The sequence below is a fragment of the Miscanthus floridulus genome, chromosome 19 (assembly GCF_019320115.1).
Source record: "Miscanthus floridulus cultivar M001 chromosome 19, ASM1932011v1, whole genome shotgun sequence".
NCBI classification, from domain to species: Eukaryota; Viridiplantae; Streptophyta; class Magnoliopsida; order Poales; family Poaceae; genus Miscanthus; species Miscanthus floridulus.
In genome coordinates this window covers 43,994,762-44,066,850 of record NC_089598.1, presented here as the reverse complement: position 1 = coordinate 44,066,850, position 72,089 = coordinate 43,994,762, and the positions used below count along the sequence as shown (strand labels likewise).

General features: G+C 43.9%; 2 protein-coding genes across 3 annotated transcripts; both read right to left on the bottom strand.

Moving 5' to 3' along the window:
• Positions 1 to 14,744: 14,744 nt before the first annotated feature.
• LOC136525954 (uncharacterized) lies at positions 14,745 to 38,063 on the bottom strand. The gene is made up of 6 exons (XM_066518766.1): positions 37,887 to 38,063; positions 37,363 to 37,566; positions 37,075 to 37,264; positions 20,497 to 20,565; positions 15,116 to 16,009; positions 14,745 to 15,008 (listed from the first exon to the last, which is right to left on the bottom strand). Exons 1-5 carry the CDS (start codon positions 38,061 to 38,063, stop codon positions 15,765 to 15,767), a joined length of 885 nt encoding a protein of 294 aa, XP_066374863.1. The 3' UTR covers positions 14,745 to 15,008; positions 15,116 to 15,764.
• Positions 38,064 to 57,084: 19,021 nt separating this feature from the next.
• On the bottom strand, positions 57,085 to 62,108 carry LOC136528940 (uncharacterized). 2 transcript variants are annotated; one of them, XM_066521949.1, is made up of 16 exons: positions 61,921 to 62,108; positions 61,742 to 61,817; positions 61,109 to 61,240; positions 60,618 to 60,990; positions 60,458 to 60,553; positions 60,287 to 60,366; positions 60,116 to 60,191; positions 59,872 to 60,045; positions 59,505 to 59,609; positions 59,324 to 59,419; positions 59,146 to 59,238; positions 58,847 to 58,888; positions 58,717 to 58,758; positions 58,082 to 58,212; positions 57,869 to 57,995; positions 57,085 to 57,701 (listed from the first exon to the last, which is right to left on the bottom strand). In XM_066521949.1, exons 1-16 carry the CDS (start codon positions 62,009 to 62,011, stop codon positions 57,549 to 57,551), a joined length of 1,887 nt encoding a protein of 628 aa, XP_066378046.1. In that variant the 5' UTR covers positions 62,012 to 62,108; the 3' UTR covers positions 57,085 to 57,548. The 2 variants fall into 2 exon arrangements, with proteins under 2 accessions (XP_066378046.1, XP_066378047.1); XM_066521950.1 differs by having other exon boundaries at positions 60,624 to 60,990.
• Between the last annotated feature and the right edge of the window lie 9,981 nt (positions 62,109 to 72,089).

Sequence of the window (72,089 nt, the reverse complement as noted above, 5' to 3'; positions counted from 1 at the left end):
AGTAATGGGAGATTTCAAAATAGAAACTCCAAATAAGAGTAATACTACCCCTGACAAGTTAGCCACAGAGTATGTAAAAGATACTAAATAAACATAGGGAGCCAGACACTTGCAACCAAAGAGTTAAATCAAAATACAATTAAGTTTTGCACAGGCACCAATACTGAACGTGTCCGGTAGGTATACCGGACGTGTCCAGTATACACGTCTTCAGTGGAACGGCCCCAAACTTGCTCCTTTTTTATTTCAATCTTCAATCCAAGCTACAGGTACCTAATAGAAATGATATGATATACAGAGAACCTGCAAAAGAGCTAGAGCAACACAAATATCAAAAGAAATGTGAATTGAGACACGATATTTATTTTACCAAAGTTTAGACTCAGTTGAGTACTACTCTCTGTTGAGGAGGCTATAGTCGACCCAGTGAAGGTCAGCCCTAGAGGGTACCATGAAGGTCACTCTAGCCAGAGTCTTTTCCAACTCCTTTTCCTCCTTCCACTAGTTGATTCCTTCCTTTGCGGCGATAGAATCGACCGTTATAAACTTTCCAAGGCACGCCACAATCTCTCGGGTGCTCTCCGGCGACGCCTAGCCATCTAAGACCGAGGAGTCCAAGAGTAACAAATGCAAATCATGAGATTGACAATATGCACAAGTGCTCAAGTGGTGGCTTGCTCTCTTTTTTGAATTCTCTGTCAACCCACAAAAGGATTTGGCAATTTGGATGAATCACTCACTAAGAGAGGGTTGGAGAGTGTTTGCAAGGCTCAAAAACATGCTAGAGGATCAGCAGAATCAGCAGCCTCCAAAGGTGGAGGCTTGGGGGTATTTATAGCCTCCTTGGAAAAACTAGTCGTTTTCTAGCCGTTGTCATACCAGATTGCACTGCGCCAACTATCACTGAGTTAAAGTATGTGAGGTGTCGGAACTCCCGATGCTTTTTGGGACTTCCAACTGTCAGAACTCCCGACCAACTCAAGTTGAAACTCTCGACACTCAGCTCATTTGAAAACTAGCCGTTGGGCTCTGGTCAGCCATACCGGACACATCCGGTATGAATACCGGACACGTCCCGTATGACCAGGACAGTGAACTCTCAAGTCAGTAAGGTGTTGGGACTCTCGATGCTTTCTAGGACTTTCGACCCCTGGAACTCCCGACACATGTCAGGACTTCCGACACACAACTCTTCCAAAACTATAGGTAGAAAAGTGCACACCCCAAATACCGTTCGGTACGCACGGGTACTGTGTAGAGAGTTAAAATCTCTTGTCTCTCTCACTCAAACCTCACATAGGTTGGCTTAAGCACTTATGAATAATCATCTATCAACATGATGCATCCCTCTTAATAGTACGGTGTTCCTATAAACTCAAGATTAAAAAGAAAAAAGAGATTATACCGCTTGAGTTAATTTATTTCGAATTGATGCCGTCTCTTTCAATCTTCATCAAGTGAGGGTGCCAAAATGTCGATATTGATCTTTTCACTTGAGCATAGCCATCTTGAGCATGTGACTTGATTCCATTCATCAAATATGAATAACTCCAAATACATCAAGTCACTTCCATCAACTTGTCTAATATAGATTTGATCCACCACATCAATATGACCTTCATAGCGTGATTAGTACCTCAACTAAATGCAAGTACTTCCTTCTTCACCCTAACTAGGTTCTTCGGTCACCAAGCCATCGCTTGCCCTTCACCCTTGCTTAGTACCTCAAAGCCTTTCCTTGCTATCTTAACCATCTCAAGCCATCAAGTCATACCTTGTGTTGAATCATACAATGAATTCCACAAAACACCATCAATCATTGATATCCCACCATAATTAAGTCTTTGCATGAATTATATTTGCATTGTTGTTTTGTGCTTGAACTAGATTGCTTATACAACAACACATCAATTTGGCTTCATTAAGCATCTGTGAGATAACCCATTTCCTATTTCACACTTAGAGAAAATGTTAGATCTTTAATCATGTTGTCATTCAATCATCCAAAATCCACTAAAGGGCTAGATGCACCTTTAGTGAGACTTTACTGATTTACATCGCCGTGACATCCTGGGTTGTTAGCACAGCTATTGTCGTCGAGCGCGATGAGGCTGGGCATGCATACAAGGCCCTACGACCAGTTTATTTTATCAGTGAAGTCCTAAACGAGTCCAAGACTCATTATCCTCAAGTCCAGAAGCTATTGTATGCAGTCCTGATCACATCCCACAAGCTCCACCATTATTTTGAGTATTACAAGATCACCATGGTCACCGAATTTCCCCTCGGTGATATCCTCTGCAATAAAGAAGCCAGCAGCCGTATCATCAAATGGATGGTCGAGCTCGGCACCTATTCCATCAAGTTTAGGTGCCAACAGACTATCAAGCCGCAAGTTCTGGCAGATTTTATTGCCAATTTTTTGGCCTCCAATAACGCTGCCGAATACGAGGCATGTCTCCATGGCCTCCGCATCACCGCTGAGCTCGGCATCAAGTGCCTCATGGTTTTCGGTGACTCCACCTTGGTGATCAACCATGTCAACAAGGATTCAAAAGCTTGAAGGAAAATTTTATGGCATTGAGTATCATCATGTCGTTCGAGATGCCAATCAAGCAGCCGATCACATGTCCAAACTAGGGTCTTCTAGATCTAAAGTCCCAACAGGCGTATTTATTCAAGACCTCATGGCCCCTCCATCAAGGAAGAGCAATCAGTCGTTGAGACACCTCTGGCCGAGCAGTTGGTCATGATGGTGCCTACTCCTATCCTTGACTAGAGAGAATAGTTCATCAAATACCTCACCTTAGCTGAGGTCCTGAACTGTAACACCCTAGTGTAACAATCTTGTTTAGCACTGCGATTTAGGTCTAAGTAAAAATTTCCAAAACGAGTTCCTCGAAGTTTTAAATTTTAGCACACATGAAATGATAAGACGAATCTTACGTGATTCGCTTTTGTGGTTGAAAGGAATCAAATGAATATAGTGAGTTAGTTTACTTAATGTAAAAATATGCTAATAAGATCCTAATAAGGAAAATAGAATAAGTGGTGTTAATTGTTTGGCATGAAAAACAATTTTTGATAAACAAAAATAATATAACTTGTGCATGCTGCTTAAGTTAAGTTTGATGGGGAAGATATGTAGAGGAATATGTCACTTTAATTTTGGAGGATAAATGTTGTTAGTTAGTTTCCTTGGAAGCTCGAAAATGAAATTGGAAATTAAATCCACCCTTTTCGGCTAAGTCGGCAAACATCGAGTTGTTGTTTAAAATTCTCTCTTTGGCAAATTATATTACATAAAATTATTAGGTAGTGCTTAAATGTCTTGTTCCTATGGTTTAGTATAAAGTATGGACCTTTGCATGAAGTGTTGTTGGTTGGAGTTAGTAGAGTTTGGATCTCCTAAAAAGGTTGGCAAAAGTGTAGTGGGGTTAGTTCTAACTACGACCGGTGACTTGTCTACAAGGGTAGTTGACACTGCTATATTTGACATTTAAATTCTAACAAAAATGTTAAATACTCGTGTCATGTTTTTGCACTATTGGTTGTTTCTAAGTGAGCTCGTGAGTGTGGTGTAGATTGAGGTGGTGTGTCAGGTCGCGATGCACACTCCAAAATTGCCCAAAACTCCGTAGAATGCGCTGTGAAACAGGTTTTGGAACCTAGTCCATGTTTTGGCACCCAAGTGACGAACTCAAGTTGGCATTTCCTTATCTCCCTCTCTGGTTGCTCTCTGGTCATGAGGTTTACTTCGCTAGTTAGCTGTTAGTGCCGACTTTAGGTTGATGGCTTTGGTTGAACCTCAATCGAAATACTAAGTAGCTTTTGCTTCGCTTTAAAAAGCATGCATAGCACCGTTTCTAGTTGTTCAGGCTCGGGGTGTGGTCACCGCGCGTGCGCTACTGCCCTGGTTGGCGTTGTGGCCGTAGCCGCTGCCCCACTGGTCGGACCCACGGCTGCCGGCCCCATGCTAGGCTGAGCTGGCCACATCCACTCCCTGTCGTGCTGCCAAGCCGTATGAGCCCACGCGCGTGCACTGTCCACCGTATCACATGGGGTCGAGCCCGACACCGCAGTCGCTGTCGCTTGGCCGACGTAGCGCTTGCCCTCGCCATCCATTCCACCTACCACACATAGTCCTGGGGCATGTGCCAAGTCATCGTGACTGTGTCATTGGTCCCGGCCGCTGTTGCGACGGGACAACTCCCTGCTCTGCCTTACCTATCCACCCTGCCCCGCTAGCCGACAGCGGTGAGCTCTGTTCAGGTTTGGCCATTTCGGTTCAAGTGCGTCGCGCTGAGACTCCACTCGCATGTGTGTGCGTGCCCACATTGCTCCACCAACCATGATCACTCGCTTTAATTTGCCCGGCTCGCTGTGTGCTCTCCCCTTGGCTGCACCGTGCCATGGCCGCTGTCTTCTCCTCCCTCCTACGCGGCAGCGAGTTTCACAACTCTTTTCCTCGCACCAGCGAGTAGCTTAGCAAGCTAGCTTGGCGCCCTACCGCACTGAGCCTCAGCCGAGTACCGCTAGCCACCAATTTGGCGTTTCCCTCGCTGTCCGTTAGTTCGCCGCCGTGCTCTAGGATTTGGGGGGAAGGCCCAACGTAGCAGTAGCAGTTCGATAGAATGCAATTTCTAACTCGACTTAACCTCCTCTATATGGTGCTCATCTCAGCTTGGTTAGGTCCTTCACCGGCGATGAGCTGACACGGCCATGCCACGCTGAGAGCGTCGCCGCCCTTCACTGTGCACGTGGCCATCCTAGCATGGGACATTTTCGCTCTAGATGACACCGTAGCCGTGTCTGGTGTAAGGTCCTAATGCTCTCCCTTCTTTTCGTTTCTATCTCCGAGGTTGTAGGTCACTAGAACACGCGCCGCCATAGCTTTTAGTCCACCAGCATGGTCAGAGCATTAGAAGTCACCGTTCGGCCCCTAATCGGCACCTAGGGTTTTGTCTTGGCTCCACGGTGCTCGTTGACCTGCTCCTTTTGTCGGAGCCTCGCTGTGCTGACCGGCGTAGCGGGGCAGTGTTAGCCGAAGCCACGCTGTCATGTGGGGAGTCACCAGGGGCTGGTGTGCTCAAATTAGGAGAAAGCCTAGGGGGCTGGGTGAAAGCGTCAGAGAAAGAGAGCAATAGTGGAAAGGACTGTGGGTTATTTTTATTGAAATCTAGGGTCGTTTCTGCAAAACGTTGGCGCCCGCGGGCCTCCCGGCCTTGGGCCATCACTAGGCTGATTGTGTGGCGCATAGCTCCACCCTGGCTTGGGCCAGACCAAGCTGCTGGGCCAAAAGGGGTGGCCGTCAGCCCTTTCCATTTCCTAAATGCTTTTCTAATATAGGTTTCTAGTTTAACTTGTAAAATCAATATACATTTGTGTAGTTATCCAAAAATTATGAAACCAATTTTGTTAGGCTTCTAAAATCATGATCTATCTGAAAGTGTATTTTGTTCACATAGTTTGATGATATTCTTGGAAGCTATATAATTAATTTAAGGTACTTAATATTGTAAAAATATAAACTTGTAGGAATTGTCGTGATAAATTGGTAATAATGTTGAATCTAAAATTTTCACAGTAGGCTCCTAGCAATATTGGGTATTCACTGTAATTTTTGTAGCTCCAGAATAATTAGTTTGCTAGATAGATAATGATGTCTTATTTTGAATAAAGATTTAATTGATAGAATGGGATAAAGAAACAACTTGACTTTGTATAACTAAAACATTGGTTGGAAAGTAACGCCTTATTCGACAACATGGATACGTAGACCAGCGTTAGAGCTATCTCGTTAGCTTGTGAGGCGTGATCGGATTTCTAAGTGTTTCGGCTGTCGTTGGTTATTTATATCTATGCATTTGCATCAATGCATATCATATAGGTACGATGACGGATCAATGGATCAATTGAAGGATGATTGGGAATCCGAAGATGGTGTAATGGTATTCTCTCCAGGAGATGATGCAATGGGCTTTCTATTTAGTTGATGGTGGATGATCTAAAGATGCAAATACTAACTTTTGGTTATATTTTACCCAGGCAAGCCCCGGTGCATAGCCCCGACTTTTCTGCACTTTAAATTATATTTGTGCATTAAGTTTGAAGGAGTTGAATGAAACCCACTTGCATATATATATATATATATATATATCTTTATCCTATGAGTCTTACTAGTTTGATAGGATCGTGTAGATTGCTATGCTACAGGACTCCGATAGAAGTCGAGTGATTGCCTGTCACTCGTGAGAGATAGGAAATATATCACTGTATGATTATCACTTGGAAAATATAAATGGTGGAAAGGAAAAATGGTGACCGGGTAGGGATATGGTTTGGGTATTGGTGGGTGTAAGAGGTTGTGTCCTGCGGCCAACGGGATATAGCTTGGTTATACTGTTTTTCCCTGTCCGTGTCGGTTAAGGACCGACCGTTGCATAAGGCTCTAGGCAAGTCACATACTTATTATCCCGAGCACATACTTGGGTATGGGCGCTTGGAAGACTTGTTACTCTCTTGTCATGGGTTCCGGCTCTTTCTGGACCGACTGTATTGGGGGTTTTTGGGTTAGGAGGTCCTTGCACCGCACTGAGTCTGGGACTCAGGGGCGGGGGCTTGGAGTCCCAGTTTGGATGGGGACCTAGACCCCATGACAGGAGGTTAGTGGGTTGGTCCTGCTTGTGCCTTGGGTACAAGCAGGGCATGTGTTTTTGGGGTACCCAGTTGGGGGCATTGATTCACGAATCGCCGAGTGATTCGGTACGGTTTAGCGTCGTAGTAAGAACTGAAAGATGAAAGGAGATGAAAGGGAAAAATGAAATATGATTGCCTACCACATGCTTGAAAGTAGCATAGGTGCTTACATAGAATGGTTGGTTAATGAACCAATGTGGCTATTAATAAAAATCGAATATAAGGACGCAGGCTTAGTAATGCTTCCTGTAGATGCAATACACCCACAAGCCAGATAGCCTTGCATATCCTTGGAGTCTTTTCTTTCCTCCTGTCGAGTAAGTCTTGCTGAGTATAATTGAGTACTCAGGGTTTTATTTCCCCCTGTTGCAGGTGACAGGTGGAGGCTAGAGCTGACCTTTGTGTGTGGATTCCTCCTGGTGGGCTCAGAGAGGATTTCCTTTACGCTGCGATCATAGTTTTTATTTATAACTCTCACTAAATGTTTTCTAAATAAAAGTTTTATAATATTTTGTCCTAGTTATTTATCAATGCTTCATTATGTCTTTAATAGCTATTTATTTCCATTGTAATTCTAATAACATGTTTATATTCCGCTGTTAATTTAAATTGTTCATAACTCTGATAATATGATTACATTCCGTTGTTATAACAAAAAATATTATACTCTGATATTGTATTAAAAGTGATGTAAGAGATGGTTAAGAATGATGTAAGCTTTATTCTCCCATTTGTGATCCTGATGTAAAAATATGGATTTTTGGGTTCTCCCCTGGGGTGTGCCCGACGGGACCATGTAATTTAGTGTCCTCCCTTGGGTACTTAGTGTCTAATGGAAGACGAGTACTCCTGGAAGACATTAGATTAGGCGGTTCTGTCACACGAACCATAGGACTGAGATAGAACGACTCATTCTTCATAGCATGCATTACGTGTTAGTTGATGGCAAGCTCATGCGGAAGAACAACAAAGAAGAATTGTTGTAGAAGAGCGTCTCCCAAGAGGAGGGTGAAAAATGAAAAATTACTGCTCGAGATCCATGGCGACTCATGTGGCAACCATGCAGCCTCTAGAAATCTAATCGGCAAAACTTTTCAGGCTGGTTTTTATTCGCCATCCACCGTGGCAGAAGCCGAAGCGCTCGTTCGATGCTATGAGGGCTGCCAATTCTTCACCAAGCAGATACATGTGCCAGCACAAGCCCTTCAGGCCATCCCTGCATCCTAGCCTTTTGCATGTTGGGGGCTGGACATAAATGGGCTTTTCAAGCCAGCTCTGGGAGGCCTCAAATATGTCTATGTTGCCATCGATAAGTTCTCCAAATGGATCGAATATAAGCCCCTCGTCACCGCAACTGCGAAGAAGGCAGCCTAGCTGTTTGAGGACATCATACATCGCTTCAGCCTACCAAACAACATTATAACCGAGCTCAGTTCTACATTCACCGGCAATGACTTCTGGATTTTTTGTGAAGATCGGTGCATCTCCATCAAATACATCTTGGTCTCCCACACTAGAGCCAATGGCTAGGTTGAACGGGCAAATGGTATGATCTTAGATGCCCTCAAAAAGAGACTGTATAAGAAAGATGAGAAGCACCTGGGCAGATGGCTGAGGGAATTGCCAGCTGTTGTCTGGGGACTCCGGACCCAGACTAGTCAAAACACCGGTGTCTCCCCGTATTACTTGGTGTATGCCTAAGAGGCCGTTTAACTAGCTGATATTGCCTTTCGAGCACCACGGGTTGAGAACTTTGATGAAGAGAAGTCTGATATCGCCCGCCAGGAAGATGTCAATTGTCTGGAAGAAGAGCGCTTAGTTACATGCGTTTGTACGACCAAGTACTTAGATGGACTACGCAGATATTACAACCGTAGTGTCCATGAGCAATCCTTTGCGGTCGGCGACCTGGTTCTCCATCGAAAGCAGAAGACCGATGGCCTGCACAAGCTCTCATCGCATTAGGAAGCACTGGCGTAGCTAGGATTTGTAGCAATGGTGGTCCATTGTCTAAATTTTTTTAACCGCTATAAATTAAACATGTCAGTACACAGATATATGAATTACAAAACACAATTAAGGAAAAAAGGACATACAAAGTTCATAAAATAGACAAGTATAACTTTCTTAACATAGAATTGAAATATTACATACCCATAATAGTTGAAGAACAAAATGTCACTACTTCTTGTCAGGGCTGCGCCTTCTAATAGCCATGAAAGTATTGTGATATCTTCTTCACTCAATTGTAAGAAGATATCCCTCTCAATAAAAGTCACTGACAATCATCCATAAGGCTATCATCTATCTTATTTCTCAACTTATTCTTTGATGCATATTTTGGAAAAAGAGAGGCAATATCACTGCTCCTATTCATATTTCAATAAGTTTGCAAGAGAATAAAATATTGTTTCAATTTACCATTCCAATAATCAATTGACACAGTAAAAATCCTATCCTACAATTAAAATTAAATAGTCCAATGTGACTAATCTAATGACGTTAAATAAAATAATGTTTTGTGTACCTTGTGGCTTGTGGCCTCTGGACGTCTGATGCCTGATCTTGGATGGATCGCTGTCTCTGATCACCGGCTGGTGGCTCGTGGCCACCAGCAATAGATGATGCGTTCTGCTCTGAGTTAGGGCTTATTTGCTTAATCTCTATAGGAGGAGATTGAAAGAGGGAAAAAAGGAAACATGACTAAGGCCTTGTTTGGATGCATGCGTATCCAACTCAATCCACGTGTGTTGGAGTGGAATGGAATGTAATTTAGTTTAATTCCACTTCAATTCACTTCAACACATATAGATTGAGATAAATACATACGCATCCGGCCTAAACGAGCAGGGTAATTGGATGAAGATTTGGAGACATACCTGTAGAGGACTCACATGTGCTGCTGCTCGTTGTCCGGTGCCTCCCACCGGCCAGCCGCCACCACTATCGTTTTGCATATCGTCGTATTCGTCAATGGATATGAATTGAAGGGGCACAGACCGGCCGCACAGATAAAATACGGTGGCCGCATGGACTATTGACGAAGGCACGGATTGGACGCTTGGACGTATTGCATCTGAATTTTCCTATATCTAGTGCCTTGCATGGGCCGAGCGCATGGTGGTCCCTAGACCACCCTATAGGTGTGCCCTGTGAAGGGTCGTTTATCATCAAGAAAGTCACCCGACCAGGGTCTTATAGGCTATGCGACTCCGAGGGGGTGGACGTCCCCAACTCCTAGCACATCGATCTCCTTAGACGTTTCTATCCTTGAAGCGTTCTACTAAAGATATGTATTTCTCCATATTTGATGATTCAATAAAGTTTGCGATGATTTCTCCAATTATGTTCTCCGTTTGTGTTCACCAGTATTTCGCTGAATGCTTTGTCTCCATGTTTTATTCATGTTTTTTATGTTTCTCCAAAATTTAACTTTCCGACCACTCGCCATACCTAAAACGTCTCCACAACGCGTTATTCGCCAACTCTCCATGCGTAACATCTCCAGCATACTCTCCGCTCTACACGCCGACCATCCATGTTCTTTTCCATGCCATCTAGAAGCAGCCCTAGCCTTGACTTCCTCCTACGTGTGCATGAGCCACGCTCTGCGCTATGGTCTCCAATCGGGGGTGGCACTAGGTTCCCATCAATAAAGTTAAGAACTGGCATTATCCCGACGATGGAGTTCATCTTAGCACGCACAGCCCGTAGCTCTAGTTCGAAATGCCGGTACTGCGTCTATGGGTTCTCGCGGACCACTGCAAAACACCAAAATATTATTACAAGGCTCACAAAAACAAAGGAAGGATTTTCTCCAAAGCTCGCTTACGCTTGAGCTCGTCGATGGTTTTTGTGTGCGCCTATAGTGTGTCATCTCTCTACTTCATACGCTGGATGGCCTCCTCAGCCAGGAGCAACCGCGTCATGAGAGCTACAGCAACAACAGTGAGATCACCATACTGGAGGCATTGAACAACAGATCTGCTATCAGGCCTACGGTCTTACCATTTTTCTCCTCAGCAACATTGGCAAGCTGAGTACCAGTTTCGCCGAGCTGTACCTGAGTGGCGATGAGCTCATCCCAAGTCATAGTGTGCTTGATGGTTAGGTCCTTCATCTCTAGCTGTAGCTGGTACACCTGCGCCTACAACCTACTTCGCTCTTCCTTGAGCTGGGCCACGTCGTCTTCAAGATACTTCACCTCCCCAAGCAGCGTTTTGTTCTCCCTCAACATCGGCTTGATTCGTTCAAGCTAACGGCATCGGTGCTCTGCAGTTTCTATCACCTCCTGCCAAATGACAGTCACAACCCTACTAGGATGACGCGTAAACAATGGCACAAGTTTAACTCACCTACAGTTCGTTGTTTACCACCGAAAGATGATTCTTCAGTGTCTCTTGTTAGATTTCATTTTAGGTATATTCATCAGATCGGGAGGTCTTGGTAGTAGAATAGGTGTTCGGGTTTCACATAGAGAGAGAGAGAGAGGGGTGATAGGTTGCAAACCATCGAATGCCATAGTTGTTGAAGCTCCGGCCGGGGTTTCATTGACGGACGCCATCTGCGCGCCGGCAGCGACGTTCGGTGGAGAGGGAGTCGGCGCTGTGGCGTCCTCGGCAGTGGCGTGTGCGTCTCAGTGGCATTGCCGGCGTCAGTGGTGCTTCCCGTCGCTGGCAGCGCCCCTTCTTTCGATCGGGTCTAGGGTTAGGATGTCGGTGGGGTGACTGGCGGCGCGGTGAACCTCATACTGCGAGCCCCGGCCCCCACCTTTCCTTTATAGCGCTGTGCAACAGGGGCCCACCAACCATATAGGGTTGGGCGCCCCCGATCAGGGCGCAAGGACAAGGCCCAGTTAGGCCGTTGGGCCTAACTGGTGGGAGATCAATCCTAACATTCTCCCCCTTGATCTCTCATCTATTCTTCGTTCTTTAATTTCATACTCAAAACTTTCAATTCATATTTTTCTTACTTCCATCCTGTTTCATCACAGATTAGTGCATAGAACTGTCCCATCGTCACAGCAATTAGTTCCGTTAGACTAACAGCCACAATACACTTCTCCGTTTTGAAATGTAAACTTTCTTTGGGCCCTTCGTATGTTCGGGTATCATAGGCTTTCCCTTAAACCCATGCCGGCTACGTGTTCTCTTAACACGTTGGGTGGTAAGCCCTTTGTGAGTGGATCTGCGAGCATTTTCTCTGTACTTATATGCTCAAGATTTATTATATGATCCCGAACTTTATCTTTCACAACATAGTACTTTATGTCAATGTGTTTGGCAGCACCACTTGACCAATTGTTGTGAGCGTACTGTACCGCTGGATTGTTATCACAATACAATCGCAGTGGTTCATTTATATCATCAATCACTTTCAATCCGGGTATAAATTTCTTCAGCCAATTCACCTGCCCCGTTGCCTCATAGCATGCTACAAACTCGGCATACATTGTCGAGGATGTAGTTACGGTTTGTTTGGAGCTTTTCCACGATATAGCCCCTCCTGCGAGAGTAAATACATATCCTGACGTGGATTTTCTTTCATCTCCCGCATAATCAGAATCTGAATACCCCTCTATCTGTAGGGTATCAGATCTTCTATACGTAAGCATGAGGCCTTTCATACCCTGCAAATAATGCAGGACTTTCTTCACTAATTTCCAATGTTCAATTCCTGGATTCTTTTGATATCTGCCAAGTAACCCGATAACAAAAGCTAAGTCAGGGCGTGTACACACTTGAGCATATTGTAAACTTCCAACAGTTGAAGCATACGGTACTGCTTTCATTCGGTCAATTTCATATTGGTTCTTGGGACACTAATGTTCCCCAAATCTATCGCCCTTGACTATAGGAGCAGGTGAAGGACTGCACGCATGCATACTAAATTTCTTCAGGACCTTTTCTATGTATGCCTTTTGCGATAATCCTAGAACCCCTTTTCTCCTGTCTCAGTGAATCTCTATTCCCAAAATGAACGAGGCCTCACCGAGATCTTTCATATCAAAGTTTGAGGACAAGAATTTCTTCGTTTCCATTAGTAGACTGATATCACTACTAGCAAGCAAGATATCATCCACATACAAAATTAGGAATATGTACTTTCCATTCTTGAACTTTGCATAAACGCAATTGTCCTCAACATTTTCTTCAAACCCAAAACCTTTTATCGTTCTATCAAACTTCAAATACCACTGTCTTGAAGCTTGCTTCAATCCGGAGATTGATTTCTTCAGGCGCCATCCCATATTTTCCTTTCCTTTTACGACAAAACCTTTCGGTTGTGCCATATAAACATTTTCTTCCAAATCCCCATTTAGGAAAGCCGTCTTTACATCCATTTGATGTAACTCCAAATCATAGTGGGCTACAAGTGCCATTATAATTCTAAAGGAATCTTTACATGAGACTGGAGAAAACGTCTCATTGTAATCAATCCCTTCTCTTTGCGTGAAGCCTTTCGCCACAAGTCACGCTTTAAATCTTTCTATATTCCCTTGGGAGTCATATTTCATTTTGTAGACCCATTTACAGCCTACTGTTTTGGCTCCTTTAGGAATATTTTCTAAGTCCCAAACTTTATTGGTACTCATTGATTTCAATTCATCTTCCATGGCCTTAAGCCACTTTGATGAGTGGTCACTTCTCATGGCTTCTTCAAATGAGGTTGGATCATCCCCCATCTGACATTCTTCTGTTTCATAAACTTCATAGTCATCAGTAATAGCTGATCTTCTTATTCTTTGAGACCTTCTAGGTGCCTCCGGCACTAGTTCCACATTTGGTTGTTGTTGTTCTTCCTCATGTACAACATTTGGTTCTATTGGTTCTTCAAGGATAGGTTCCTCAAGGACAGGTTCCTCATGTTCATTCATTGTCGCCACGGGAGAACTTGCAACAGGTGTTGGCACAATAGTGTCCTGCACTGTCGGTGCAACAGCAGCAGGTAGCGTGAAGAATGGTTCTTCAACCATCGGAGTGGGTACATGTACCCGCTTCTCCTGTAGGTTGATTTCTCGTGCTACCATGCTCCCCCTGATCATGTTATCCTCCAAGAACACAGCGTGTCTTGTTTCTACAATCTTCGTATGTCTGTCAGGACAATAGAAGCGATATCCTTTCGATCTTTCTGGATAGCCAATAAAATGACAGCTGGCTGTCTTGGAGTCTAACTTTCCTATGTTTGGGTTAAACACTTTTGCCTCAGCTAGACAGCCCCACACACACAAATGGTTAAGTGAGGGTTCCCTTCCTGTCCATAATTCATACGGTGTTTTAGGCACCGATTTACTTGGTACTCGATTAAGTATGTGAATGACGGTTTTCAGTGCCTCCATCCATAAACTAATCGATAATGTGGAGTAACTCATCATGCTTCTTACAGGTACGGTTACGTCTTTCAGCCACTCCATTCTGTTGAGGCTCCCCCGGTGTGGAGTACTGAGCAACTATGCCATTTTCCTATAGGAACCTTGCGAATGGTCCAGGAATTTGGCCATATGGGGTATGTCGCCCATAGTACTCTCCACCTCGGTCTGATCGTACTATCTTGATTTTCTTATTGTGCTGATTTTCAACTTCAGCTTTAAATATTTTGAATTTATCCAATGCTTCCGATCTTTCTTTAATTGGATAAATATTGCCATAGCGAGAGTAGTCGTCTGTGAATGTTATAAACGAATCATAACCATCCACACTTTTCACAAGAAAAGGACCACATATATCTGTGTGGATTATTTCTAAAATTCCTGTGCTTCGTTTGGCATCTTTCTTAATTTTCTTGACATACTTTCCTTTGATGCAATCAATACATTGCTCTAAATCTGAAAATTCTAAGTGTGGGAGAATTGATTCCTTAACCAATCGTTCCATTCTCCCCCTCAAAATATGGCCCAAGCGACAATGCCATAATTTGAAAGAGACAGTATCAATTCTCTTCCGCTTCTTAGTTACATCCGTAGATGGGGAATCATTCACATTCTCATCACATACATTGTTCGCATTCTCAGCAAGAGATAATAAATAAAGCTTGTCTTGTCGGAAGGCAAGACCAACACATTTATTATTAACCAGTATCTTACACTTGCCATCACCAAAATGGCAATCAATTCCATCATCATCAAGTTTCGAAACACTTATCAAATTTCTACGCAAAGAGGGAACATAAAGTACTTCTTTAAGTCTAAGTATAAAACCATTATTCAATTCTAAAGAAAAATCTCCAATGGTTTCAACATTGGCTTGCAGTCCATTTGCAACTTTAATCGTTCTTTCTCCTCTTTGCAAGGTTCTCGTCCCACTTAACCCCTGTAAAGAATTTGCAACATGAGTAGTTGCTCCTGAATCAACCCACCAAGTGGATTTATCATAACATAAATACAGAGATTCATCTACAAATGTAATAAATTCATCACCTTTCTTTAGCAGAGATTTCAGGAAGTCTGGACAATCCCTCTTGTAGTGTCCCTTCTTGAAGCAGTGCTTGCACTGATCTTTTTCTGCTCCACCATACTGCTGATTCTCAGAATCCTAGGGTTTCTTTCCCTGTGAACTAGATGAAGAGGTCTTATCCCACTTAGGTTTCCCTTGTGGTTTAGAATTCTTGCCATTAAAGTTCTTTCTTTTGTTGTCCTTCACAAAATGAGTAGATTCACCTTGTGAGGACTTTATCCTCTCCTCTTCTTGAGCACATATTGAGATGAGTCTTTCTATGCCCCATCTTTCAGGCTACATATTGTAGTTCACAATGAAGGTGTCATATTCTTTCAGCAAAGAAGCAAAAATCAAATGAATCAAGAAATCCTCCTCCTTCAAATTCATTTCTTTTAGCTTGGATGTCGTAGTGTTCATCTTCAAAATGTGCTCTCTTATGCTACCACCAGTGAATTTCTCATTCACAAGCTTCTTAATCAGTGAACTTGCTGTGGCCTTGGTAGACCCAGTAAACTGACTCTTGATTTTCTCAAGATATTCTTTGGCAGTAGCACATTCAGGGATTGAGCCCCTTATCTGTTCTTCTATGGTGGCTTTGGCTACCAACAGGCACTTGCGGTTGGAGAGAGTTCATTGCCTATGTTCAAGGTCATATTTCATTCTTATTTCAGCATGATCACGCTTTCGAGAAGCGAAATCAGCGTCAGATTCATTGTCACCTCTCACCGGGTCCTCTGGCTCAGTAGGACACGGTGAGGTGATGGCAAAATCGACCTCTCCCAACGCAAGTTCCAATTCATATTTCTCCCGCCACACACGGTGATTGGTTCCGTTGAGTGTCGGGATGTTGGCAATGTTCACAATGCATTTGCCTCCTGAAATCACACCAAAGTAAGTAAGAAACATTTATACATAAAATTCCATGCTTTAACTCAACGTTGGTCAAATTAAAACTTATAACTCATCCATGCAAACATTTTACATCACCGTTGGGCAGAAGTAAAATTAATGCACAATTTCTCATGGATAAAAAATTATAATATTGTTATTAACAACGTTGGTCAGAAAATAACAATATCATAATCGCATCAAAATTATCAGAAATTCATTTCTCTTAAAATTAAATTATCCCGTTGGTTCAAATTTAATCAAAGAGAACAATAATTATCATGCACAGCAGAAACTTTAATAATCTTTCATATTATTATTTTCCAGAAGCACTAAAAATTTACTGTTTTTCTAAGCAAAATATCATTGGATAAAATTTGCACAGAAAAATTGCATCAAAATTATTCAAAATCATCAAAATATGCATTTAAATTACTCCTGGAAAATAATAACAAAATTTCATTTTTCTTAATTCTTTCATTTCAGCCCAGCGCGGCCCAGCTCTCCCAAGCGCGCGGCCCGGCCAGCAGCCCTAGCGCGGCCCAACTCTCCCAAGCGTGGCCTAGCTCGCCAGCAGCGCGTGGCCTGGCCAGCAGCCCCAGCGTGGCCCAGCTCGCCAGCAGCGCGCGGCCTGGCCAGCAGCCCCAGCGCGGCCCAGCCCGCCAGCAGCGCGCGCTCTAGGGTTTCACCCCAGCGTAGCCGCATCTCGATCGTTCATCATATCCGATGGCTGTCCGGTGATTTCGCCAGATCAAAACGGCAGCTGACCTCCACCCCCGAAAAAACCCTAGAGCTCATTTCCTTTCTTCTTCCCCGCCTCTCTCAGTCGCAGCGAAGACAGCCGCCACCGAGCAGCCGCGAGCGAGGAAAGCAGAGCGGGCGGTCCTTTGCGCCGTCGCCGGCCCCCTCGCCGGCGCGCGTGCTCCCCAACGGGTGAGCACGCCGCCGTCGAGCAGTCTGGCCGCGGCGCTCCCTTGGCCGAGCCCGGCGAGCCCGCGCCCCGGCTCGGCTTCTTCTCCAGCGCCGGCAAAAAACCGGTTCGGCTCTTCTTCTTCTGCGTCGGTGAAAGTTCATCCGACGCACCCTAACCCTACCCCTTCTTTCCCCTTTCTTTCTTTGAGTTGTTCTTTTCGGGTTTATCCGAATGGGGAAAAAACTAGGGTTAGGTTTAGGGTTTGTTCTTGCTGATTCGTTTTCTTTGCCTTTTATTTCTTTCTTTTCGTTCATCTGATTGGAAAAAATGGGATTAGGGTTAGGGTTTGACCCTTCTTCTTTCTTCTTCCCCTTTTCTCTCTTTCGAATTTGCGTCTAGGGTTCTCGGAATCTGACCCTCCCTTTTCCCCTTCTTCAATCCCTTGTTCAGTTTTGATTTTGGGAATTAGGGTTAGGTCTTAGGGTTCGGTTTTCTACTTTCTTTCCCGATCCGCATCAGATCGGTCGGTTTCACTTAGCCGATCTGATTTCTTGTCGAACCACGGCTCCGGTACCATTGTTAGATTTCATTTTAGGTATATTCATCAGATCGGGAGGTCTTGGTAGTAGAATAGGTGTTCGGGTTTCATAGAGAGAGAGAGAGAGGGGTGACAGGTTGCAAACCATCGAATGCCGTAGTTGTTGAAGCTTTGACCGGGGTTTCATTGATAGACGCCATCTGCGTGCCGGCAGCGATGTTCGGTGGAGAGGGAGTCGGCGCTGTGGTGTCCTCGGTGGCGGCGTGTGCGTCTCAGTGGCGTTGCCGGCGTCGGTGGTGCTTCCCGTCGCTGGCAGCGTCCCTTCTTTCGATCGGGTCTAGGGTTAGGATGTCGGTGGGGTGACTGGTGGCGCGGTGAACCTCGTACTGCGAGCCTTAGCCCCCACCTTTCCTTTATAGCGCTGTGCGATGGGGGCCCACCAACCATGTAGGGTTGGGCGCCCCCGATCAGGGCGCAAGGACAAGGCCCAGTTAGGCCATCCTAACATCTCTATCAATGGGTCGACATCCTCCTCCTCCACTATGTCGACGCGGTCACCTCATTTCAGCTAGGTGCACGACACACGTGCAGGCGCATCCCACAGATAAGGAGGTTCCCGTAGGATGCTTTCCACCCTGTCGGCAGCTTCTCCCATAGCCTCTTCTTGGTGTCCGCGAGCTCTAGAGCATGGGGCTCATGTTTAGCTCCAGTGCCCACACCCATCACCGATGACGAAGCTCAAGGACTGGGATGCCTGTCCTACGCGTCCCCCTAGTTCCGTCGCCGACGGGAACGCTGGGGGTTCAGCACCTGTCATGCGTCTGCCCCCAGTGCCCCAACATCTCCAACAGGTTCTGCCACCCGCGAACTGCCAGTGCCGTCACCTGCGTGAGCTCCGTCCGCTCTAGGCACCATGGCCGACCCACCTACGCTTATACCTTTGACGTCTGTAGGGACTACAGGAGGTGTCATGCCCCGAGACCCTTCTGCAGCCCTGACTGGCCGCAAGGGGTCGATCTGCTCCACAACCAATACCTATCAAAACTCCAAGGTAGAAATCAAGTGGCAAAACAATTACAAAACACTACTACATACTTGCTGGATCACCTTACGGTGCGCTTGATTTTGTGCAGTCCACCGGGGCCACCCATCCCAGCTATCGGCGTGGCCGCCTTCTCAAAAACTAGGGGCACCGGGCTTGCCTCCAGGGTTGACACGCTGGCGGATGCACTCCCTCTGACCCGAGCCTCTCACTCTAGCTTGGGAACTTCAACTCCAGCCAGCGCTGTAGGACTTTCCGCCCGCCGACCAGGGCTTCCTGTCTGCTCGATGCCCATCGCTGAGCTAGTACCTTCTTCCACCAGAGGAGGGGGCAATAGCTCCCCAACGCGCCAGCCTCGATGATAACTGAAATGATCTCAATTTTCACGAAGGGAAATCCACAGATACGAAGTATAACATGATAGACTCAGACGATCATTCCATCACATTATCCAATAATAGTTGATATTACAGTCATACATCGAATATATGTCTTAAAGAGAGTACAAATAGCAAGGTTTACTCATTATTACATCACCACTTGGCAGAATCAGTCAGAGCACACAACATCTGGAACAACATCAAGTAGAACGACAGCGGGCGTCGACTCCATCTTCACGAACCAAACTCGAGTGTAGGAACAAGACCTCTAATCCTCCCAACCATTTCCCTGGTAGTCGTACTCAGACTCAGAACCTGCCAAACATTTATTATTATGATTTGTACTGGCCACCGGCTTCCACCCTATGCTTTGTGGTGGTGGAATGCAAGGGTAGAGCAAAAGACCTAATTGTGGTTGTAGTTTTCCTATGCGAGTATGTCAAGTTTTAATAATAATTCATCAAGTTTCAACCCATCTTGTCCACATGCTCTCCCATCCCATCACACACATCTCACCACTCTCACACTCTCTAGGCGACAAGGACGACTCCTGCTCGTACTTTGCCACATCGGCCAAAGTCGGAAACAAACACAAGAACCTAGGGGGAGAGAAGAAAGGTCTCCACTCACTAATCAAGGGAAGCGTAGGTCATAGGAATGTCCATATCCGAGGACGCGGCTATACGTATAGATTGATCAACTCTGCAGAGTGTGTACACCTGGAACCACAAGATCACCATCATCGACGGTGCCCTGCCTAGGCTGATACAGGGCTACCTTTCAACCGGTGCGGTGCCACCCTACCACTCAGCCCTGGACCACCTCAGAGTCCACCGAAACACTGAGACTGTGAGACATAGTACTAGGCCCCAGAGGTCACTAAGTTGTCTTAGGAGGGTGTGGGTCACACGCCCGTACCTCCCTAACTATCCGCTAACATCCCAACAGTAGTGGCACTGCCCTAGAAGGTCAACATCCATCCCCCACCCAAACAGGGATGAGTGGTGTGTACGAATGGTCCTATGATCCGGTTCTCTTGACATACCAGTCCTTAGGGGGACCAGACAAGATATCTTCTCATGGGGTTAACTAACACCCCATGCCTTGACGGCACCTCCATCCCAGGGCTTCATCCCACAAAGACACTTCACCCCGGGATCACCTTATCTTACATGCACCCGCCACAGGTACCTCTCATAGGGGATGCCTAGGTCACACCCCTCCCCCCAACAAGACTTGCCCAACAACTCATCGTAAGATCCTGCTTGATCGACTCAACCCTCACCACACACCCAAGACACACGCCAAGATCTCTTCGGTTGTTACCACATTATCAGCACCAAGTGCCTTAACTACTCACACACAATCCTCCACCAAGCATCACATCACAGATATAATGCGTAGTAGAAGCAGTAGCAAGTAAGTAAGCGAGCATCTAGCCTAACAGCGAGTGTGCAAGGGTATAGGTTGCGACAAGGTAAAGGCTTCCAAGCAATTCTACCATGCAACCTATCACAAATCATTTGCATAAAAGTAAAGCACTAGCATCTATATTATAGCATGTCTAGTATGATTCTACGAGGTTAGGTCGGATGTGGCACCTGGCAAGTCATCTCCAAGCTCCTCCGTGTAGTCAGGGTCATACTCCTCAGTCTGTGGCCCCTTTAGGTCTGCCAAATGAGACATATAGTCACAATAAGTGACTCCTATAGATGATCACAAAGAAGCAAAGGAAACTCAAAAGATCCAAATGCACTCAAACATAAGACTATGACGTAGAGCTCATTTTTAGAAAAATTTGGACACTAGTTTCATATTTTCTGGAGTCCTATGAGTTTTCTATGAATTTTCTAAGTTTAAATCATTTCTTAAAAAAGGAAAAGGGCTGGGTTAATCTGGTGCTGACACGTGGCAGGCTGCGGTTGGGCAAGGCGGATCCAGTCACTGATAGGTGGGGTCAGTCAATGGTCAGCGTTGATTGGGCTCAAGCAGGATGGGTTATGGGCCGGCCTGGCCCAGACACATGTCGACCAGTGAGGCCAGCCACGTGGCGCTGGCGAGCCGCTACTAGGCTCGGGTCCATGGGTCTGGTCCACAGTGGACTGCAATGCGTGGGTGTATGGACCACAAGCTCGGTCCACAGTGGACCGCGTCCATCTCTCCCTGTTGTCTCTTCAGCTCATGGTGAACCAGGTGTACGCGGGTCCTGGTAAGGGGCATGGTGGCTCCTCCTCCCCACAGCGGCGCTCTCGCCGATGGCAAGCTCTCACGTCTATGCGCTACGACAGCTCGGTAGGGCAGCTAAGGGGGTCTACGGCACCGTGGGGTCATGGGGAACTCAACGGTGGGCTAAAGACCGCGACATGGGGGTGTAGGCGTCGTGGTGGCTCGTGATAGCGTGGGTCGATGGTGAGGGTACTCGGGACATTGGCACAGCCCCAAAGGGGCTCCCATGGCTTCTTGGTGCTCTGATGGACGTAGCTAAGAGGCTAGGCGTGACTCTAAGGGCTCCGATGGGGCTAGCCACGGCCATGGCGGCAGGCTGTGGTGAGGTGGCCACGGCCTCAATTGGAGCCAAAGGTGGCTCCTTTCCTTCGATTATAGCCACGAGAAAGGTAAAGACTCGATGGCGGTGACCAAAAGACATGGCGGAGTCCGCACCACGACAAGGTGCGCGGCGGAGCTCTGACGAGGCTGGTGGCTATGGCAAACTAGGGCAAAGCGAGGGCTTTGCGCTCAACCATCTACATAGCAAGGTGTGTGGGCTCAAGGCAAAGCTCGACGGCCAGTTCTCATCACATGAGGTGGCCAGAGTTGGTCGGGAAGACCTCGGCACGGCGGTGGCATGACTACACTGCCACACGGGCATCGCAAGGTGACCAGCGCCTCTAGGGCTTCCTAAGCTAGCGCGTCTAGGCTACACGCGTCCCACAACGAGGAAAAGCTCGTCGCGGTGGTGGTTTTACCTCTATCGTCCTGGATTTGCTGAAACAGAGCTTCACTATGTTGTGGCCGTTTGGTGAGCGCGTGTGCGTGCGGTGCTAGGCAACGATGAAAGGCGGTGCCTTTGGCTCTTCCAAGGTGGAAGAACATGGCGGTGGCCATGGTGTTCACACAGGCAAGGGCAGAGCAGGGAACTCAGGGCTCACCGGTGGTGGCGGTGGTGCTAGGCTAGCGACGCGGTGATGAGGCAGTGTAGTGATGAGGCGGTGCAGTGTAAGGAGAGCTAGTTCATCGGTGTAGTCATTTAGCGCGATGTCCTCCACTTTGGCAACCTCAGCGGTGCTCCGGTGGCTCGGTCCTCCTTCCTCCTGCTCTTCTCCCCCTCTTCTCCATCCTTCTTGGTCTCAGCTTGGTGGTTGCATTGCCACCAGTGGCGGCAGGTGGATGAGAGAAGGGCTAGGCATCGGCTCGGGGCTTTTATAGCCCGAGCTTGATCATGGCAGCGGCGGACAGTGGGGAGTAGGGAAGGGACACGTGTAGGGTGATCAGAGGGCTCTAGCTAGGGTTCTAGGGAGCAGGGTGAGCGCAGCTGCCTTAGCACTCCCGTTTTTGAATGGCGCCGGTCAAGGTGGGTACGGTGGTGGCATAGGGGTGTGGCAGGACATAGGCAATGGCGCTCACGTCAACGAGTAGGCAGGCACCTACTGGGGCAGGTGGTGGCTTGGATTGCCGACGTGGTGGCCATCCAGGGCATGCGTGAGGCGGTAGTAGACGGGAGCGGTCGTGATGGCCTTTGTCGTTGTTGGCTTCATGCCGGTTTTGAGAGCGGTGAAAAGAAGAGAAGGGAGGGAAGGAAGAGGATGACAGGCGAGGTCCACCGGTCAGCGATTTAGGCGAGGGGGCAACACGGGCATGGGCAAGCTAGGCCATGGTGGCAGTTGGGCCGGCTCAGCCTACACGAGCGCGCGCACGAGCGGGGTGTGCCATGGGTCGTTGCCAGCCCGACTGGCGGCGCGTGTGAGCGGGGTGCAGGCATAGGGGATCTAGGCCATAGTGACTACGGGCTGGGCCGGCTAGGCTGCTTCCTCCTCTTGTTCTCCCTTTTCTTATTCCTTTTCTAGTTTCTATTCTACTTCTTAGGCTCCTATGCATGTATACATGTGTTGCCAACACATATACACCCGTGTGGGGTCCACTAGGGTCATCTAGGGTTCTAGGATCCAATCCAAGGGTTGGCAACCTTCACACATCAGGTTTATTATAAGGGTTTAGTTGATTTTATTTCATCACATAAAATCAAGAAGATGCAACTCATAAGTTGTTTAATACGCAAATGCTCAATCATGCTAGCTTGGGATATACTTGTGCAACTACAAGGGTGGTTTCCTAGTATGCACACTCACCATGCATGGGTTTTGTTAGAAAAATTTTTAAGTTTGGATTTTTGGTTATTGAAAAAACCTGGGTTGTCACAATAACGTCTCCCTATCCTCTGGGTCATCGTTTTCACTCTCTAACCCGCCAACGTACCTTTGACACTAGAGGGACAGGGAGTCCCTGATGTTGATCCCACCGCCACAATGGGGCAGTGTCACTACTTTCCTTTTCTTCTTCGCCGTCGGCGCCTCGTGGATCAGTTGCTCCTTCCTGCTCTGCCAGACGTGCCGACTAAGTCTTGGGGTAGCTTCCTGCTCATCCGATGAGTCAGCCAGTGTGCCTCTGCTCATTACCACCACAATGTCCATAGCACTATGTGGCCTTTTGTACCTATCTTCATCGACTGGCCACGACTCATCTAGAACATCAGAGATTGTCGACAGAATATCGTCGACAGTCCATCGAGGGGTATCCCGCGATAGTAGATTGATCGACAGAGAAGCGTGTAATCAAGAACAAGAAGGCAACAGAGACACACGAGTTATACAGGTTTAGGCTGTCAGTATGATGTAATACCTTACTCCTATGGTCTGTTGGTTTGTATTAGATATTGTATGATTTGCCGTGATTTTGTAGGGGGTCCCTGCCCGCCTTATATAGTCCGGGGGGCAAGGTTACAAGTCGGTTAGATCTGAGAGATAACTGAAAAGTAATAACAGATTACAAGAATCATGGGATCGTACGTATCCTAATAGATCTCGTAACATCTTCAGGATATCCTCCCCATGCCTTGCGGGAGACGCCGAGCAGAATCGTGCCCCGCAAGGCTTCTTCTCGTGGGCTGGGCCGCCCCTGGAGGCGTAGCCCATGTGGCCCGCCATGGGTATCCAGGGTCGTACCCCCCACAGAGATATACCCCTTTTGGTCCTATTCGGTATATCAACGAACAATAATCAGGCATGCAGCAAGCAATAACAAACATGCAAGCACAACTCAAATTCACACACCTCTGGAGGCAAATTCAACAAGCTAAAGGCCCTCTAGGGGTGCCTTTTCTCCTTCGTCTTCTTTATCATGAAGAACTTCGACACTCGTCGATCAAATTCTTTGTTGTTCAGCTTCTCCGGCGACTCTCACATGAATTCCTTGTCCCGGTACTCATACGTGGGGTGAGACCTCTCTTTGCACGGTTGAATTCGATGGCCGATGAAATTCTACGTACACTCTACTTTGTTGATGCTGACTCTATCAAGGAGGTCAAGCAGTTCCTCCACCTGCTGCATTTCATCACTGCTCGGTTTCGCCGACCAGTTCAAATTAGAGATTGAAATGTGGCTCAATGCCAAGATAAGCTTTGCAAAGATTTATAAAGATTAATAGATGTAGTATGCTATTTGGGTTTAGATGGAGAAGACATATGTTGTAGTAAGCAAGAAGTTTGCACAAGAATGGATGTGCCGATAGCCCAGATCCACGTCAATAAAAATCCTTGAAAACAACCAACTCTACACTACGTGGATTCGGAAAGCGCTCACCTTTCGTAGGGTGCCACCCAGTTGTCACCTCATCTAGCAGGATCCTATCCATCACCATCTCCTCTAGGTCCTCTCGGGTGCTGCTCGACGTCACCCACTCCTTGCTGCGGGCATTGTCCTTGCGTGAGTTCTTCCGTGGCACCATAGAAGCAGATCTAAATCTAGGGACTCAGTGCACGAATTGCTCCTCAAGTGAACCTGGTTGCGGGTGGCAGATGATGCGACGGAACCCTAGAAATGGCAGCGACAGAGGAAAAGCTATCGCTCGAGAAAGAAGGTGGAGGAAATGTGCAACTGTACTTACTGTGAAGTGGAAGAGTGCACCGCGAGTCCGCAGGGGGTGAGCTATATAACGGTTCACCCTCGCCCCTTCACCTTTAGGGTTTTTAGGGACCCATGCCACGCTACGCGCGCTCGCCCCTAAACCGCTATGCCACGCGCATGCGTCTGCTCATAATTAATGCGTGTCACTCTCATTTCTCCGCGGTTACCATTTAATGGGTCGTCCTTTGGGCCGTTGCGTTTTCCTTCGACAGGAAGATAACAACGGGCGGCTCAGTTTCACATGTTGCTCCGTTAATTCATGCTTCGGTTACTCTAAGAAGATTTGATGGTCGCCATGGGCTATCTGCCTAGTGCGGGGTTTTCCCTAGATTGATGGTTTTATTCCAAGACTTTCCTTTGACCCTGCTACAAGATTTATTCTTCATCTTCCAGCAGACTCGGGGACTAAGTCTGTACACTTCACCTTGTGGTGAATGTACTGATTCATTGTTCACTCTATTTCTCAGCTACGTTGGGGACTACATACAATCTCGGTTATGCCGAGGACTACTACTTTTTCATCAAGACAATGACACCAGGTTTATTCTTCACCTAATCTCAGGCTTAGGGACTATAGTGTGTACACTGCACCTTGCAGTGCATGTACTGGTTCTTCATGATGCATTGGCTATGCTAAATTTGTCACTTAATGCCTCTGCTCCGCTCTAGTGATCATGTCATCGGCGCAATCGCAGCTGGCACCTAAGTGTGTACACTTCACCGACCAAGAATTCTCAAATTTTTCTATTGAGCTCCTTACATCCTATTAGGGAGCCTCACTTGGCTAAGTTCAAGATCTACTGGTTAGCCAAACTGGTCGGCAGCCTTCCTTACAGGTTGGCACATCAGTTAAGCTGGTCGGCAAGCATTTTCACCGCCCAGGATCCAGTCAAATAGGTCAGCCTTTGTTTTCACAACTCAAATCATCAGATAAGCTGATCGGCTTTATGGCAAACTGCTTGGACTTGATCAAGACGGCGTCACCAAGTGGATACAAGGCACTTAGGGACTACTGTGGGGGGTCTGACCCTAGGTACCCACGACGGACTACATGGGCTGTACCTAAAATGAACTGGGATTTCAAAAATAAAATTCTGACTCTCTTACCCCTCTGTGATAGTCTTAGGATACCTCAGCTATCACGGGCGTCCACTTTTCAGATAATTACAAAGTCACACAACACATCAGAGTACAATGTCAAGCCTATTACATTATTCGAGTTACAAGCCTTCTGGACTAAATCAAACAAAACAACGGAAATCTAATCATAGCAGTGAAGCTTGACGAGTCTTCAATCCATAGGCATGCTTGAGAGTAGATCCGCAAACCAACTACCAATCCCAGCACCACTGCAAGTCAAGAAATCTGCACACCACCAGATATGTGCAGGCCATGGTCAGCACCGAATGAGCTTTGGTGGAAAATAGAAAATAAAGGGATCTGGTGATCCTAGTGGTTTGGCTATAGTTTGCATCCTTAACACATGCAAAAAAAGCATCAAAAGTAATAATATCTTCTCAAGTCCCAAACCACACTCTCATTCTCACCATCCACTCATCGTCATCACAAGTCACCATTCATCATCCCTCACAACAACCTCAGTCTCTCAGTCTAGTCGACGAGGCGGCCTCCGCACGCCCCTCATCTAATCGGCCTCAAGCCATAGCTTAGCTTTGGGGGAGAAAAGCATATCACAAGAGAAGCTAGTGAGTTGAACCCTGCACATAGGTAAGTGATTATATCCGAGACCGCGACTATACGTATAGATTATTAACCCCGCAGAGAGTACACTGTTACCCCACATGATCACCGCCGATGAATCACCATCAGCGATGAACATCGCCACCGCAAACTAGGCCGACTAACACCAATCATGTCCACTAGCCGGAGCGAAGATATATAGATGCCACTATATAAGGTGGGGTCATGTCATCGAGGTGTCATGGAGTAACCCCGTCCTCCTAACACTAGTTGCACAAGCCCACAGACTGCGTGCCTACTCACTCCCACAGAGATTGATGGTCGCCTACACTACTTTGGGCACGTGGTGTGCACGAAATTAACCCATGATTTATGGCTGCAACTTACGTCAGTCCTTAGGTTGGCCAGAGCGAGCACCTTCCACCAATCCATGTGCCCTCAGAGCACTAGACCCATCCTTTAGAGGTGGTCTATCCACAAACTCCTCATCCCAATGCCCCTCGGGGACCGTATGACGTCCCTCTAGGACTCTGTGTTCCTGCCATAGGAACTACCCTTGGTGCACTTCATACACCACAACAACCTCTCACTCAAGCCAGTATCTCCAAGAATCAGGTCGAGGGCAAGGAATATCTCTAGAACTTGTCACATCACCACCACCCACTTGGGATTCATCGCTCCCGCCGCATATCAAACCATATACCTCATGGTGGTGCCTCACGGCTAAACCCCATCCGCCATCCACATCATCCAAACATCCATCACACATCATATAACAAGGATTATATGTAATTATGATGGAAGTAAATGCAAGCAAGCAGACAAGCATATATAAGTGCCAGCGTGGAGCTAGGTAATCAAGGTGAAGTGGTTTCAATCAAGGCAATCAAGCCTCAGGCGTTAGCATGCATCACATAATCTAGTGAAGGAATAAATGTAAAGCGCTAGCAGTTCTATTTGCAATGCCTAATGGGATTCTCTAAGTAAAGGTGCTGCCATGACACCTGCGGTGTAGAGGAAGTAGTGGTTCGCGTCTCCGGAAGTCATTGTCGTCGATCAGTGGGAGTCTCCTTCTCCATCCGAGGCATCCTTGAATCCATCCGAGCTCAAATAGTCGCTACGCAAGACAAAGCGAGAACGACCACCAATAAGAAGCAATAAAACCGTGACAAAACCTAACTCAACTAAACTCAAAGACAGCACTAGGAGGTAGGGAAGGATTTTAGAAAAATTATGAAACTGGGAGCTAGGATGAATTTCCTATGAATTTATGAAGTTGGATGGGGTTTCTGAAAAAAACAGAAAAGGAGAAGGGCCGAGTTTGGATGGGCTCACGTTACTGCTGCTAGCCCATCAAAGGTGAGGGCGCTCGGCGCGAATCGAAGCTGGGCTGGGCCTGGCGTTGCCGGTCAGCCCAGAGGAAGGAAAGGGCCCAAGGCCGAAGGAAAGGCAAGGCGGCCTCTTGCTCGGGCTTTTGGCTCCTGGCTTCACGCCCCAACACAAAAGAAGGGAAACAGGGCACTCTGCAGGTGCTCGACGGAGGGCTTCCAGGCGCCACGGGTTCACGCGAGTGCGTGCAGCGTCCGCGACGAGGGGACGATGGCGCGGGGTGAGGGCTGCGACAGCGGAGCTCACGTCGATGCGGTGACACGGCGACACCAGAAACAGGGTCGCCGACCGGTGTGGCTGTGCACAGGGTTGCTGCTACATGAGTGCGCGTGTGCAGGCACCGTGGCAGCGCGTGTCCGTGGTTGTGGCAACCGAACGGCGTCACGGACAGAGAGGCGGCAGCAAGGTGAGGCCTCGGGTTGGTACGTGTTGTGTGCAAGGGAGGACAAGGCAGCAGCTTTGCCGGAGAAACTCGCCGGCTCCGCCGAGGTTAAGCGCGGGCTGGCCGTGGTGAGCGCGAGCGCTACACCGTGCGTGCGCCGGTGGTAGGGGCTTCCAGAGCGTCGGCGTGGGCATGGAGACGGCGCGTGCTTGGCGTCCGTGTCGTGCGAGACTACCGTGGCCGGTTCATGCTGCATGAGCAACGTCGTGTGGCTCGCTGAGTCGAGACGGGGCTCCCGTTAGTGCTTCGGTTGTGCCGGTAGCGTGCGGCTGCGTGCCAGAACGGCGATCGGCCAAGAAGGCTTCGCCTTGGCATCCGTGATCCGGGTGAAAGCAAGGCCGTGACGTCCGCAAGTGGTGCGGTGGGGCCTCGTCGTGTGCATGGGCAGGCCACCGCGCGGCGTGCCGTGCGCTGAGCGAGTCTAGGGCCAAGGCGACCGTGAGCGGCGCGACTGCTAATCCGTGCCTGTGCAGGTGGCCGAGGTCGCGTCGGCGCGTGCATGTGCCGATGTTCATGTCCTTGTCCTCGCGGGTTCCAGACCACGGCGTTCATGCCGCGGCTTCCAGGATGCGGCTCGACGGCCGGACAGGTCAGGGCAACAAAGGAACCCGAAATGCAAAACCTTTTGCATGAGTGCCCGTGGAGCTTAGCGGATGCTTCTGATTGGTCGTTTCCCTGCTGTCCATAGTACATATTTGCAGGCTTTTTCAGTCTTGGGTCCCGCCTGATCAGAGTTTTGCCTAGGGCTCATTTGTGTCTGAAACTTTCGCCTCGTCACCTATGTCATACGTACGAAATAGGTAACTAGACGTGAACGTCTTCTATGTATTGCGTCATATAAATTCTTGAGTTCCAGTGCTTCACTTTCCACCGTTTGTTTTTTAAACCCATGTACTTTGTTACTGTTGATGTTTGTCGTTTTTTTATGTCCGTGTTATTCCTGGCTCCCAGTCATAGACATTGTTATATATTTTCCTTTTTTTTATTTTCTACACTGTTTCTAATATCTCTACACATTGTTTATATTGGTTGGATGTTTTAGCTACAGACCCTTGATCATCTTTATTAGATAATATTTTTTTCTAGTTATGTATTGTCGATCTTATTTTTTTAAATCTGTGTTATGCTCGCCTCCCCAGTCATTTATATTGTTATATTTTTTTGTTATTTTTTAATGTTCTAAACTTTTTCTAATTTATTTTCAGATTGTTCCTATTGTTAAGCTGTTTAGCTGCAGAACTAGGTTAATCTTTATTAGACACTCATTTAATTGTGTAGTTCTGTACGGCTGAAGATATTTTCCATCTTTATACTTTCCGTTATTTTAGTTTTTTGTTAAGAAAGATGATTGCTCTTTGTTGTTCTTATTATCTTTAGATTAATTTTGTCGTATCCCTTTCTTCTTTGGTTTACTTTTTATCTTCACTATGAGTTTTTGCGGCTCTTGTGTTATTTTTTTTATTTTTTATTAGAGTCATGGGCTCTACATTTTTTGTCTTTTGATCTTTTTAGTTATATGCATTTTACTGCTTGTTAGAGATCATTACATTTCTTCTTATTGTCCCCAATTTGCTCAAACAAATCCCCAAACAATGATGATATTTACTTGTTATTAATTCACTTTGACATTTCTCAGTTTTCGTTCAACCATTAGCACTGCAGTGTAATTAATAACGCAAACATGCATATTTGCACTTCCTGACAAGTATATCGTTTACATTAAAGTCTTAATAGCATGAAACATCACTTCACCAATTCGTCAAAAGCATTCTGCAAAAGTTGTATATCCCATTTCCCAATTCTATTCGTAATGGTACATTGCATTCCTTATTAATGACGGCAGATTACCAATGTTGCCATCCATCTTCAGTAGCTGTTACATTATGTTCATTCTTTGCAGTTGGGTGGCCTCCTGAAAACATTGAAAATGTTATCATTCATATTCACAATAACTGTCTCATACCATAGTTTTTTTTTCTGATTTATTTGTCTCACCTTAGTCAACACCCTTGTCATGACTTCCCCATCAAAGTATCTTGCATAGAAGATTGTATACAATCCAGTGTTGATGTTGTTATTATAAAAAATAACTATTATTAATTTGTCTAATACTTTTTTCTATTTAATCTATAGTAGTAGTGTGTTACATGTTTGCTTCTTCCTCGATGACATCAATGTATTCACTGTCCCAATTATCAATATTATTGTTATTGCTATTTGTGAGATTTCTCCAGCACTCATTCATACCAGAATTGAGTAGCAAAATGTAGCATTTGTGCTTATCCTCCAATACTAAATTTCCTAGTTTCATGTTTTTTTGGATCTAGCACCACTACCTTCTTCCTCTTGAAATCCCATATATAAAGGCACCAATGCCACTCCACAAGTATTGGTGCCATGACCTGCAGTTATTTAAACTTGTTTAATATATGTATGAAAAAAATAAACTTTCCTATTTTTTTCCACACATATCACATTGTTCAATCATCATGTTGTTGACTTTTTTAGTATATGTACTTACAAGCCTGTAGTCTTCGACGATATATGATATGTGTTCACCCAAGAATATATCCTTAACCAGTAATGTCGGCTCACCTCTAGCTTTCTTCAGTCCCCAAACCTGTTATTTGTCACGCTGCAAGTATTAGCAATAATTAAGTTACTCATCTAAAGGTGAACCGTTTTTTTATTATTTCGTAATCACACCATACCTTGCTGTGTCTTCATCATTCATATAGCATAGTGCTATTTGTGACGTCAGTTGAGCTTCCAATGGCGCATCTGGGTGTGTCGTCCCTATTACAAACGGAGACACTCTGAATTTTGAATTTCTGTTTATATACTAGATTACCACTTTCATATCATTGACAATTATACAATTTTACATACCCAGTCAATGTCGAGTTTTGATGTTGGGGCTTCATTTTTTTTGCTATTTTATTTGGTGATATTTTGAAATAAAAGCCCACGCGTATAACAACTCTCTGAGTCAGGTATTATCTATGAACAAACAATCATCTATGTAAACAACCATCTGCAAAAATATTATTTTTGATACATTATGGTCACGATGTTTCTGTTTCTAACCTCAAATCTTTCATATGGTTGTCCATCTCCCTGGCCAGTCCTAAATTTGTCCATTATGATTAATTTCTTCAGTTTTTCATATCCGAAGTCACCTACTCTTGGCACTTTGCATTTGGTTGTAATACAATGACTGATCTTGATATTGTCCAAGTACACAATCTGAAAATAGGCAATTGTCAAAAATAAAAAAATATTTCATTGCAGGTAAAACAAGTGAAAAAACTTACGGTGTAAGCAAACAAGTAAAAAACTATACCATGCTAAACAAGTATACCATACAGGTGATAATGTTAGGATATATAAATTGGTAATAATAAAAAGGGCATGTGAAACGGTACTACTAAAAAGGCCAATATGGAATTAAAAAAGAGATTTCTAGAGACCAAATATAAATTGGAACAGTATGATGTAGTGGCACGGTAGTTCATGACAGTATGATATAAAGCAGAAACTAGTATACTATGCAAAGTGAAAAAACACCTCAGAGAGAAGCTTGAGTGGTTCATTGACGTTGACACCACCAGCACCAGACGAAAAGCCGATGTTGTTGCTCCCAGAAGAAAACAAGTCTGAACTACCATATAAAGGTGCACCAGAGGACGGCATGACAAAAGTAAAATCTACAAAATATGAATTATGTAGTTGAAATTAGAACAATGGTATTTTAAACAAAAAGGGAGGAAGGTTTGCAAAGGAAGAGGAAAAAAGAAGAACACGGGAACTGACCATAAGTAGGAGGGAACGAGCTAGAATAGAGAAGAACGAACACGAAATGGGGAGGCTAGGTCCGCGGCCAACTCTAAAGCAGTACTAAAAGATGTGTGTAAAAACGACAGAATATAAAATTCAGGAAATGAACAGTACCATGTACTCTAAAAATTTCAAACTAGGAAATAAAAAAAGTTAGGTACGATAAATAGTGAAAAGCATGACGAACAAAGAAATATACAGAGTAACATTCCAACGTATATTGAACTATTAGAAGAGATCAGTATCAAATAAAGTAATTAAGAAATCAACTGAAAAAATAATCCTAACGACAGACATAAAAAGATGAATCAATAAAACATCAGGCTACTATCGACGGATGTCCACCGTCAACTATCTAGTGGTTTGAATATATAGAAAACTAAAAAGAAGAGTGAGTAGTGTAAAAACCCATATTGTACGTCTTTTGGATGGGGATACATCTTTTGGGTGGGTTTTTACACTACTCACCCTTCTTTTTAGTTTTTCATGTATTCAAACCACTATATAGTTGACAGGGGACATCCATCGACAGTAGTTTGATGTTTTATTGATTCATCTTTTTATGTTCGTCGTTAGGATTATTTTTTCAGCTGATTTTTTAACTACTTTGTTTGATACTTATTTCTTCTAATAGTTCAATATACGTTAGAATGTTACTTTGTATATTTCTTTGGTCGTCATGCTTTTCACTATTCATCGTACCTAACTTTTTTTATTTTCTAGTTTAAAATTTTTAGAGTACATGTTGCTGTTTATTTCCTAAATTTTATATTCCGCTGTTGTTACACACATCTTTTAGTACTGCTTTAGAGTTGGCCACGGACCCAGCCTCTCCATTTCGTGTTCGTTCTTCTGCATTCTCGCCTATTCCCTCCTGCTTGTGATCAGTTCACGTATTTTTCTTTTTCCTCCTCCTTTGCAAACATTCTCCCTTTTTGTTTCAAATACCATTGTTCTAATTTCAACTATATAATTCATATTTTATAGATTTTACTTTTGTCATGTCATCCTCTGGTGCACCTTTATATAGTAGTTCAGACTCGTTTTCTTCTAGGAGCAACATCGGCTTTTTGTCTGATGCTGGTGGTGTCAACGTCAATGAACCACTCAAGCTTCTCTCTGAGGTGATTTTTCACTTTGCATAGTATACTACTTTATGCTTTATATCATACTGTCATGAACTACCATGCCAATACATCACACTGTTCCAATTTGTATTTGGTCTCTAGAAATCTCTTTTTTAGTTCTATATTGGCCTTTTAGTAGTGCCGTTTCATGTACCCTTTTTATTAGTACCAATTTATATATCCTAACATTATCACCTATATGGTACACTTGTTTAGCACGGTATAGTTTTTCACTTGGTTGCTTACACTGTAAGTTTTTTTACTTGTTTTACCTACAATAAAATATTTTCTTATTTCTGACAATTGCCTATTTTTAGATTGTGTACTTGGACAATATTAAGATCAGTAATTGTATTACAACTAAATGCAAAGTGCCAAGAGTAGGTGACTTCGGATATGAAAAACTGAAGAAATTAATCATAATGGACAAATTTAGGACTGGCCTGGGAGATGGACAACCATATAAAAGATTTGAGGTTAGAAACAAAAACATCGTGACTATAATGTATCAAAAATAATATTTTTACAGATGGTTGTTTACATAGATGATTATTTGTTCACAGATAATACCTGACTCAGAGAGCTGTTATACACGTGGCCTTTTATTTCAGAATATCACCAAACAAAATAGCAAAAAAAAAATGAAGCCCCAACATCAAAACTCGACATTGACTAGGTATGTAAAATAGTATAATTGTCAATGACATAAAAGTGGCAATCCAATATATAAACAGAAATTCAAGATTCAGAGTGTCTCCGTTTGCAATAGGGATAACATACCCAGATATGCCATTGAAAACTCAACTGGTGTCACAAATAGCACTATACCATATAAATGATGAAGACACAACAATGTATGGTGTAATTACGAAATAATAAAAAATAGTTTACCTTTAGATGAGTAACTTAATTATTGTTAATCTTGCAGCGTGTGGTACATGCATATGTTCCCAAACAAAATACAAATTGAAGGGGTAGTGATGCAAGGGGTGTTCCAAGACAAAAATGACTTTGTTCCTAATATTATGAATGCAATGGTTAGGTTGTACCAACAGATGAATAATAAACTTTATGAAAGATGAGATGAAAAAAGATGGAGACATTTACTACCAACTGATCTTATAGTAAGAATAACGAAAAATAAAGATGGTATTATGCATCAGATAAAATAATACAGCAATATGATTTCTGTTCTAACTATTTTCAGTAAGAATGTAGTATTGTAAATTTTAGTGTAATCCGTGATTGACTTACTAATTAAGTCGGCTGACAAATAATAGGTTTGGGGAGAAGAAAGTTAGAGACGAGCCGACATTACTAGTTAAGGACATGTTCTTAGGGGAACACATATCATACAACGTCGAAGATTATAGGCTTGTATGTACACATACTAAAAAGTCAACAACATGATGATTGAACAGTGTGATGTGTGGAAAAAATAGAAAATTTTATTTTTTCATATATATATTAAATAAGTTTAAATAACTACAGGTCATGGCGCTAATACTTGTGGAGTGACATTGGTACCTCTATATATGGGATTTCGAGAGGACGAATGTAGTGGTGCTAGATCTAAAAAACATAAAACTAAAAAATTCAGTATTGAAGGATAAGCACAAAAACTATATTTTGCTACTCAATTCTGGTATGAATGAGTGCTAGAGAAATCTCACAAATAGCAATAACAACAATATTAATAATTGGAACAATGAATACATTGATGTCATCGGGAGAAAAGCAAACAAGTAACACACTACTACTGTAGATTAAATAGAAAAAAGTATTAGACAAATTAATAATAGTTATTTTTTATAATAATAGCATCAACACTGGATTGTATACAATCCTCTATGCAAGATACTTCGATGGAAAAGTTATGACAAGGGTATTGACTAAGGTGAGACAAATAAATCAGAAAAAAAAACTATGGTACGAGACAGTTATTGTGAATATGAATGATAACATTTTCAATATTTTCAGGAGGCCATCCAACTGCAAAGGATGAACCTAATGTACCCGCTACTGAAGACGGATGGCAACATTGATAATCCGCCGTCATCAATAAGGAATGCAATGTACCATTACGAATAGAATTGAGAAAAGGGCCATACAACTTTTGCAGAAAGCTTTTGATGAATTGGTGAGCTGATGTTCCTTACTATTAAGACTTTAATGTAAACGATATATTTGTCAGGAAGTGAAAAAATGCATGCTGACATTATTAATTACACTACAGTGCTAATGGTTGAACGAAAACTGATAAATGTTAAAGTGGATTAATAACAAGTAAATATCACAATTGTTTAGGGATTTGTTTGAGCAAATTGGGGACAATAAGAAGAAATGTAATGATCTCTAACCAGCAGTGCAATGCATATAACTAAAAAGATCAAAAGATAAAAAATGTAGAGCTCATGATTGTAATAAAAAACAAAAAAAAATGACACAGGAGCCGCTAAAACTCATACTGAAGATAAAAAGTAAACCAAAAAAGAAAAGGATACGACAAAATTAATCTAAAGATAATAAGAACAATAAAGGGCAATCATCTTTCTTAACAAAAAATTAAAATAACAGAAAGTATAAAGATGAAAAATATCTTCAGACGTACAGAACTACAAAATTAAATGAGTGTCTAATAAAGATTATCCTAGTTCTGAAGCTCAACAGCCTAACGATAGGAACAATCTAAAAAAATTAGAAAAAAATATAGAACATAAAAAAAATAACAAAAAAATAACAATCTACATGACTGGGGAGGCGAGCATAACATAGATTTAAAAAAATATGATCCACAATACATAACTAGAAAAAAAATATTATCCAATAAAGATGATCAAAGTTCTGCAGCTAAAACATCAAACCAATATAAACAATGTGTAGAAACATTAGAAACAGTGTAGAAAATAAAAAATAAAAATATATAACAATGTCTATGACTAGGGGAGCCCAAAATAACACGGACATAAAAAAAACGACAATCATTGACAGTAACATACATGGGTTTGAAAAAACAAACGGTGGAAAGTGAAGCACTAGAACTCAAGAATTTATATGAAACACTACATAAAAAACGTTCACATCCAGTTGTCTATTTCGTACGTACCACATAGACAACAAGGCTAAAGTTTCAGGCACAAATGAGCCCCACGCAAAACTATAGTTGACCAAACGGGATCCAAGACTAAAAAAACATGCAAATATATACTACGGACAACAGAGAAACGACCGATCAGAAGCATCCGCTAAGCTCCACGGGCGCTCATGCGAAAGGTTTTGCATTTCAGCGGAAGCTTTGGAGCAGGGCTGTAATCGTGCGGTGCTCTATGTGTGCGACGACGCGGAGACAGCAAGGCCATGATGGCCGCTGCCGTCCTGTGTGTGGAGAGACGCTTCTGCGGCGCCATGCCGCAGCGGGGCACGGGGATTGAACCGGCGTCGAAGGCCGGGACATGATGCCAGACATCAAAGCATCGCAAAAAGGCAGGGCTTTGGCTTGCTCACCGAGGGCTCGACGGAGGCAGATCGCCTGGTGCAGGTAGGGTGCGGTGCAGGCAGAACGCGCACGCTGGCGTGGTGGTGACGGCGTCGCGGCTGCGTCGAAGCTGGTGACGGGTGGAGGCGTGGTTGTGGCTCGGATGAGGGCGCATTCCCGGGCGGCGTGGCTTGGCGAAGTCGTCAGCGCGTGGCTCCCCTGTGACAAACAAGAGGAGCACGGCGCGAAGACCGGTCACCGGGCAGGAACGGCAATAGGAAGGACAAAGGTGGAGGCTTTGCGCGGTGGAAACTCACCGGCGGCTCCGGATGCCGGATTGTGGTCGCGGCGTCCGCGGCTCCACGCCGTGGCGAGGCGAGGCTACATTGATCGGGCGACAGGAAGGCGAGGTCATGGCCGCGCGGTCGTCGTCGTGCTCCAGCGGACTCGGCAGCAGCAGCTCCGTTCGGCGTAGGCGGGTTGCGGTAGGGCGACGTGTTGCCGTTGCGGACGCGTGCGTGCTCGGCTCACGCCCGAGGTAGAGGCTGCGGCTTCTTGATGCGGCCGTCGTCGCGTGGCCTGATGAGGACGAGGTCTCTGGCAATCGTGCCCGCGGCGCGGTGGTGAAGAACGGCGGGGCTCGGTGCGGTCGACGCGTCTCCCGGCGTTGCGTGGCCGTGCAGGAAGCCGATCGGCGCGGCTGTCGCGGATGGTGCGAGAGGCGAGGATGAAGGCGAGGTAGGTGGGAGTGGCGGCGGCCTGGGGGAGTTGGTGAGGGCTCGGGCTCGGGCTCGGCCTGAGCTTAAATAGCCCTGGCGCTAGGGTTCTGGGTGGAGCGCACTGGCGTCCGAGCGGTGGATGTCACGGCCGGTGCGACGTGGCGTGCATCCGAGGTGCGGAGCAGGTGGCGCGGCTGGGAACCTTCGAGAAGGCTAGGGCTGGCGCTCGGGCGCTGTGGGTCTGGGGCATCCCGTGAATTGCGGCGCAAGGCGTGGCTCCAGGCGGGCCCGGGCGGCATGCGTGGCTCGGCTTGGCCGGACGGAAGCAGGGGAAGTCGAGATGGAAGCAGAGGGGCACGGTTGTACGGAGGTAGAAGATGACGGCGCTGGTTCGGACGGGCCGACGGAAAAGAAGACGGCGTCCTCGGCTCTTCCCTCTCCTGCGGCTGACCTGTGGGGCCTGGCCCTACGGTGGCTTCTAGTGCCTAGGCGAGCAGGGCAGCGGCTTCGCTCTCTCGCGCATGCCACGCGCGTGAGTGCTATGGATGGCAACGGGATGTAGCCGTCGGCTATCGTCGGAACGTTCTCTTTCCCGCTACGGAAAATTCATCCCGTCTCCATCCCTGTTAACTGTCTCGGTTATAGATTCTTGCCTATCTCCGTACCTGTCGGGCATCGATCGGGTAACAGATACCTGACGGGTACTACATACCCGATAAATAAGTACACTTGGGGTCGCAACTTTATAATCAGAGACGTTTCTTCTTCACCCGGGTACAAGGAGTCTCGGAGATACCGAGGAGAAGGAGCGAGGTTACGAGGAGGACGAGCAAAGGTGGCACAGAGACCGAACTGAGGAAACGAGGGGCACGAGTGCTCATGAGGCAGATGTGCTTATGCTGCTGGCGGAGATGATGAGAAAAAATTGAACTAGGGTTCCTAGAACATATAAACTATATATATGATTGTTTAGATTTGGGTCAAAATACCTATGTTGAACTTCTTTGAGCCTAATACTCGCATGACTGCTCAAATAGTCGGGTTCCCCAACGGGTAACGGTGACGGGTAAACAGGGAACGTTCTTGTACCCGCTATACCCGTCGGGGATGCACTAGTAGAGAAATGACCTTTGATCCAGCTCGAAATTTGGCTTTAGTCCTGGTATTTTTCACGCCTGGGACTAGAGAGACCTTTAGTCTCGGTTTATAGCTCCAACTGGGACTAAAGGTCCCTGCCCAACGGCTACTGCGGCAGGCTTTTGCTACAGGGGACCTTTAGTCCCGGTTGAAGCTACCAACCGAGACTCAAGGTTAACTTTTACTCCCGATTGGTCCCTCCAACCGGGAGTAAAAATCTACTCTCGGCTAGAGGCTCCATTCGAGACTAGAAGGGGACCTCTAGTCTCGGTTTCTGTCTCCAACCGGGACTAAAGGTCCCCTCCTATATAGCCCTTCTTCCTCCCTGAGCCCGAGCCACTTCGAGCTCAGTGTTCTTGCTTCATCGTCGGCCTCTCTTCTTTCTCATCGCCGATAATCATAAGATTTCTTCGATTCCTCCATCGATTCTTCGGTTCTAAAGGTTACCAACTTTATACTCTCATGTTTCATCAGTAGCATATCTCATTTTGTGGACTAGATATATGTGGTTTTTTATGGTGAATTTTTTTATTTGTAAGCCATTTAAGCTCAAAATCACTTTAAAGTTTGTATATTTGGATGAAGGAAGGTTAAAGTAGTTATTCAAAACTAGTATTCAGCTTTCATTTCTAGCATGCATAGCACACTTCATGGTTTAGAGATATAGAGAATTTTAGAGTTTTTTTTTAATTTTATTTGTTTATAAAATGAGAAATTTATATTATATTAAAAACGAGTATAGAGAGTAGATGACAACTGCTTCTGGGTCCTCGGCTTCTCATCGGGTTCCAAAGCGACTAAGGCCGGACCTCCCTCTCATTGCATGCGGCAAGTGTGAGGAGAAGATTATGATGGAGTACCGGGTGAGGAAGAAGTGTCCCAACAAGGGTCGTATCTTCTACAAGTGTCCGAATCGTAATGTGAATTATTTTGTCGCATTTGATAATTATGGTTAATTTATACTTATTTTCATGATGATTGTGATTAAAGTTCTAAATTTTTGTTTTAATTTTAGTGGGATGGCACTGGATGTTCAGGTTGGTACTAGGAGGAAGAGTATGTTGAACACGTGCAAAACTCTTACACAGGCGGCTACGCCGGCTGATGAGGCAGTGATCCTGCGAAAGAAGCCCATAGATGTTGAACAAACGCAAGATCTGTCTGTTTTAGTTGAGATTGGTCACGAAATCCTTATGCTGCTGAAGTGCATTTTAGCTTTAGTTTTTTTAGTGGTAGTTGGGATTGTCTATATTGTAGCGAGATTTTAGCTTTAGGTTTTAATATGGTATGTATGTCATGTAATGCAGATGAGCCGGCATTGGATGTACAATGCTGATCGCCGCTCCCAAGAGTTTATTGAGAGCATGCATTCTTTCTTACGTGTGGCCGGGGCAAACAAACACGATGGTTTCATGTGCTGCCCATGTGCCATATATAAGAATTTGAAGGAATATGCTAGCTCAAGGAGTCTTCATTCACACTTGTTGAAGTCAGGTTTCATACCAAACTATATTTGTTGGACGAAGCACGGAGAAACCGGGGCTGTAATGGAAGACGGTGAAGAAGAACAATGGGACGATGATGACATTATTGCTGAATATGGTGCCTTCAATGATACTGTAATGGGGGGAAGCTGAAGAAGAGGTAGTGGCAAAAGATGAGCCCGCTGATGATCTTGGTCAAGCCATTCGTGACGCACAAAGAGAATGCGAAAGTGAAAAGGAGAAGATCAAGTTCGAGCGCATGCTAGAGGATCACAAGAAATTACTATACCCAACTTGTGATGCGGGGCAGAAAAAGTTGGGTACCACACTGGAATTGCTGTAATAGAAAGCAAAGAATGGTGTATCTAACAAGGGATTTGGGGAGTTACTAAAAATCCAAAAGAAGATGCTTTCGAAGGATAACAAATTGCCTGTCACTACATATGAAGCAAAATAGGTAGTCTGCCCTTTGGGATTAGAAATCCAGAAGATACATGCATGTCCTAATGACTGCATCCTCTACTATGGCGAGGAGTACGAGAAGTTAGATGCATGCCCGGTATGTTATGCATCGCGGTATAAGATCAGGCGAGATGACCCTGGTGATGTTGAGGGCGAACGTCCCACGAAGAAAATCCCTGCCAAGATTATGTGGTATGCTCCTATAATACCACGCTTGAAATGTCTGTTCAGAAACAAAGACCATGCAAAGTTGTTGCGATGGCACAAAGAAGACCATAAGGTAGACAATATGTTGAGACACCCTACTGATGGATCCCAGTGGAGAGCAATTGATAGAGAATTCCCGGAGTTTGCAAATGACGCAAGAAACTTAAGGTTTGCTTTAAGTACGGATGGTATGAATCCTTTCGGAGAGCAGAGCAATAGTCATAGCACTTGGCCTATTACTCTATGTATCTACAACCTTCCTCCCTGGTTATGCATGAAGCGTAAGTTTATTATGATGATAGTGCTCATCCAAGGCCCAAGGTAACCTGGCAACGACATTGATGTGTACATGAGGCCACTAGTTGAAGAACTTCTACTTTTGTGGAACAGACCAGGTGTACGTGTGTGGGATGAGCACAAACAGAAGCACTTTGACCTGTGAGCATTGTTGTTCGTAACAATCAATGATTGGCCTGCTCTAAGTAATCTTTCAGGACAATCAAATAAGGGATATAATGCATGCACGCACTATTTCGATGACATTAAAGGTATATTCTTGAAAAAATGTCGAAAGGTCATGTACCTTGGCCATCGTTGATTTCTTCCTATGAATCACCCCTTAAGAAAGAAAGGCAAGTATTTTAAAGGTAAGGCAGACCACCAGACCAAGCCGAGCAACCGAACTGGTGAGGATGTACTCAATATGGTCAAGGATGTGAAAGTAGTATTTGGAAAGGCACATGGCAGCGAACCTGTTCCAAACGACGCCGACGGTCATGCACCCATGTGGAAGAAGAAGTCCATATTTTGAGAGCTACCCTATTGGCAAGTCCTAGAGGTCCGTAGCGCGATCGACGGGATGCACCTGATGAAGAATCTTTGTGTGAACCTGCTAGGCTTCATGGGTGTGTATGAGAAGCCTAAGGACACACTTGAAGCACGATAGGACCTGCGGTGTTTGAAAGAACGAGACAACCTACATCCAGAGAAGACAGATGATGGACGCCATTACTTAAGTCCTGTTAGCTACACTCTTAGCAAAGAAGAGAAGGAAAGCATGTTTGAATGCCTAGCAAGCATCAAGGTACCATATGAATTCTCCTCGAATATAAAGGGTATAATAAATGTGCCAGAAAAGAAATTCATAAACTTAAAGTCCCATGACTGCCACGTGCTCATGATGCAATTGCTTCTAGTTGTATTAAGAGGAATTCTACCTCCAAATGTACGTCTAGCCACCGTGAAGCTATGTGCATTCCTCAATATAATTTCTCAGAAGACAATTGATCCAATGGATCTAGCTAAACTATAGAATGATGTGGTTCAATGTCTTGTCAGCTTTGAGTTGGTGTTCCCTCCTTCCTTCTTTAATATCATGACACACCTCCTAGTTCACCTAGTCAAGGAGATTAGCATTCTCGGTCCTGTGTTCCTGCACAACATGTTCCCCTTTGAGAGGTTCATGGGAGTCCTAAAGAAATATGTTCACAACCGTGCTCGACCAGAAGGAAGCATCGCCAAGGGCTATGGAATAGAGGAGGTCATTGAGTTTTGTGTTGACTTTATTCCTGACCTTGACCCGATTGGTGTTCCTGAATCACGACATGAGGGAGACTAAGTGGAAAGGGGACACTAGGGAAGAAAACATATATCGGTACGCAGGACAATTATTTTAATAAAGCACACTGCATAGTTCTGTAAAACTCCGCCTTGGTGGATCCGTATATCGAGACACATAAAGAGTTGCTCCGATCCGAGTTTCTAGGGAAGTCTGAAGCTTGGATTACACGTCAGCACATAAAAACTTTCAGCGACTGGTTACGAAAAGAATGTCAAGGTGATGAGAGTATTGATGAGCAACTGTATTTGTTGGCTAGGTAGCCATCATGGCATATCCTCACATACAAAGGGTACGAGATAAATAGGAATACATTTTACACAGTAGCCCAAGATAAAAGGAGCACCAACCAAAACAGTGGTGTCCGCATAGATGCCACCGACCCTAATGGAAATAAGTAAACATATTATGGCCGCATAGAGGAGATATGGGAACTAAACTATGCACCTACTTTTAAGGTACCTTTGTTCAAGTGCCAATGGGTAAAGGCGACTGGAGGCGGGGAAGCAGTCGACAACCAGTATGGAATGACAACCATGGACCCCAATAATATTAGGTACAAAGACAAATCGTTCGTCCTTGCCAAGGATGTGAATCAGATGTTCTATGTCAAGGACATGTCTACAAAACTGAAGAGAGGGAAAAAGAACAACGACCCAATCAATGAGCCAAAGCGCCACATAGTTCTTTTAGAGAAAAGAAACATCGTCGAAATTGAAGACAAGTCAGACATATCAGAAGATTATGAAAAGGATGACCGAATTCCATCCTTCACAGTGAACAAAGACCCAAGTATCCTACAAAATGATGAGGACACTCCATGGTTATGGCGCGATCATAACCAAGGGATATACGTTAAGAAGAAGTTCACTACTATGCCCGCTTGATATATATAGTGTATTCATATTTCTGTCATGTATTCATATTTTCTATGATTTAAATGAATTTTTTGCTTGACGGTGGATTTCCTGTGGAGAATGTGTGATGAAAAAACAAATGATCAACGTCAATAAGATATGAAAACTAATTTTCTATCGAAAAGCAATATTTTTAATGATTTTAATTAAGTAGTACATTTTTGCATGGTGAAAATTATGATTATTATTTACACTATGTCAAATATTTATACGGTAAAATAAAAGAGTTTAGGTTACAGATTTTTCTTATGTACAATAATACAAAACCAGGTCTCGGAATTCTTTTTGTAATTTTTTTGCTAATATTTTATTTACTAGGCAATTAACAACTCTCTGCATATTTATATAAAAGAAATATATAAAAAAGGAAAAACTTCTAGAAACTGGTGGGAAGCCAAACTGCAACCCACCTTTACTCCCGGGTGGACCAACCACCCGAGACTAAAGGTCAGACCTTTAGTCCCGGTTCTAACCATCACCCGGGACTAAAGAACCTTTAGTCCCGGTTCTAACCATCACCCGGGACTACTAAAGATGTGCTACGTTTTTGCGGCCTGCCAAAATCCCCTTTACTCCCAAGCCGTGGCTACACCCGGGACTAAAGGTCAGACCTTTAGTCCCGGTTCTAACCATCACCCAGGACTAAAGAACCTTTAGTCCCGGTTCTAATCATCACCCGGGACTATAGGTCCCCCTTTATAAACTATGCCCTTCTCCCTTAGTTCTCTTCATCTCTGTCTCCGCTACCTTCTTCTCCAACCAGATCCAGTAGCCGCCAAGCCTTCTTCTTCATTGCCTCATCTTCTCCACTAGATCGATCTAATCCAGTAGCGTCGCCACCCCTAGGCGACCACCCTAGCCTGACATTGCTTGTTCTGTAGCGCCACCACCGCCATCGTCGCCCCTCCGACCAGACCGTGCCGACGCCGCCATCGTTGCCCCACCGACCAGACCGCGCCGACGGCCCGATCTCCAGCACTGCTGTGTGGCCGCCTCGCCTCGTCCCGAGACTCGGTGAGCCCATCCTATCTCCTCCTTGTCCTGCCCAAAGCAAAGCTCTTGTGACTCGAATGTGTAACTTTTACTCATTGGATGTGCCTGTTGTAGCATACTAAGAATATCATGTTTTGTCTGATGGTTAACGAACCACCTTTATGTGATATGCTCAATTTATTTAACGTGCAGTGCCTTAATCAGCGATGTTGTGCACGCATGAGGTTTATTTAGCATCTGTCAGGAGCAATTTCTCCAGCTTTAATTAGTCGGCTGCAATATCTCACTAACCTCCAAACCTGTTGCAACAGTTTCTTCGGATTTCTTGTTGTCGAAGTCGAAATATCCATCACCTCTGCAGTCGGAGTCCGATCGAGTTGCTGGAGCTACTCCGGCGGCTGCAGGAGCTGGACCTCGTGTTTGACACCTTGGATGTGAGCCACCGCCGCCACCATATATAATCCGTTTATGATGGATTAATTGCTCCAACCTTTTGTAATTGGATGGATGCGTGTGCTAAGCCCTCGTGCCGGCAATCTTGTAATACGATTTTACACTGAGCCATCGAGCTCAGTGGAGCACGGGCGCGGCCCGGTGTCTCATCGTTTCCTCCTTTTTGCGTGGTAGCTTATGATGACGCCGGCCCCCAGATCCGAGACATTCGACGACGTCCGTGACATTGTAGTAGCAGGGCACATAGTTCTTGTACTCAGGCGGGCATACCTCCGCCTCCTTGGCGTGGACTAGTTAGAAAATTATAGAAAATCCGTACTAGTTGAACTTGCAGACCGTGTTCATCTCAGCGAGTATGTTCTCTGCCGAGCGGTAATGGACATCAAGGAGGAGCTTTAATTCTACGAGGGAGAGCGGCAACGGTCGTGGAAGACCGTGTTCCCTTCCTCATAGAATCGAAGCTCTTCCGTGGCCAAGTATGGTGCCATCCGGTGGAGAAATGCCCGCCGAGATGATCACGTAAGCAAGGTCAACTAGTACGGAAGCTTACGTGATCTTAGAAGATGTGTGAGGTCATGAGAGAGTGTGTTTCTTCTCAATTTTGTCGAGCAGGTCACTTAGAATTAATTTTTCCATGAAACGCCCGCGAGCTCGCCGATGTCGAGCAGGTCACTTAGAATTAATTTTCCATGAAATAAAATACTTAGAAATCATGCCTTTTATTTTTTAGAATTAATTTTTCCATGAAATGAAAAACTTAGAAAATAGTTAGAAAATTGTAAAAAATCCGTACTAGTTGAACTTGTAGACTGTGTTCATCTCGGCTAGCATGTTCTCTGCCGAGCGGTAACAGACGTCAAGGAGGAGCTTTGATTCTAAGAGGGAGAGCGGCAATGGTCGTGGAAGACCGTGTTCCCTTCCTCATAGAATCGAAGCTCTTCCGTGGCCAAGTACGGTGCCGTCCGGTGGAGAAATGCTCACCGAGATGATCACATAAGCAAGGTCAACTAGTACAGATGGTTATTTATTTAAACATATTTTTGAGCTAGAATTTGATGGATATTTGATAACTTCAGACCTACAAATGTTATCTACAAATGTTACTATCCTCGAGGTGGCACGTCCTGCAGGAGTCCATTTTATAGATATAGTTTTTATTTTTTATAGATATATCTAGTGGTGTAAAAGCTAGATGGCTACCCTGAGAGACAACATGGATGAAGAAATGATGGATATTATCAACATCGGCACTCAATTTACCGATGGTGACCAGCAGGATGTAGATGACGGGAGTCAATACCTGGCTCTTGAAGATAACCAAGAAAATATTATGCAAGAAAATACTAGCGAGGTATATATATTTATATATATATTTGAATATTATATATATATTTGAATATCTATCATCTATTATGTGTACACATGATATTTATTTATTCTTTTTTTATATGTAGCCCTCTGGATCAATGACCACAATGGTGAAAAGCAAAAATATTCGAGGCCCAAAAAAGTCATTGGAGGGGCGCTACATAATATCAGAATTCAATATCGAGACAGGCGAACCACTTGGTCCACATGCAAGGAAATTCATGCAACACTGTGGGTGCCTTGTAAGGGACAGACTTCTGATCAGTGCCCGTGAATGGAAGCAAAAGATCAACGAGCCTCATGTTAGTTTTGTCTCTAATCTTGATAAGAATTTAATTTGGAATGATATCCTTCAACATTTTACGTTGCAAGCAGATGATTATGATGCTATCAACGATGATGAATTGAAGGAACTAGTTTGAAAGTGGGCTATGAAGAAGATGGTCACACAATTCCAAACTTGGAAGAAATCCCTATACATGAAATACGTCAAGAACCTAACGCCCAATTTCAATACTGGGGGCCCGCTTGTAAAGTTGAGGCCCTACTGGAATGATTTTGTACAGTACAAGACATCGGAAGAGGGTGAGGAACGGGTGAGAAGGAACCAAGAGAATGCCCGACAGAAGATATACCACCATGGCATAGGATTAGGTGGCTACGCGACTACCATTCCCAAGTGGGAAAAAATAGAAGCGGACATTCTTGCCAAGGGTATCACACCAGAATCACTCAATTGGTCAAAACGCGCGAAGAATTGGTTTTTCGCTCATGGGGGAAGACTGGACCTAGAGACTGGGAAGCTGGTTCATGACCCAAAACTCGAAAGAGCAACACAAAGATTTTCTTATGCTCTACAAGCTAAAGCTATTGGTGCGTTCAGGCCTAATAGAGAGAAGGATGAACTGACATATGCCATCAAGACTGCTGAACACAGTGGCCGAACGAGAGGTTTAGGACAGAACATTTCTTGGGAGCATGGTTTCCCTAACGACAGAGATACCTATAGAAGCCGGCAGAGAAGGAAGGATGAGGATGCAGCATGGATCAGTAGGTTGGAGGAATATGTTCATGAGTCACGGGAGGCGTTGCTTCAAGCACAGGAGCATGAAAAAGACATGCAAGCTAGAATACAGGACGAAATCATAAAGCAAGTGCAAATAGCAATGAGTGCCCAAAGGCAGGCATCAGATCCAGGAATCAACATTAATATTAGCCCCCCTGATCAGTTGAAAAGAAGCTACGCTTCCATGGAGTTACCAAATCAAGATGACGCAATGCTACGTTTCCCCGTAGATGACATCACTATACCGTTTACATCATGTGAGCTACATATTCCAAAAAAGAATGCCACAATCATGGTGGCTCTCGGTGTTTTTTCTCCTCCAGATCCTACCAAGACACCAAGAATCCATGGGGCAATAATACCACATGGATATGTTAGCGTCTCAGTGGATAGAGTTAACAAAGGTTTTAGTGATCTGGCTCTTGACATTCCAGGAGGTGATGGGGAGAAGACTCTAGGAGAAGTAGAGAAGACATTCATACCATGGCGCAAGCGCTACATCATTATTTCTGGGGTCTCTAGTCCACCGCCGCTTCCTCAACTGCTAGACAATAGGTGCGGACAAAAGTGACGAAACAATTTTTTCACTAATTTTCTATTGACATGCATGATTAATAATAACAATATTTCTTATACCTAATTATTCTTTTTTGTACTCACACAGCAGGGCCTTCGCCAACCTAAGTCCAATTATTCAATCTCCAGATCATCATAGTGCTCCGAGCAATGATTATGCAACGCCGCTACTGCCGCCACCTCCAAGGAGGTCTCCAACGCCTCCAAGGAGGTCTCCACCGCCGCCACCTCCAAGGAGGTCTCCAACGCCTCCAAGGAGGTCTCCAACGGCTGCCCCGCCTCCCTTGATGATCAAGAAGCAGCTAGCTCCTAAGAGGTCCGCCCCGCAAACGAAGTCATTGGCCCACCAGCCGGCAAAGAAGAAAGCCTCCTCTAATCCAGTTATTCCCCAAAAACTATCTTACGAGAAAAGTAAAAATAAATTAAAGGATGCAGTACAAAAAGATGTGAAAAGTTTCTTCGAAAAAGTAAGAAAGCAACGAGAAGCGAGAGAGAACTCGGAGAAATCGTACTTCTACCTAGCTCCAGATCTTCTAAGAAAGAAGGTGGACCAGAAAAAGTCAGAATCTCAAAAGACCCTGCCAAAATCGGACTACGACCGCTCTCTCACCAAGTCATTTGAGGCGGCGTAGAAAAAGACTAGAGTAGGGAAATGTGTTGCATAACTCGAACAACAATCGCAACAATCAGTCCTCCCTCTTGTCATTCGTAATGAATATGGTTCAAACTTAGACTTACCGGACGTCGATTTTGAGGGTCTGGTTCGGTTTTACGAGGATACTGGTTTGGACCTTGCCCAAGTGCTCGCTGAAGGACCATCTGCTCCGAAAGTGGATCCTTGGAAGAAATTTGAACATAGAAAGAGTCTATACAACCCTGAGGCCTTAGGTTAACTAAGTACGCAAATATACCTACTAAACAAGTGGTTCATGGCGATGTGTGAATAGGGAGAGAACTTTGTTTCTGTCAGAGTTAGAAACCAACATTACTTCCGTGGCGATGACGTTATATATGTCGAGTTTTTAGAATTACACCAACTATGCCACCTGGACTCTCTCGACAAAAGTCTCATTAGCTGCTATTGTCTGTAAGTGTGATTATTTTCTACTATTAAAGTGTATATATATAAAGCTACATGTATATATATAAATTATATATCCTCACACTATATTTTTATATATGCAGATATGAGATGACAGAACTTAGAAAGAGAAAGGATAATGATGTTGGTTTCGTTGATCCAAATGTCGTATTCAAACACCCTGATCCTCCGCCTCAATGGAAAGCTGAACTCGAGAAAAATCTCATGAGGTTCTTAGTGAACCAAAAAAACAAGGACATACTCTTCCCCTACAACTTCAAGTGAGTGTTAAATAATTAATGTCGATCATATGAACATTTGTTCAATTATTTGCTTACTAGCTAAACTATCTCCCATATATATATATGTTGACTCTAGTTAATGTCGATCATATTTGTGTATAAAAACATATGCAATAATCGCTGGATATTGATGATCATCGATATGGCCAATAGTCTGTTGAGCATCTTAGACTCGTTAAGAAAAGAGCAAACAGAGTACCAAGACATGATAGATATTATCGAAGGGTAATTTGATCTCTCTAGCAACTATATATACCCCGATCTCTTAACTGCAATAATTATTAAAGACCAAATTAATTTTTTATTTTATTGGACGCAGTGTTTGGAAAAGTTTTATTGAGGAACACCACATAAAACATTACAAAGCGCCACTGGATGTAATCGCACATAAAGTAAATACTAGCTATAGTTATATATATATATATATATATATATATATATATATATATATATATATATATATATATATAATTCAATTAACACCATGCATGCTTTCAATTCACCGGATCTTTTTTTCTCGTAAAAGTGGGTTCTGAGGCAAGAACAGGGAAACAACTACTGCGGATACTATGTTTGCGAGTTCATCATGGCGTACTCAAAAAGAACTCCTAAAGAGAACCTCAAAGTACGTTATATAAATATATTCATATATTCATAATTTCTTTTATTGCTCATATATATAAGTAATCACGTGACCAACACACACATATATATATATATATTAATACTTTTCCTTTAACTTTTATTGAAGACTCTATGGTTGAAGAAAAAAGTCATACGACGTGACCAACTGAAAGCAATTCAAGAGACCATAGCAGGATTTCTTAATGATCAGGTCCTAAACCCCGCCGGCGAGTTTTACAATGACGTGAACGAAACATGGAAGCCAAACCAGATAGAGTGAATTTGTTATCCCAAGAATATGATAGAATATACAATGCAAGCTTTATTTGTAATATATATACATATTATATGTACATAAAATAATGTACAATATATATATATATATATATATATATGCATATAATATATACGTTAGTTTCATATTTTAGTTTGTACAAAATGTTCGAACATTATAAACGTGTAGAATACGTATATTATTAGCAGCGTAGAATGTGTATTCGAAAACCTATTCGAAAACCAAAACGAATCATTAATTAAAAATAGAAACAAAAAAAAGAAAAAAAAAAGAAAACCTGTACCAACCGGGACTAAAGGGCCGGCCCACGTGGCCAGGCCGGGAGGCCTCTTTAGCCCTCAGGCGCGAAACCGGGACTAAAGTAGGGGCCCTTTAGTCCCGAATTCGTGCTCCCGGTTCTAAAACCGGGACTGAAGGGGGTTGAGAACCGGGAGTACAGCTAGTTTCTCTATTAGTGATTGATTCTTGCCCATTTAGATGTCCGCGGGTAAAGATATGATCCCATCCCCACTTCCTAATGGATTAAATATCCGTCGGGTATCGGGGATCGGAACCCGTTGCCATCTTTAGTGAGTGCGGCAGACGCAGCCCTTCCACGCCTGTGTGCAGCGCACGTGATGGGCAGGGAAGGGAGCTGGGCTGCTGCTGGCGTTGGGCCGAAAAAGGAGCTGGGCTCCGGTAATTGCGATTTGGGCAATTGTACGTACATACACGTATACAATTGAGCATAGGAGCATGCACGTACGCTAGCTCGTGCAGCCTGCTAGCTGGCCGTGCGGCCAAGAGAGATGCCACGAGATAGGCTGGAGGCAGGTATAGGAGGGAGCTTTGGCCCAAGAAATTAAGAAGAGGTTTTCTATTTTCTACACAAGGATTTTAGGAGAGGGTTACCTCCGAGCATAAGAAGAAGAACCAACTCACACGTGCATCTACGTACTATATGAGGTGCACAATATTATTGTAAATTCAGTTGATTAAGATGTGAGGGATTTGGGTTAGTTGGGGAAAACGTTGACTCCACGTTACATACAACACGCATCCACCGAAAAAAATTTGAAAGTCGGGATTTTTATTACACAGAAACACGGGATGTTACAGTACTGGCAGGGGCGGTCCAACCCACAAGACGAAGGCTTGCGGCGCACGGTGCTGCCTAGCGCACGCCGCAAGGCATCTCGGCGACATCCTGAAGATCACATAGAATCAGTTAGGATACGCCGAATGTAAGATTCCACGTAAAGATTATCTATTACCTAATTAGACTTAGATCAGATCGGCATGTAACCCTACCCCGGGCTATATAAGGCAGGTAGGGGACCCTCTCAAAACATACGCAATCATATACGATAGCCAATACAAACCGACGGGACACAGGATTAGGGTATTACGTCAAGCTGACGGCATGAACCTGTATAAATCTTGTGTCTTCTCACCATCTCGCTCACCTCCCCGACAAATCTACCATTGCGGGTAACCCCCTCGTTGCACTAACGAGCATCTTTTATCGACAATCGCCCACTCCGCATAGTTCGAGGGAGTGAGCATTGGCCAGACCAGGGAACTCTCCTTGACACCGCATGACGCCGCGCTGGAACTCGTTTGCGTGTCGCCCATCTTCTCCTCCTTCTTCGGCTTCCTTGGACTCGCCTTGAATTTCTTCAACGCCAGCGACCTCGATGGGCTTATGGACCCACTATAGAACATACATCAGGCTCCTGATACCACATGTTGGAACCGAGCTCAAGTAATCAAGCTCGGCGACGACGCGACACCGGCAGGTGGTGACCGCGGCGACTAAAGCCCTAGAGCTCACTCACACGAGGAAGAAGAAAGAACACTGGGAACACATGGTTGTTACTGCTCCAACTGGCGCAGCGTTTTCTTAGCATCTACAACCACCCTTCAAAGTCTTTATGAACAAAAAGTATGAGGGGGTTGAAGATCTCGTGTGTGACAATGTTGGAAAGACCGATTGATTAAGGAGATTTCTCATGTGAGCATGGATTTGATGAGGTGTTCATGAAATAACTTCCATGCTCGTCGATGTCATCTTCCTTTTCAAGTTCCAGGGGTGTTTCTTCATGAATGTCTATAGGTGGAAACATTGTCTCCATCATTCCATGTCTATGACATTCATTGGACATTTTATTGTCCAAGATTTTCCATGGATTGGTGGCTCTTGGGTTGATCTCATCTAAGGCCTCCTCCAAACTTGGATGAGTCTTGTTTATTAAAGAGATTGATTTAAGCTCACTATTTGGATCTAAGCCAAGTTTGGATGCTAAGAAACATGACCCAAAAGAGAATCCTTTTTGTAGATATGTTTCTAGGAGAGAGGATGCTTATATTTAGGTTGTGGCTCTTAGGCAACCTAAAATGGATCTCCCATATAGATATTCTGTTGGAGGCCGATTTTGGATCTCTTGCTACCCATTTTGGGTTTGGGTGCCCATATGGGTCACTTGTTGGAGACAGTCTAAGGCATTGTCGGTGAGACTATTGGAAAATTTCAAACATAATCTTAAACTTGTACGATTATCAATGAGGCGGGGAGGGTTTGTTAGATAAGTTATATAATCAGGCTATAGTTAGTATGCGTGAAGTAAAATAATAGACATTTCTAATACTATATGATATCCGAGTTTCACATATCCTGTACATGTCACGCGAGAAGCTATTTATCGTCTCTATAAAACATGGAATCGCCAGGCAAGAGAAGGTCACGAATAATTTAACTAAAACTTACACACCTATGAGGTTTTACACATGGAACGACTTGAGCAAAATCCTTGGTGGGGTGGGCGACAATGAGGCCCAAAGAGTTAGGGGCTCAGGTCTGGTAAACGTGGATCATGCGGTGTAGTAGGCGGTTCTACGATCGACTAATCTTTACACCTAAAAAGACTCTAATGTCATTATCTACCCGGTGATATCAATCGATCCTTGCTCAAGCGTTCACATCTGATACAAATCATCTTTTACTTGGAGCTCACACGTTCATGTCCTACCTGGTTTCGATACGAAAACCGGATCCACGTATCCGCGTTCGATACAAAGCCCTCAGAGCTCACTCATTCATATCCGATTATTGAGGTGTGCAACACACGAGCATATATCTAATATATGCTACGTACTATATAGACTTGCACATCTTTAATTTAATTCAGGAAAGTACTATGTCTATTTGGGTGTGAGGGGAAAAGAAAACACCGGAGTGGACAGAGTGCCGTAAAGCATATTTTGTTTTGACACCCAATATATTTTCACATCTAGGGTTCTTGATTTGACCGCCTTTTCCTAATGTATTTCGCCACTCGGGATGCAACACTCTGACCACATATGTGCATACCATGCATGTTACACAGCCGAAGTTGCAGATGCCCTATCTCGATAAAAATACTATACAACACACATGTGTTTTAGCAAAAAAAAACATATGGATTCTCTCTCTCTGTCCCTCTCTCTCTTTTATCAGCGGCGTCGGCGATGGCGACCGGCGAGCTCGCCCCGACGTCCGCGCCCGCGCCGACCATGGCAGTGGCGGCGGCGGCGACGATGACGGTGGATCCGGCTCCAGGTAGGCCTCTCCTCCTCCTCCTCTGCGATCTGTGATTTGTCCTTCCACAGAAAAAAAAAATTAATTCTTGTGATCTATGGATCTGTGATCTTGTGATTTGTGATTGTCTGGAGGTAGAAGAAGGCTGAAGGTATAAGGAGGCTGGAGGTAGAAGGAGGATGGAGGCTGTTGGATCTTAATTCTATGGTGAAAAAAAATCATATGTTAAAACCGCATAAAACACATTGTTATGTAGTAAAAAAAAAAAGGCAATGCCAAGATTACGCTTGCGCACCCTGTCAGGCCGCCTCCTTTTTATACGTGGCGCCGTCCGTCGTCCGTGGCGGCAGTACGCACCCACGAGAGCAGAGCGAACCCAGTTTCTATTCTATCTCGCTCAATCGTCTTCATGGAGCAATCGGCAGCTGCACCTCCCCGGCAAGCCGCTGCGGCAGAGGCGGCAGCGGCAAAGAAGAAGCCGACGACGCTCCTCGACGCGTACGAGGTGGAGTGCATCCGGCGGGAGCTGCAGCGGCTCGTCCTGAAGCACAATCAGAGCGCCGCCGGGGGCGACACCGGCACCGCGCCGGGCGCGCACGCGCACGGCCACCGCCACAACAACGTCGGCGGCCAACTCCACCACCATCGCGTGAGCAGCGCGAAGAAGGCGACGAGCGCCAACACAGTCAGCCCGTCGCCGTCGCCGTCGCTGACGCCGCCGCCGCCGCCTCCGGGGCCCAAGAAGGACCGCCGCCACGGGGTGCGGCTGCTGGGGCGGCACGCCGTCGCGATCTGCGGCGGCACCGTCCCCTTGGCCGCCGCCGCTCCCGTAAGTGGCAGAGGGCGGCGCGCCATGTTGATATGCAGCGGCACCACCACCGCGCCCGTGGGCTGCGTTGCCGTGGGTGTCGATGGCAGGAGGCGGCCGCGCGGGGGCTACCGGGAGGTGGAAAAGGTGTAGCACTTCTCGTCGTGCGCGCGTGGTTGGGGGAGCCGACTGACAGGCGGTTTAGGATTCGGCTTGTAAAACTAGGAGCTTTTTTTTTTGGGTCTCTGATTGTGTTCTGATTTCTCCAATCGCATAAGAATTGCGTGCCTAGCCGTGAACCTCCGAATTGCTTTGCTGCAAGATAAATAGGTTATTATACGTCGATGAAATTAAGAAACTGCTGTGCTAGCATCTACAGAAGGGAGTACTGGAGTTGTCTGCTTCGTCTGGAACTCTGTTTGCTCTGGTTTCTGGTGGTGCGCGGCGCAGCGATCGGTAACAAGAGCCATGTTGGGGTTGATAGCGTCAGTGCCGCGCCGCGTGCCTAGTGTTCGCGCGCTTGGGCGCTATCTGTTTCTGGCCAATGCGAGTCGTGACTAAACGGCACCACAACCAACCATGTAGATCGCTACCGATCAGAATGTGAAGCCGCACCTCGGTGGCTCGGCCATCACCGGCGTTTTCGTGAATTGCATGCGAGATGGCGCTCGGGTGGCGTGGCGAGCTAGAAACTAGAATGCGCTGCGGGCGTTTGGGTAACCACAAACCACCGAGACACGAGTGGCGGAAACCTTCGAATCGAAACGAGAGGAGTAAAGTGCACGGGCGGCCCTTAAAATTGGGAGAGGGTGTTATTTACCTAAAATATACATCCAGATCCTAAACTTGACACATGGTACGTCACAGGTCCAAATAGGTCCAGACTAGACCTGTTTGCTAACATGGCGGTTTATGCTAGCACCAGCGATGCAAGACCAACCCTTAAACTTGGCTGAGTGTGTCATCTAGTAGGTCCCTAAACTTTTAAAATGCACATCCACATATATAATTTAAAATCTATGAAAAAATAACATTATAATAAACATTTTAGTACTAAATATATAAAAAAATAAATAAAACTATACATAATATTTTTCAATAAAATACATAAAATAATTTCACCAATATATTGAATAATTAAAGTACACAAAATTAATATGAATTATTCATATTAAAACTAACCTTTATATACATAATAATAATATTATTATATAATGCTATTAGCCATAGAGATAAGTTTTAAATAGTTTAAATGATGCATATTTTTTGTTAAATTAAAGTTGATTTTTTTACATTACTAATTAGTCATACATATAAGTTTTAGATGACTTTACAAGGTACTTTTTTATTTGAGGATAACCGAGAAATAATGTATCTCTATTACTAATTAGTAATGTAAATAATATCAACTTTAATATATAAAAATATACATCATTTCAACTATTTAAAACTTATCTCTATGGCTAATAGCACTATATAATAATAATATTATTAATGATATATAAAGGTTAGTTTTAACATTTCTAATCATATTAATTTTAGGTACTTCAATTATTCATATATTGGTGAAAATATTTATATATATATTTTAAACTATTTATTGATAAATATTATTTAGAGTTTTACTGATTTTTGATATATTTAGTTATTGAAATGTTTATTATATATGTAACTTTTTATATATTTTTAAATTATGTATATGGATGTGCATTTTAAAAATTTAGGGACCTACATAACACACTATGTCAAGTTAAGGAGTTGGTCTGTCATCGCTTGTGCCAGACGTCAGCCAACGTGTGTAATCTTGACCTGTTAGGACCTATGACGTACCATGTGCCAAGTTTAATGACCTAAATGTGTGTTTTGGGAGTTTGTGGACTTAGATGACACCCATGCCTAGTTTAAGGGCCGCTGGTGCCGTTCCGATATATTCGCGGCGCTGATCAATGCGCGCTCGCGGTGAATAACAATAACACAAAAGTCTTCAAATGCGCTTTCATTAGTCAGTTCTGGCGTTGCAACTGCGGAAAATTGTTGAAATTACAAAAATAGCGTGCACGTAGCGTCCAAAATCCAAATCAACACGAAAATTGATGTTGAGAATGAGACACATAATAAGGAAGTTGATGAGCTCACTGCCTCACCCGCACATTAGGCAAGGTCTATGGCGATGAGGCACTCTTGCTTAAGTGCCTAGGGAGCCAAAGATTTTCCATTAATAAGGAAGGTCTTGTTATGTCCCTAAGAAAGACAAGAATGCCTGTCTCACAAGACTCAATTTGTGAAGAGCAATGGCAACTATTGCTACAAGTGCAAGCATACGGGATACATGGAAAAGAGTGCAAGAACAAGAACAACGTTTCCTGTATTCGTTTAGATTCTTGCTATATTCTTTCAAAGGGTGTTAATGGGGCGCATGCTAAATTTGTACCGGGCATGGGCAGCGTACTCTGGACATGGGCAGCACACCCGACAACATGTCTAGTGTTAATGACCTTTCCTAACACCCGAGGTGTTACACTTATCAACTCAAGTAAAGAATTAGTCCACTAGTTATCACTCAATTACCAAAACCAAACTAGGGACTTTCCAAGTACTTGGTTACAACGGAATGCCATATGTTAAGCAAAACTTTCTGGGATAACAAACGTTGAGATGGCTTTCAGAGCTCAATTTACGTGTCCCCAAGAAAGCTTGCCACAAAAATAAATCTTGCCGCTTCAATCCTTCCTTTTGGTGGGCTTCTGGTGTGGCAAACAAGAGAGCCTTGGGTAATTTTCTGCAGCGGATGAATCAGAGCCTCTTTTCATGTTAGGTGATATGCCCCAAAAGTAATCCTATATGCGGATGATGGAGGCGTTGGTCTTGTCGATGCCCTCATTGTAGTAAAGCTCCACAAATGTTCCCCCACCAATACCCTTTGCCAACCTCCCAGGGTTCACACAGATAAACCGTTTCTGGTCGTCGCTACCTTCTCCAAGGGAAAACACCTGGACATAATAGCTGTTCAGTATCATTCCATTCAGAAGGAAACAGACATGTGAATATACAGTTGACTTTTGAACAATGAGCTCGCGGATGGGCAGAATTCGAATATATGAATATCAATTAGAAGTTTACAATAAATGTGCTGCCTGTACTAAAAACTTGTTATTACCTTCACAAATGGTGCAAGATCAGAAGGAAGAAGGAGAACATCTGGTGCTGATGAGATCTCCAGTGCTTCCTTAGCAAGTGAGAAGTCCAATGGCACACCAGCAGCAGGAGGATATAGAGGATAGTAACTGTAGGAAGAGTGCTACATCAGAACTCATAAACTGCACACAATCCGTCCCAACTGATACAACATGAAAAAGCCAAATGGAATCACCTTTGTTGCTTTAATATGTGTGAGGCAAGTCTACCAATCCTGTCTCCAGGCTTTCCGACAGGTGGCTTGCGAGAAATTTCCTCACCACTGAGCTGTTTCAGAATGTCCACTGTACAACAGCCAAAATGTATCTGGAAAGAAGGAAAGCAAACATTTTCGGGTAAGACTACACTTATCAACACATTTCTAACAACATATAAGATGAATTTTGTTCAAAATATGCATGAGAAGTATTAAGAAAACCATTTCCATTCTTAATATAATGGCACGCAGCTCTCCTTTGTGTTCGAGAAAAAAACATTTCCCAATAAGTTACAAATTTGGAGAATATCTCATGAGCAAACACAGGAACAGTGTGGCAGTAGGCCTGGTAATCCCTAAGCATTGAATGGATTCTTCTAGACAATGCAACATGAGAGAAAATGCAGAGATGAGGAGCATATTAAGATCACAATATGGAGAAAAAGATTCTTTTGAGTTCAATGACCATGTCTCAATTTTATTTTGCAGGACAATAACAAAAATAACTTAACCAAAATAAAGGCGTACCTATTTGATAACAGACAAGGAAAACCATATATATTTTGCATGCTCCAACCATTACATTATTCATTACAACTATTAACATAGCATACCTCGTTAGAACTGAAGAGACATGGATTTGCCAGACAAGTAATCTGCATAATGTATGTAAACCTTTTAAAAACAAAGGAATATTATTACCAAATACCTCACAAGAGCAATCTTACAGAGTAACACATATACCTGATGTGTGATATCTTCTGGAAAATTCAAATCAAATGCAGGCTGCAAGTAGCGACAGTACAGATATATCATTAGAGATGCTTGTGCTGAGAACATTAAAAAAAGGCTTAAATAACAATAACACAATTGATCTGCACATACTACCAGACTATAAAGCCTAGTACGTTGGAAGTAAACTTGTTGCACTATCTCAGCAAAATTTACATCTAACTTTGCAGACATTAATTGATAGTAATGATACAGCAACATGTTTAGAATTATTAAATCAGATCTAAATCTCAATAAGGAAAATTACAAACCTGAGGGAAAACAAAGTCATGGTGAGCATCACGCACTGATGGAATGAGAATTACACGGACAGTGTTCCCCAGATACTGGGTAAAGTCTTGAATCTGAACAAAAAAATATAACACATGAATAACTATTGCATTTGGCAATGTGCCAGAATTACACCTTCAGAAATCAGCATTTACCTACCTTTCTCAGAATTTCAAAATGGAAAATGTCATGAAAGCTCTGGTCAACAGTTCCTTTTTTTATGTCAGGATGATCAGAGTCAATGAAGGGTCCCATCTGCCAAAGAACAATTGATATGTACAGTAGCAGAACATTTCAAACATCAATATGCTGTCCCATGTACAGAATTGAGAGGACTCACCAATATGAGCAGCTGAGGCTGCTTACGACAAGCATATGACAGAAGTTCTTGCAGTGGTTCAAACAACAGATTATCGGTTGTTGTATAGGGACCTGCTGCGATGACCTGTAAAAGACATGAGGTAATTTTTTTTCTCAAGACATGAGGTAAAATGGAAATTATTTAAATCATTAATGATTGGCCTACTCTCCTTTGATTGAGCATGTCCATGCAATAAATGAAGAAAGTATAAACATGCGATTCATAATTAAAATAGAAGAACAATGAACTGATATCAGTTTAAGCTTGGACGAAATATACTAATTCTTTGTTAAACAGATATGTTTGATGCAGCATTATTTCAAACAAAAAACAGACAGGAACTAACCGATGACAATGCTCTTGACAGAGTGCCAGCGTCAGAATTTTGGTTGCTTTCATTATCAATAGCTTGTTTCTTAGCACTAGGAAGTTGAGCATCCACAGAGACCGGTATGGAATCAATTAATTTCGATGCAACGAAACAGTGTCCACTGGGATTGTGGCCTTCGATACCCACCACCTGTTATTTAAATTTGTGTTAATTTAACTCAGTAGATAATGTATATGGCATTAGAACTGGCTGTGCTTACCTGCCCAGGAAACAAAGAGAAGTGATCAAGATCCTTCAAGTCAAGGCGCACACGCTGTCCCCTGGAGTGTTGAACACTAGAAAAAGATGTTTCTGTAGTTAGCCAAAAGAAATAACAAAATGGTGACTAAACAAAGATCATCACATGAATGAGTCCAAGAAGCACACTCACCTGCCCTGTAGCAAGATAGACTTTTCATTCAAATGACCTTCACCATCACAAGCTACTGTACCGACTGCAAACATTTTCTCCTGCAGTGGGCAAATAATTGGATATCCTATCAAGAAAAGGGGTGATGATGAGTTAAGTAGTTAAAAGAACAAAACTAGGCGGTGCAATTACCTCTGAAGCAAGGGTAGCATCTGCCGGTTCTCCACAAAACCCAGATGCAGAAAACAAGCTTGCCGATTTTCGTATCCGATCTTCCAAATAATTAAACTGGAAAAGGGATGCAGTCAAAGAGCAGATGCTTATGACAATTAATAAAACAAATTAGCAATACCCTTACTCTGTCTTCCATTCTGTCATACATGAATCTGCAACCTGGTTCAGGCTGTGAACGCTGAACTTGTAAGGAACATCTTTGACTGGGCTGAATTCTTCTAATTACTTCATCTTCTGTGATTTCAGCATTTTTACTTGGCACACTAACTGCATTGTCAGCATTAAGAACATACTGTTGGGTAAATTTATTTACTCGTGTTGCAAAAGGGGTAATACGATCAGCATTTGTTTTGGCCACTCTGCTGGATGATGGTCTGTCACTTGTCAGAGGAGTTAACTCAGAGTTAGATGACTCTTCAGGTGGCTTTTCCTGTTTAGAGCTTGGCATGTCATGAAATGCCACTTCATCTGCATGTGAATTGCTCAAGAGCCTGCAACAGTTACTTCTACATTATACTTATATATTTTTTTTTCTTGACATTGAAATAAGAAACAAAGGTACTTCTGTGACAAGCATGCACGTAAATGAATCTGATATGTGGAACTAACATGTCGACATCGTTACTGGAGTAAATGTGAAGGTTGGCTTCTTCTTTTATTATCCTGTCTTTAACTTCATTCTGAAGATGTGACAGAAAACCATCAAGATACGAGCTTTCAAGCTTTAAGCCATCCAATTGCCTGCATAAATTAGTTCTTTCAGTTTCCTTAGCTGCAATGCTGCATCATGTAAAAGAACAAAAAAGAAATATATGGACCCTGGAATCATAATCATCGGGGAGGCATCTCTTAATACAGACAGGAGAATATTGAACATGAGCTGCAAGATTTTAGTCATACCTAAATGTTGATGGGATTTAATGACTCATCAAGACATCAAACAAAGTTTGATCACAGTTAATAGAAAGTGGTTGTTTATGCTCCAGCCAAAAAAAAAAACATTGAGCCAAGAGCATCTTATCCATAATAATCAGCACAGCCATACAGATGGCATGCTTAATTCAACAGCAAAAGATGCTACCATTGGTGTTGAGATGTTTATCATCAAATTTCATAGAAAGCAGACGCCCTTCCTGCAGAGCACTCAAACGACCTAGTAACCTACAGTCACGAAGACTAGCCTAATCTAAGATGATGTTACAATATTGTTATTGGCAACATTCTTATCAGGGATGAGCTGACCTGTTGAGGTAATAGACCTCCCAGTTGGAGACGAGGTCCGCGGGGCTCATCTTGTAGTTGATGCAGTAGGTCAGCACTGCAAGAAGAACCACACACCACACCCATATATATAAACATAAATCAACACCAACTCAGAACCAGGTAAGGGCAAGGGGGAAGGTGGGGACGCTTGTGCTTACGCGTGGAGAGGATCTGGGCGGCGTCATCGGGGCTGGCTCCCCCGATGGAGAAGCCGCTCTTCTGGAACTCCGCTCGGATCTCCTCCTCCATCGCTTCGCCGCTGCTTGCTCGCTGCACAGCCGAGGGCAATCGCTGAGCGGGGGGCGGCGAGCCGGCGACCAGGTGGCCTGGGGGAGCGGAGAGGGAAAGGGGGCGAGGGATCTGGGGAGCAGAGCGAGGCGGGGTGGCGCCGTGGCGGGAAATGGAGGGACGAAATGGCGGGAAACATTAGCGGGGGCGGAGTGGCTAGGGTCAGCTGGTCAGGTCGAGCTGCCGCCTGCACCTTGTTGGGCTGGTTGGGCCGTATCCAACCTGTAGAATTGGTATTGTGGAAGTTTACCAGTTGCTCTGTTATTTCGTATATAAGCAATTGAGATGTTTGTTCTGACCAATTCGGAATAGGTCACATAATAATCAGTTAGGCATTTCTTGTTTGAGCCAGAAAAAACTTTGTGCTTTTCTGCCCTTTGTGTAAGCAATGAACAATAATTAACAGTTTGTAGAATTTGTTCAACAAAAACATCAGTACTCGGGTTCATGTATTGTGCATCGCTAAGAGTGTTCATAAGAGTGGGTGGGTGTTATATGCTGTCTCACTGCACTTAAGGCTGCAAATTTTTTTCTCTGTTTTTATTTTTATTTTCATAAGAGTGGGTAGGTGTTTATGTTGGCTCACCGAGCCTATCACAACCCTTTTCCTTGCCAGTCCGGGAGCTGCCATTGTTAAAGAGGCATATACTGTTCTTTCTATGTTGAAAAACTTTGGTGGAATCTTTTTTTAACGCAATGGCAGGAGCCCTGTCTTTCAATTAAGATAGAAAAAGAGAGTTTATGTACGAGCAAAGAAACTCCAAATGAGGGTTTAAAGCCCCCAAGCCCAAGGGGAAACAGCGGCTAAACATAAGCAAAAGCTCTCTTCCTTTGCTCCCTGTCTTCCTTTATTCTTGCAGCCACTTCTGGCGCCGTTTCTATGGCGTTGTTCAAAATTCTCCTGTTTCTCTCTTTCCAAATATTCCAAAAGGTGTAGATTACTACCCCGTTTAGTCATCTACGTTCAGATTTGGGCACTTTCTTTGTCGCCTCTTCCCACCATGCTCTGATGTGGATGGGTTCAGCCTGGGGCTGTTGTTGCAGCTAAGTGAAATTTTCCCAAGAGAGGATTTGATCACAAACCACCTTAGAAAAAGGACAACATAGACATAGGTGGAGGCCGGTTTTCAATAGACCGCTGCACAACACGCAGTGTTCTTGGTGTGGCCACTCTCTCTTTTGTAGGTTGTGCGTCGTAAAAAAATTATCTTGCACCAAAATCTAGGCAAAGATTTTGCATTTGTTCTCCACTTGAGCTTTCCAAATGAGTTCAGCACGGAACAAGATGAGGGAGCCTTTGAATTGAATTCTATAAGCCGAGTGGGTGGAGTAAGTCCCATCCTGGGTCCACGCCAGGTGATGGAGTCCTGAACGCCCTGCTGTAGGTGCACGTCCTGAATTCGTATCCAAAGGGATACAAATTCCTCTATGTGGATAGCCGAGGTGATTTTCCCCCTTAGCGAGCACATCCAATTGTTGTTCCAAAGTTATTGTTGCACTGTTCGGTTTTTCCTCGAAACAAGCTGAAACAAATTCGGGACTAGGTACCTTGGAGCTTCTCCTTCAAGCCAATTATGGTGCCAGAACCGAGTCTTTGCGCCATCACCCAAGGTTATTTTGATTGAGGAGTTGAAGAGGAGACGATCAACATCACTATATGGAAGCTCTGAGCCAATCCATGGCTTGGAGTCCTCCACCCATTCTTGCCATAGCCAGCGCAACCGGAGGGCTCTCCCAAATCTATCAAGGTCAGACACGCCTAGGCCACCAAAGTCTTTGGGTTTAGTAACTGTTGGCTAGTTAACTAGACAGTGTCCACCACTGGCATTCTCCTCCCCCTTCCATAAGAACGATTTCCTGATTTTGTCAATCTTCCTCCTAGCCCATGCTACCAAGGAAAACACTGTGAGGTGGTAGGTTGGCATGGAGGAGAGAATGGAAGTTAGAGTGAGGCGTCCCGCTTTGTTTAGCCATCTTCCTTTCCATTTGGGTAACGTTTGTCCAATATGTTCAATGAGAGGTTGCACATGGACCTTTTGTAGTGATCTTGTGTGGAGTTGCAACCCTAAATATTTGCATGGGAAGTTACCTCTACTTCTGGTGAAGGGTGATAGGGCTTGGTCTAGATCGACATTTTCACATCTGATTGGATGCACAGAGCTTTTTCTAGATTAATGTGGAGTCCTGAGAAGGTGTCGAATGCTTGGAGAATAATTTTGACAGCTTCTACATCTTCTTTTATTGGGTTGATGAAAATAGTCGCATCGTCTGCATACATAGAGGTTCTCCATTTTGCCGCCATGAGGGGTAAGAGGGTTGTTGGTATATTTAACACAAACAGATAAATTTGCAAGCACACAGATACCGTTGTAGCTTTTACCTAGAAGTATTCCAAGTATCGTATCCACCGGAAAACTTGTGAGACTAACTACGATCTAACTTAACTAGGGATAGCAACAAGGTTAAGATAGATAGGAGTGTAGAGAGAAAAACTAAGGTTCTCTAGTTCTTACTTGGGTAAGCTATGTCTTCTACTATTCAACTGTAACACCTTGGGTGTTTAAATACTAAAATATGCCATGTCATCATACGCATAACACATCATTCATGTGTTAGTGAAAATTTTGATATGCATACACTAAAACAAGTTTACCTTTATGTGGTATGTGTTGAATTGTATTGTTTGAATCAAGTTCAAAATTTTGTTTGGATTTGAATTTTCAAGAAAACCCTGATTTTCAGTATTTAAATCCTACCCTAAAAACTCATTTCAAAATCTAAGCATCTTTTGGGGTTGAGCCTAAAAGCAAAAGTGTAGAGCTTGTAAGTTATACAAAGTTTGTTTTTGGAGTTTTCAAAGTTGTTATGAAAAATTTGAAGTAATTTGAAAATGCGAAATTCTTTAAATGTCCCCTAATTGAATTCAAAATTTCATTTCAAAATGTAGACTGAATTAGGGGTGGTTATAAAAGCAAAGTTGTAGAACTTTGAATTTTGAGCAACTTTTATTTTTGGAGATTTTTGAGTTGTTATACAAATTTGGGAGTAATTTGGAAATTTAAACGAATGGCAATTCTGTAAAAATGTTGAACAGTAGCCGCGGGCAGCTGTCACTGCCGACGTGCTTCTCCTGGCTTCCAGTCGCGCCTATGGCCGCCCTCGGCTTCGCGCTGGCACGAGCAGGCCACTGCGTGTCGCCTCCTTGCGTCTTTGCCGCCCTATAAAGCTCAGGCATCATCGTCGTTCGTTTCCGTTTCCTTGCTCTGTTTTCCCATCGCCACCGCTCAACTCCGGCGAGCCCGTGTTGTCGCCATAGTGCCTCCACCCTCGCAGCCAAGCCTGTCCCAGCTCCGTCTCCTCCTTGCGAACCCAACCAACCAACTTTGGTCGCCTGATTCCGCTGAGAACCCGCTGTGCGCACCTTTCTTCCTCGCGGCCGGCAACCTCACCGTCGTAAGCGCGTCACCGTGGCCAGCGCTCTTCGATGAGCCGTTGCTCTTGCTCAGTGTAGCTCCAGCTCCGCCTTGTTCCCATGATGCTTTATGACCGGTTTATTGCTCTTTTTGTTCACCGCAGCCACCGGAGCACCATCCTCGTCGTTGCTCGCACCACCGTGGCCGCTGTGACTATCGAACCGCATCTCCATTGCTCCTCTGGCCTTGCTCTCTGCTCAGTCGTGTTCGGGGTGAGCTGCTAGACCTTCCTGTGCCATTTATTTAATCGCTACCGGTAGGGATGAAAATGGTACGGATATTTTCCAACCGTATTCGAAACCGAATCCATTTAGAGGGGTTGAGATCTGTCCATATCCGAGTCCGGATATCCAACATCCGATACCGTATCCATATCTGAATACTCAAATCGCATATTTATGATGTCGATATCCAATCGTATCCTATTCGACATAATTGACACTATCCGTATTCGAATCTGAATCCGGACAGAAATATGAAAATAAATGTAATATCAGTGATATCCGTCCGTATCCGATCCATTTTCATCCCTAGCTACCGGGCTCCTGTCGCCGGCGTAGTGTCGCCGAGCCACCGTGTCCGCCATGGATGGTGCCGAGCTCGGGTTGTGCCGTAATCGGTGCAAGTAGGGACATCAGTAGGTGCGCCTAGTCATGGTGAACGTGTTGGTGTCTTCGTCGTCGCCGTTGGTCTCACCGGCGGCGAGAAATCATCGGTCAGCGCCGTCGTCACCATAGTCAAAGCGGGGGAAGGGGACGACGGGTGGGGTCACCTTGTCAGTGACTCAGCGGTTTAAAAATGAATTTTTTTAATTTCCAGAGATGAATGAATAGTGTATGTTTTTGTTATTTTTGTGTAGATTTATTTAGAGCTCCAAAAATTATAAAAATTTTTGTGTGACTTCTCTGTGATGTATATTATTTAAGAAAAAAATGAAATGTTGTTTTTTAGTACTTTTTGAATGTGATGAAAATTGCTCAATTAATTAATAAATGGGTTTTCATGATTTTTCTAGGCTTAATTAATTATCCAAAAATTATGAAATTTGTTTTGCCACTTACTTATCATGTGATGAACCTTTACAAAAATTTTGAGCTCAATTAGAATAAGTTGATTTATTTCATAATTTTGAATTAAATAATTAATTCATAAAAGCAAATAGTAACCTTTAATGATTTAGGTTTTTCTTGAATTTTTGATTGAGTGATGACCTTGGGTCATTAGTTGGTAATGATCCTTGGCAAATGAAGTATGTGTTACGAAAAAGGCTTAGTTAGTTTGACTTGCAACTGTACCGCGAAGGAAAGTTGTATTCGAGTTGTTAATTTTGCATCCATCATCAAGCATCATGTTTCGTATCCCGCATCATGTTAAACATGGCATTGTTACTACGTGTAGTGAACGAAGGTGAACACGTGGTAGTTAATCAAGCTGCGAAGGAGGTTAATCCGTCTATTGAGGTCAGATCTGATAATTGTGGAACGTCGTAGGAACCTGACTTTTCCGTGAATCAAGGCAAGCCCCGGATGCATTTAACCCTACCTTGTGTTTTACAAGTTTTTATCGCTTTTGCTTTTCAATACTGCATTAAGTGATTCAGAGTTGAGTGGAAACCTAATTGGTGCATTACCAACCTTATTTTTCCATATCTACCTTGTTATCAGTTTTAATTCGTAAATGCCTAGTTATGCTTAGTCATGCTTAGCCGGGTGATTACATGTCACCTGTGAGTTTTAAATGGATCTTTGGTTACTTATGTTATCATGAGATATGAGCATGTGAAGTAATAAATCTAGACCGGATGGACTCAGTGTGTGAGAGCCACAAGACATGGAGGTCTTGTGAGCGGCTTCTTTCCGCCTGTGTCGATTAAGGTCTGTCCATTATTGAATTGCATGAGGTGAGACTTTATAGTACTAACCACATACTCCGGTAAGCCTTAACTCGGCTATTCTATTACGAGAATGGCTACTCGCGCACTGGGAGTGGAGAGATGGTGAAAGTAGCATGTACCCACGTAGCCATGGGCTAGAATGGTGGAGTACTGTATTCTCGGGTGGCGCGGACCCATTCTTGTTTTAGAAGATCCGAGGGTAGGTTGATATATGTAAGTCGGAGACCTGCATATGTCGTGTGGTCTGGAATCCCCAGCTGGGTTTTAATCGGTTCGAATCGTCATTGCTCCTTGGTTATACTCACTGTTCATCATCGTAGTTTAATAACTAGAACTTGAGTAAGGTTTGAGAAAGAGTTTGATATGAAGTTCATGATCTCATTATGGATCATGGCAGATTCATATGTGGTTCTTATAAAGTTTTATATGTTGAAGTAAAGAATTTTGTTAAAGAGCTTTTACGCAAAAGAACTTTGATTATTGCTAAAGCCATACCTTGAATCCCTGAGCCTGCATTCCTGAGTCTTCTCAATTTTTATTCCGGTTAAGTCTTGTTGAGTACTTTTGTACTCAGGGTTCGTTGACCCTTGTTGCAGGTGAGCCTGATGAGCAAGTCTATTTTGGACCTTGCTGCATGACTATTGTTCATGTCGATGACGATAAGTGAATGTGTGATCCTTGGGCAGGATGCTTATTTTGTGTGTTTGTATTATGATACTAATGCCACTCCACTACTACTATGGTTTGTAATAATTATCGAACTTAGTTTATAAGGTTTGAAACAACTGGTTTGTAAACTAAGTTATCATAAGACTTTCGCTATTTTACTCTAATGTAGATATTTGAATAAATGTTGTAATACTGCAATGACTCTGTAATGTGATCCTGCTCGGAAATCGTGGATGATTCGGGGTTCCTCGAGGACACCTGATAGACTTCTTAAGTTACTAGGAACATATGCATAGTCATCAAAGGTCGTTGGATAGTGACAAGTGCATGTGGGTCCTATAATTTAGAAGGTTCTGCCATAGAATGGTATCAGAGCGATCGTTACAAAGTCTTTGTTGTATTGTTTTACAAAAACTTCAAAATGATTTGGGACAAATAGATATAACTTGTTAATTTAGTCCAAATTGCTTCTGCTTATCTTATTTCATTCTCACCATTCCTTAATTGATTAAAAATGCTTTATGTGGTGGAGTAGTAATCAGTGTTATCCTAAACGTTAAACGGTAAACAGTCGGTCACCTACCATTTAGCCCCTTATTCGGGCAACGGGTGTTTAAACGGAAAAAACGGCCGTTTAAACGGTCAAAACAACCGATTAAACGGAAACGGTGTACCACCGTGTAGTGTTTAAACGGTGTGTAAATGGGCTAAACGGCCGTTTAGGCGAACAGTGGTAGTAATCTTATTATGCCTTATATAAAAATAACTGTGGTTATGTACCTTATAAGCTTGATGTTTTTGTTCATAAGAACGATTCATGCATCATGATTAATTCACTTGTTACCTTCCTTCACTCTGAGTCTGGGTTGGGTAGTGAGTCTGGGTTGAGTTATGTAATCCATCCTGGCTGCTCTTTAGATTTTGATCAGATTGTCTTAATTGGATTAATCTTGCTTCCTATAGTATGGCTCGTACCAAGGTAACACCCCATAAGTCCATTGGACCTAAAGGAGTTCCTCGTCACCAGCTTGCCCCTAGGAATGATGGTGCTAGCAGTAGCAGCTCTAGACCTGATCCCCAGGCAGAGATACAGGGGCTTTCAGCAGAGTTAGCATAGGCTACTAGGGATAGGGCCTTGGATGCCATCTAGGTGGGCAAGTTAAAGGATCAATTGAGATGTCGCACCACTGTTCATAAGAACTACGAGCGTATGTTAGTTCGTATGGTGGAAGGGAGAAATGAGGCTTGGCATAGGGAAGATGTAGCTAGAACTAGAGCGCATGAGTTAGAATTTTATGTAGAAGATTTAGAAGAACATAATACTACTTTGCATGAAGAAGTCCATAGGCTGAGCAATCTCCTAGATCCAAATCATGAACCTCAAGCTAATGCAATGGACCCTGGTGTCATCACTACTGATAATGATGAAATTGAAGAGGAAGAAAAAGAAGATCCGGAAGAATTAGTGATGGTCGATGAAAGTGATAATGAAGGCGGAAATGTTTCCGGAATGGATACCGATCACAAGGTTTGATGTGGTCGAGGAGAAGAGTAGAGTTGTAAAATAGGAGATCTAGTTAAGTTAAGTAGTCTTGTTTAGGTGCGGGCTTGTGCTTAAATAAGTAAACCCAATGTAATGTGTTGTTGTAAGCTCTTTTAATATTTCAATAAAAGCTTGTGAGTAAAGTTTGATTTGTTATGAACAGATGCCTCGTACTCGTGCTTCGGATATTCCTAGTTCTTCGCAGGACGAGGGTGGTGTTCTTGATCCACCACTAGTTCCACCAACTTTGGCTGATGCTACCGCAGCACTGGTCCATGTGACCGTAGAAAATGCTCAATTGCTTCGAGAGATAGCTCAGAGTAATCAGAATATGGTGCAAGGAAACCATGGCCGCAATCATAACAGGCAGGAGGCTACGTATGTTGATTTTACCGATACAAGACCACCAGTGTTTACCAAGGCCGATGAACCACTAGAGGCTGATGATTGGCTTCGGACCATGGATCAGAAATTTGATCTTATTCCATACACGGAGATGCAGAAACCTGTGTTTGCCGCCCAGCAACTTAGAGGTGCAGCAGGTGCTTGGTGGACAAATCTAGTGGCTATGCAACCAGCTGGCATTCCAATAACTTGGGCTGAGTTCCATACTACCTTCAGAGCTCATTATATTCCAGAAGGAGTGATGGCCATGAAGCTAGATGAGTTCCTTGCTTTGAAGCAAGGGGATCAAGCGGTTATGCAATATGTGGGTAGATTCAATCACCTGTCACAGTATGCATCTAAACATGTCAATACAGATGCCAATAAAAAGAAATGATTCATGCGAGGTCTAAATACCAAATTACAGACAATGATGACTGCATGTACCAATGTTACTTATCATGAGGCAGTAAATATTGCAATTGCTTATGAGGAAAAATATCGGCAGCAAAGGAGATCAAGAAGAAAAAGAGTGGGCCGTCTGGATCTTTTAGTGGAAATCAAAAGAGGCAGAGGGTGATTTATCATCCAGTCAACCATTATCATCCTCCTTATCGTCCGCCGTAGTTCCAAGCTAGGCAACAATCAAATGTCCGTCCTGCTATAACTTACCCAAATTCACAGTAGACAAATGCTCCTGGTGTCAATGCTCCAACTTCCTAGGGTCACAATTACCCATGTTACAATTGTGGAAGGTCCGTTTATTTCTCCAGGGAATGTCCGTATCCCAAGCAGTCTAATCAAAATTATCAGAAGGCCCCTGCCAATCAACAACAGGGTCAAGCATAGAACAAGAACAACCATCAGAATGCTCAGAAGGGCAAAGATGAAAGGAAGACAGGATGGGTGTTCTATATTCAAGCTAGGGAAATTTCGGAAGGGGAGCCAGTGATGATGGGTATGTTTCCTATCACCGATCATCCTGCTGTTATGCTTTTCAATTCTGGTGCATCTCATTCATTCATCAATAGAACCTTTGTCGTAAAGCATGTAATTCCAATTGGGGAAACAAAGGAAAATTTCTTTATACAGTCGCCCGGGGACATCTGTGTACTAAGAAAATGGTATACCAGGTACCCATAAACCTGGGTGGGCATATTTTTCCCACTACCATGATTATTCTCAAAGATCAAGATATAGATGTGATCTTGGGATGAATTGGATGTATCAGCATAAGGTTGTTATAGATGCTTTGAATAGGACATTAAGGGTGAGTTTGCCTAATAGTAATTCTCAGCTTCTTATCCAACTTCCAACCTTAAGAAGATCAGTGGGCAGAGTTTGTGCAACTTCTGTCAAGGAGATTAGAGATATCCCAGTGGTGTGTGAATTTCCTGATCTGTTTCCTAAGGATTTACCCAGTCTACCACCAGATAGGGATGTTCAGTTTAACATAGAGTAAAAACTTGGAACAGCTCCGATATCTCGGAGAGCTTATAGGATGCCTCCCAAGGAATTAGCTGAGTTGAAGACTCAGTTGCAGGAGTTGATTGAGAAAGGGTTTATTCAACCTAGTTCATCACCTTGGGGATGCCCTGCAATTTTTGTGAAAAAGAAAGACGAGACCCTGAGGTTATGTGTTGACTATCGTCCGTTGAATGAAGTAACCATTAAGAATAAGTATCCCTTACCTTGGATAGACTTGCTTTTTGATCAACTGGTTGGAGCCAAAGTTTTCTCCAAGACTGATTTAAGGTCAGGCTATCACCAAATCAAGATTAAGCCTGAAGATATTCCCAAAACGACATTTACCATAAGATATGGGTTATATGAATACTTGGTAATGTCTTTTGGTTTGACAAATGCCCCAGCTCATTTCATGTATCTGATGAATTCAGTGTTCATGCCTGAGCTAGATAAGTTTGTGGTGGTGTTTATTGATGACATCCTAGTTTATTCCAAGAACAAGAAGGAACATGTGGAACATCTCAGAATTGTCCTGACCCGCTTTAGAGAACATCAACTATATGCCAAGTTTAGTAAGTGTGACTTCTAGCTTAAGGAAGTACAGTTTCT

Coding starts and splice junctions, on each gene's coding strand:
- LOC136528940 (XM_066521949.1), bottom strand. CDS start 62,011: ATGGAGGAGGAGATCCGAGCGGAGTTCCAGAAGAGCGGCTTCTCCATC. Junction 60,991..61,108: donor TCCAGTAACGATGTCGACAT/GTTAGTTCCACA, acceptor TAACTGTTGCAG/GCTCTTGAGCAATTCACATG. Junction 58,759..58,846: donor CAGAAGATATCACACATCAG/GTATATGTGTTA, acceptor TACATTATGCAG/ATTACTTGTCTGGCAAATCC.
- LOC136525954 (XM_066518766.1), bottom strand. CDS start 38,063: ATGCCGCCCGGGCCCGCCTGGAGCCACGCCTTGCGCCGCAATTCACGG. Junction 20,566..37,074: donor CTGCCTCCGTCGAGCCCTCG/GTGAGCAAGCCA, acceptor CTCATTTGGCAG/ACCTAAAGGGGCCACAGACT. Junction 16,010..20,496: donor GCTTGGAGATGACTTGCCAG/GTGCCACATCCG, acceptor GTGTGATTTCAG/GAGGCAAATGCATTGTGAAC.